Source organism: Thermobia domestica, chromosome 1 (assembly GCF_964235325.1).
Source record: "Thermobia domestica chromosome 1, izTheDome1.hap1.1, whole genome shotgun sequence".
Lineage (NCBI taxonomy): Eukaryota > Metazoa > Arthropoda > Insecta > Zygentoma > Lepismatidae > Thermobia > Thermobia domestica.
Genome location: NC_137454.1, coordinates 74573130 through 74645218, shown reverse-complemented (window position 1 = coordinate 74645218; position 72089 = coordinate 74573130). Strand labels below are relative to the sequence as shown.

Sequence of the window (72089 nt, the reverse complement as noted above, 5' to 3'; positions counted from 1 at the left end):
TAGCAATGGACAAGATTGACGTACTCGATGGTTTTGCATATCGTAGATCCATAACTACTCGTACATTAGGGTTGCCAGACGTTCTGCATGTACAGAATTGTCCCAAATTTTACAATTTTTGTTTTGTTTTTGTGTATAAAAGTTGAACAGAAAGTACGTCTGATTATTGTTTTATCTTAATCGATATCCATCTCGAACTCGAATAGCACAATTGACACTTGACAAACAGCGAAGCATCATGCTCTACACTCCTCATCGGTTGCTAACACTCTTTTTTTATACTATATACTGTGTGGTGCAGATGCTAGACATTTTTTCCAATATTGAATAACAGAAGAGCTATAATTTCATTCGTGATATCAATCTTTAATATTTTAGACTTCCAAACTATGCTTTGTATAAGTATCGAAAGTCTTATAGAACAACTTTGTCCGTCTATCTGTTCGTCTGCCGATAGATATCGCAGCCAGAGCACTATTCAGCGTCCTAAAAATAGGTCCTATGTACTCCTATTCAAAATGGAAATGGTTCAAGTTAACAGTTTCCGGTTTCAACATTTGTTGCCATAGAACAGAAACAGTTTAATAGATAGAGAGCAGGCCTAATGTGTTTTTGTATGGATTCACGGTCCGAGGAGCAGGTTCTATCTTTGATCTTATTACCTCGTTGCAACCAGTAGTTATAGATGTACGTACTACGAAAAGTTTAAGAAGTCCACCGCAGTTTCACACTGTTCCCTCACTTGTTTGTAGTGTATGACTATTGTAATAAGTTTAATACACTACTCGCCGCTAAAAATGCAACAAGAAGACAACATCGAAGGAAGCACAATATATAGAAGTTGCAGAATATGTAGAGCATGGAAGGGCAAACAATTGATTAGCACGACACAGACGCGAAACAGCGGCTATGAATCTAGAGATTAGGGATGGCCACAAAGTTCCGGTTACGGTGGAACTGGTTCCGCGAGAAACCGGTTCTTGGAGATGTTTTCAGAACCGGTTCCAGACCTGGATCCGAAAAACCTGGTTCCGGAACTGGATCTTAGGAACCGGTTCCAGAATTGGATCTGAAAACCCGGTTCCGGTACCGGATCTTCTAGAACCGGATCCGTTCAGAGCCGAAAACCAGTTCCACCAGGAACCGGTTCCGGTCCTCCCTGGTAATTTTGCCTTTGCGTTGCAATGTATTTAGAATTTGCAGGGAATTGAAATTGTTCGTAGATACATTATTGTGGTAATTTTTCATAGGAAATACTTAAATACAGGAAAAGTAAAAGTTAATTGAACTTGAGTAGTGAAAGCTGTGATGAATCCGAGCTATTTATGGTCAATAATGATTTTGTATTACACCATTTGTTTCAGAACTCGCTTGCGAAAAATGAAATCAGTTGTAGCTTACAAACAAATAATTCGTGTTCGATTACGTTCGCACGTTCTTCCTTACGAGACAACATCATACATAAATTCAGAACCGGTTCCGGAACCGGATCTCAGGAACCGGTTCCAGACCTTGATCCGAAAACCCGGTTTAGGAACCGGATCTTGTAGAACCGGATCCGTTCTGAGACGAAAACTGGTTCTACCAGGAACTGGTTCCGGCCATCTCTACTAGCGATAGCAAGAGAAGGCCAATCAGAGAGGCACAGTTGACAAAGGTTGGTATGATTAAGTGTTCGCATACGATCAAAAAATACCTTGTCGTTGAATGCAGCAGTTCTTCCAGCGAGTTTCGGTCTTTGATCGTGGATAAATAATATGGTGAGTGTGATTTATCCTTCCACGACATTGGTGCCTGTATTGGGCGTTATGCGGCCACAGCGTAGCGCATGGTGTTACCTTTTCATGTGTTATTGAATTTCGTGTCCATTCGTGCCCCCTACACATTGACAGACATTTGGAAAATCGACGGTTCATTGACAAGGTATTGGGACCGATTGTATTCCGTTGGTGCAAGTACTGTCGTGGACTTCATTCTAGAAGGATAACGTGCGTCCTCATGTTCCACGAACTGCCCTACACTTTCTGGCTGAACACAATGTCTCTCTGCTTCCTTAACCGTTGCATTCTTCCGAGCTCGCGCCTACTGAAGACGTATGGTTCATGTTTGCATAATCTCTCACACTGCAAACTCCGCTAGCTACAATTGATCGTATCCGCTGGCATCGTATCGAAGACGTATGGCATGCCTTACCCTAGGGGAACATCCAGGGATTTATCCTCTTGATGCCGCGCCATGTTGCAACCGTTCTGACAGCCTTTGGTGGACAGACAGGCTACTGACCGTCACCAGCTCTGCTCCTCTGACGCCACGTAGTCACGCAACGCACGTAGTCGCTTTATCACGAGAGAAGTTCCATAATTTTGCACTTGTACCATCAGATCCCTTCCCTATAACTTTAACACTGCTGTCCTGTCTTCTTCTTTATGTTCCATTTTTATTGGTTATTAACAGTGTATGATTTTAAATGCAAAAATAATTTATATATCGCAATTTATTTATTACAACGCGTGCGTCCTGTGTTTACAGTGGAAAAATGTGACAACCCTATCGTACCCTGTCAACACTTCTGTATTTCATTAATCTACCTTCTTCCCTGCTCTGCTGCGCTATGCAAATTTCTGTCATTTTTTTTTCGATCATAGAAGTATGCTTCTACGTTACACAGAGGTCAATTGAAATCATCGATTTAAAGTCAAATTTGAGATAGTAAAAGTCACACAGTAGGGTCGAAAAACAATTACTGGATGTAGCTATTTGTATATTTAATGATTTTCCAAGTCGAAAATATTCTTGAAAAATCATTACGTCAAAGCACATAATGCCGAAGGATAAAAATTGTGGGTGTTCAAGAGCATACTAATCTTATTGCTTGATCATAGTGCGTTGTTCGTAATATGGTGAGTTAGTTCAGTTTACCAGAAGCAAACTTATGAATATTTCGATGTTTCTTTAGATCGACTTTACGCAAACATTACTGAACCGATCGACATCAAATTTTGAAAATGAAAGTGGTCATAACAAAATAACTTTATCAATGAAAATTTGAACTAAGGGAATAATGGGAGAACTCATTTCGGAGGATAGCTAATGATTTTTATTGCATAGGATGAATCCAGCGTTTTCAATCATGAGAATGCGATTTACCTATGTCTTGGTTTTAGAAAATCTCAATGTAAGAAGTTTTTCGTAATGGTCACGGGCTTCCTTTGTTATTAAGCACATTTTTTATCATCAGAAGATTATATGAAACAATGAATGAGAAAATATTAGTAATAATTTTATTTTGAAGTCTCTTGGGAAGAAGGAAAGTAAATACAGTTTTATTTATGAACTTTATATTCGTAGAGCTTTGTAATGCCCGTTTTCACTCATGGTTACACATTTTGTACGCATGGTTCAGGGTTCTATTTCCGGTTTCAATCATTATCTCGAATACAAATCCGAGTAATAGCTTGTGGGTTCCATTTTGAACAGTATCTCCAGCCTCTATAATCTCGGACTTCAAAATAAACTTTCAACTTCGATCAATAAATAGAAACTACTCTGCTGGTTATTCTACCATTTTGTGTGCCACAAAGTGATTTACCTAGGTCTTAATTTCGAAAAAAAAAAAACTCATTTAGAAGAAGCTTTAGAAACATATTAAGCTTGTAGGATGAAAGTTCTATCGGAGTTTTATTGCCAGATATTTCACCCATAAATTTCAATGCCCTTATAAAAAATACACTTAAAATATTTTTTAATGGTAAAATATCCAGCAATTGGGAAATATTCACATCAAATCTGGAAAAAATAATATCTTGAAAAATGTACGTGCATATGAACATTAGCCTGCTTCAAATAAGTAAGTAAGAAGTTCTTACATCTTACATAAATGTTTAATTACAAACTTTAGCTTACCATAGTAAAGATTCCCCGTATTTCCACAAAATACAGGTGTTTCCAAGATGATATTAGACAAGAAGGTGGTAAGACGAAAAAGTGTTTTTCTTTAAATCATAGATCAAGCTTTATGATTATGGACATTACTTGTTAATGTAAATTAAAATATGAACATTTCGCTTTCTGAGGGAAAAATATTTATTTGTAAATGCAGACAGTAAAAATAAAATATAAATAAGAATTTTAGGAATGATCAAAAAAAAAAAGATTAATCAAAAGATTGCGATCTTAGCCAATAATTAGTTTTTGGATTAGGGACCACAAAATTTTTGAACGGTCCCTAAATCGAGTTTTCGTATTTTGTACGGTAGAAGCACATCATATTGAATTAAGTGATAGTTTGCGTTTGGCTACACTATATGTAGTTCTCCAGATATAAGGCGCCCAAGAAAATTTTTGATTGAAATATATTGGATGTTTTGATCCAAAAACCAAACAGGTTTCGAAATGGGAGCCCAAAAAGTTGGTGGTTATGTGAGAAAAGAAGGAGAAACTATAAACATAACAAGGGGAAAATAGATATAAGTTTGTAAACTGTAAGTAGTGGCTGTTTATTAGAATATCATGTTCGTTTAGGCACACTCTATCTGGAGAATATTTATGTTTCTCTAATTTCAACTTCAGTGTCGAGAATTGTGGTGATATTTTTCTTGTTAAAACATCTAGCTCTTGGTTACGATATTCCAGTAAGTTTTCTAACAAATGTTAAGCTTGTAAAATGGTTCGTGAAGTAATCAAACCAGACATGGTCCGCCATATTGTCCTTGTAGTGATTTTCAATATTACTTCGGTTTTATCTATCTATCTATCTATCTATCTATCTATATATATATATATATATATATATATATATATATATATATATATATATATATATATATATATATATATATATATATATATATAGCTGATAGCCAAGTCTTGATACATTCTTCGTAGTTCTTGCAAATAATTTACTCTCCATACGAACAAGGCATTCGACCAATACTTGCTCCAACTTTTGGGATTGGAGACTTTCCAATTTGACCTATTCTAGGGACGCTGAATCGATTGCAAAAAAAAAAAAAACAACTTCTTGATATCTCTTACCGTTTTTGGCTTTATGGAAATATGTAAATATTGTAACCGGAAGTACTATACAAATACCGCACTGACTTGACACCTAGTCTTCTATTCCAAGCGCTGCTATCGGCTGAAGGAATTCCACTCCCTTTCGCTAAGGCACTCTCGCTTAGCAAGAGCTGAACCGTTATTGGCTGAACGCGTGGGTGTGTAGTAGTGGTGGGCACAAAAACCGGTTTTCCGGTTTTCAGAAAAACCGAAACCGGTTTTTGAAAATCTTCACAGAAACCGGTTTCGGTTTTCTTCAAAACCGGTTCGGTTTTCTCCGAAGCCGGTTATCGGTTTTCTCCAAAACCGGTTCGGTTTTTCACCTGATCTGTTTTCGGTTTTCTTCAAAACCGATTCCGGTTTTTTTTCAAAATTTGTTCTATTTCTGACCAGAATGGTGTTTCGTTGTTCTCCGGAAACCGAATCCATTTCCACAGAACTGGAAAACCGGTTTTGCCCATCCCTAGTGTGTAGCGGGTGTGAGCTTTAGCTCACATTTTTGCCACGGCTCAACACATTTTGGTAGTACTATAGTAAATTTCAACCACGTCTGGTTTCGTTCAAGTGCTGCAAGTGGTGGAATGATCGTTTGAGACGCTGAACTGATTGCAAAAATAACGTTTGTCGCCATCTATTACCGTTTCTGTTCTACAGCGATAAATGTTGAAAGCAGAAATGGCATATTTCTACCACTTCCTCTCTTAATAGAGAGTGAACGGAGGTCTTTGCTTCGTTCCCAGGCCAAGTAAGTGTGTGGTGGACAACATCCTATCCGTCGGTTTTATCCCCGTTTCCTCCCACATTCTCTTTCTATTAATTATTCCATCATCATTCACTTATCGTAATCATCCGTCTCCCTTAGCCTAAAGGGCATAAACGTGGGACGTTAAACTGAAAGATTCCATTTTCATAAGTTATTGATTTTTTATAGTAATTTTGTTGGTACTTTCTCAGTAATGCAACTGAGATAGTACTTCATAAGTTATTGATTTTTATAGTAATTGAGTTGGTACTTTCTCAGTAATGATAAGAGGATAATTAGGATTTCCCTCACTTAATATTTTTGGAAAAAATCTCTACCTAAAATTTACTAGGAGTGAATAAAGTAACATTATTGTTAGAAGTTTACAAATTACCTAGTAATTACAGTAATTTATATGGAATCAACATGTATTTCATAGGTAAATCAAAACAATGGTGAAACATGTGCCAGTTATCTTAAATGGGAAGTCCATATGCCAAGATTTATGTCTCTATCCGTCAGAGGTTAGGAGATATGGACATTTTACCCAAATAATTGCCACCCCATTTCGTCCCCCTTCTCGTCGAATTCCCAAAACTCTTTTCTTAGTAGTAGCTTACATCAAAAATCTTATGCACAGTCAAAATGTCATCGTGCTCACTAGTCTCAATGAGTTGCTCACACTAGCTCAGATTTGCAGTCGCTCGAGCTCACGCTCACTATTCTCAAAATCGTGCTCGCACTCAACATGTACTCACGCTCATTGGGACTCACTGGCTCTCGCTAGAACTCATGGTTCAGTTCGCTATCCACTTATTGGAATAGTGCTAATTAATTGAGTAGGAGGTTGATTGATCCTGAAAGCCGGAATCATGAATTCGAATATTGCTTAATAATAAATTGACTACCATTATGATAGTGATAATGATAAATAAGGAGTTGTGTTTTGTCATTCTTTGTTGTCCAGTACGGTGGTTCTCAACAAGTATGTCGCGACACATTGGTGTGTCATGCAGTCCCATAAGGTGTGTCGCAGGATTTTAAAATTTGAAAATCATTACAGATTAATTAATTGGTTAAAATCAATTTTGAGATTTTGTGAGATTTTCAGTACCAGTCAGCGCCTCCAGCGACAGCAACAATGCATAGTAATTCATAGAGTCAGTTCTTCATAAAAAAATTATAGTCTTGCACCACTATTATTTGTTATTATTAATAAGAAATCAAGTAAGTGTGTCACAGTCTCACGAGCGTTCAATAAATTGTGCTGTCAGTAAAAAAAGGTTGAGAACCACTGGTCTAGTACTTGTAATCCAACGTTTACGACTATTTAAATGTGGCCATTACATTTCTAACGTGTCTAATTTTTTAAAAAACTTATATTTTTGAACATTATTGAAGAAAATATAGTCATAATACACCTAGAACACTACTAGCGTTCTAGAAATATACCTAGAACGCTATTTAAATTCATTAAAATCAATAATAATAATGATGATGATATACGTTCAAAAGAAAATACGTAAAATTTTAATTTTTAATTTTAAAACTTTAATCACTTGTGGAAACACATTTAACATGTACTGTCCATTTGTCTCGTTTTCTCTGAGACTTATGGATCAGATTTTTTTTTCAAAATGCCCTAATATCCCGAAACATTTTTTCAGGACTCTTACAAATATTACTTTTATTTCGATAATGCTTTTATGCATTATGAATGTTAGGAAGTGCTACCTAGTAGAATGAAATACCTTGTTTAGAATTAAATTAAAAATTTTTGAAGGAAATAAAAGAAATGAAATGAAATCTTTAAGTTTCACGTCCCACGGTTATGCCGGTTAGGCTAAAGGAGACGGTGATGATGAGAGATGAGTGAAATGGTGGAATGAAGAAAGTGGGAGGAAACGGGAGAACCCCGAAGAAACCCACGAGCACGGTGTTTGTCCACCACAAAGTTCACTTGGCGGGGGCTGGGATCGAACCCGGGACCCCAAGCACCAGAGGTGAACGCTCTACCACTGAGCCACCGCGGCCCCTAAACCAAATTTGAGTACATGTGGGAAATATAGCGTGTGTTCACACTCGCTTCACAGGAACCATTCTACCAATCTATATCTAAGACTAGCAGCGTTCACCCCGCTTCGCTGCGGTCACCCCGGAACGCAATAAACTTTGTTACTTAGATAATTTTTACTTTTTCGCTTTCAAGTGATATGATAAAAACCATAGAAGATTGCACTAATGTTAACATTATATCGCCTGTCATTTATGTTAACCCGCCCCGCTTCGCTGCGGTCACCCCAACCCGCCCCGCTTCGCTGCGGTCATCCCGGAACGCAATAAACTTTGTTACTTAGATAATTTTTACTTTTTCGCTTTCAAGTGATTTATAGCGCCTGTCAGTTATGTTAACCCGCCGAGTCACAGGGTCATGCGGGTTGCATATAAATACGTTTATTTTTATACCTATGATGAACTGATAACAAAGGATTTGTACGTATGGACACCTGAATGGTCAATTATCTCAAGACACTGGTAATTGAAAATTAAAGTGATATGATAAAAAACATCTAGGGTCCACATCCTAACAACCCCCCAAAAATGAAAGAAATCGGTTCAGCCGTATTAGCGTGATGAGCGGACAAAGGATTTTTTGTACGTATTGACACCTGATTGGTCAATTATCTCAAGACACTGGTAATTGAAAATTAAAGTGATATGATAAAAACCATCTAGGGTCCAAATCCTAACAACCCCCCAAAAATGAAAGAAATCGGTTCAGCCGTATTAGCGTGATGAGCGGACAAAGGATTTTGTGCGTTCTCTTTTATATATATAGATAGATCTACAGTAGGCCTAATGTGTTTAGATAATTCTGCAAAAAAAAAAAAAAAAAAATCGTGGTTTGCCTTTTTCGATATAAATTGTTGCTATCTCATTAACGTGGTTCTAAGTACGGAAGTTAGCATCACGCGTTAGTCAAACTTATTATAGAGCTAGAAACAATTCTGAATACAGGACAGCCCTAGGCAATTTGCCTCCCCATGCAATGGCATAATTTGCGGCCCCCTTCTTCTCCAGAAAGAACAAATGTTATAAGTCACAATTTTAAGTATGCTATTCCATCATGAACGATGAAGGAGAAGGAAAAATACTCGCACTCAGAAAGGCCTAAACACTACAAATACAATCTCCTTTTGTTTGTTTTTTCTTTAAGTAATCTATTATGTTAGTGAAAGATAAACACACTTGGAGAGGAAAGATAGTAATCCTTTTTTATAGAATTCAATGTAGAGTTTCAATCTCAATATACCAGTTTGCAATTATAGTGCAACTTACTCTTTATCTTTATTTCTTGATTTTCCTTCTAAATATGTTATTTTTTTAAAAAAAATTTTTTCATCTTCAATAATAAAGACTATCTTTGTGAAAAAGAGAAGACTAGTTTGCATATCAAAACTGTGATAACTAACTAAATGGAACAAGTGTTCGCTACTGTTCGAGAATTGAGTTATTGCAGAGGTTTTCAAACTGTGTGCAGTTGAGACTCCCCTCAACCACCAAAATTTGAACGCGCCTCCCCTGTAAAATGAAATGTGTCAACAACATAAATACATATGCTCCTAAAAGAAAGACTATCACTACGATAAACTATGTTTCATTTATGAATCATTAATGGAAATATCTTATTAACGTAGATGACCTACGCTGTACATACTCTGACTACTCCTTTTAATGCTATTAGCCGGTGTAAATAATTATAAAATGTGGTAAGTCAGATATTTATGTTAAAATGAAAATATGAGCAGAGAGGGAATTTAAATAATAAAACCCGACACATTTAAATGTGGAGCAAAGTCAATGGGAAATAAGATTATTAGTGAATGGCGGTAGTACTTTAGAAAAGATTAAAACTCAAGAATCATCCCAGAAATAATAACAGAAAATTAAGGGAAAGAAAAATTCAGCTAACATGGCGTCATGCGAAATTCCGAAGACATACTATTCTACAGAGGTAAAGTAGATGATCATTAGTGACCATCTAACAAGCATTATACTTATGTGGAATAGAGGCGATATAAAGGCCTAGTCCAGTATGTATTACTAAAGAAAAAGTGTACAGACTTAAGTATGGTGTTGCATTATAAATATGTTTCTTTGTTTATGATCTTTTTTTAAAGGTACTCGCGCCTCCCCTAACAACCTTCGGCGCCTCCCCAGGGTAGCGCGCCGCACAGTTTGAAAACCCCTGAGTTATTGTATTTGACAACAATCAAGCATTCATGTTGGGATTTGTTTGACCATTTGCTTTAGCATTGTCCATGTGACTTTAAACTAATGCAACCTAAACATGATTTATGAATGTAGTATTCAAATAGAAGGTCAGTCTACTAAATTTAAGAACCATCATCATGAAGTTTGTTACCAACAAGAAATATTTATTTTAAATAATGTTGTTATGATACATTTTGCCACTCCTCGAAATCTTGCCGCAACATGCAAATGCATGTATTGCACATATGGTAGAGTCGGCCCCGTCTGCTTAGGGCCCAGTGTATCCTTAAAATTATTGTAGTGTTGAACGAGAGATAGAGCTGAGCGACATATATAATTCATCTAGGTGATGCGAACACAATAATAAAAGAAAGACTCAAATTTCTACAGAGAGCTTATCTCGTAAAAACTTCTTTTCATAAGCTTTACCGTTAGTGAAACATTTTCTTTGATTTCTCGAATGTGACTTAGTTTGTTCTCTCCTTCAACACATGAATTTCGTGTATCACTCACGATAATTAGATATTAATTATTGTTATGCCTTACCATTATTCTGTTCATGTTGAATCTTGTTGATTTTACTACAGCTGAGATGATCAAGGTACGTTCTACTTCCTTTGAAACAAGTAACGAGGGTTAAACACACAGTTTCGATATATATAGTGACCTCCAACGTTTCTCCCCCTCTTCTCGTAGAAGAAATTAGAAAAAAAGCAAACACGTTTGAATTGGTTACTGTAAATTAGCGAAAGGTATTTATATATAGGCTTCATAAATGGTCATCTTATAGCACTCTTCAGTAGCATCTTTTATGGTTAGAAACAATTACGTGTATCGTAAAACTGCTTTTAGAGATGTTAAGGAAAGGTAATGAGGGGTGAACTACAGGATAATTAAAACCACTTTTTTGTTAACTCAGTTAGTTAAAATTCCAGGAAGAAACATGTCTTGTAGAGTTGTTCTTCATCTTTAGAACGTCATTCACTAGTTCCAGCTTTAGTTCTTATTTTTCGTTGCTGTTTTCTATTTTTCATCTTGATTGCTTGAGTGTTATAAAGGTATTTCTTATTCTAAATATCTTGTTCTTTTGCAAAGAGAAATATAAATAAAACAAAGGAGTAACAAAAAGAAGCATAATCAAGCGAATAAAACCATGTTAGAAGTTCAGAAGTTGAAGCCAAAACGAACTGTCATGTTAGTTTTGTTACTGGTGTCGATACGTGTATCTATGCAAATCTAAATACAACTATGTTCCGTGAAGATACAGTTTGGCGCCAGAGCTTGGGGAAGCAGTTGCCCCTTTTCCCTCTGTTCTTGTTTGTAGGAGATTGTTCTGTCCGGTGTCATGTTATTATTGCTGTATCATCATCATCATCTCCTCTTTTTATTATGTCACTCCCGCAGCGGCATATGCTTTACTTTGCTTCACTGAATCTTCTCCAATCCAATGTGTCAATTCTGCTCTTGTAAAACACAGTGTAAGAGAAATTTTGATAAATATTCATTTGTCTGGAAAATTTGAAAGAAAACAGCAAATAAACTGGATTTATTAGGATCAACCATGCGGAACTTCTAATATTATGTTTCGTCTGTTCGTTGCTGCACACGATAGAATTTTGAATTTTTGCAATACAAAACTAGAGCAATTATTTTGGTCGACTTCCTTAATACAGTTATCCCGTTAACACCTTCATACGTAATAGCGAATTTTACGGTTAGTATGTGTATTCTATTTTCTACCATTGAAAACAAAGGTGTATAATTGTAGAATGCTAGAAGTTACACATCGCGCCGTTAGATGTCATCAAATATCCTCGAGCGATTGACATCTACAGGACAATCTTGAAACTTCTACAGCGTGATCCTCTTTACTGTCTTTAGCAGAGTTTATTAAATAAATACAATTTCTCTACATAATAACCAAGGATGAATAGAAACCTATAAAAATACATCACATTAAATATTGTTGTCTTGCTAGTGTCATAAGGGAAAGCTTAATTGATGTATATTTCAGTATCAACTTCATTTTAATAGGTGGCGAGGTTATCGTACATGATACTTAAATGCACACAAGGATTTAATACACTCACCCATATCATTTATTTTTAAAGCTCAATCAGATATATATATCGAATAGGTTCATGTCTTATCATTGCACTTTTCTGTTGTTAAAGTTTAATAATATTTTATAGAATTATTTACTACTAGCTGTCAGGATCCGTCGTAGTGAAGGAGTCTTCATACAGAATCTGGACACAGAGTAAGCACCCGTTGTTCCCGACTCTTAAATCGGAACCACGATTAAAAGAGAGGGGAAAACACGCGTGTCAAGTTAGACCAACCACCAACACAAAAGCGACCGGAACATAACTCAGAATTATGGGCTATTTATGGGCTAATTAGTTGCTCTAATCCCAATTTTTGGGCTCCTACTGTTTAGCGGGAAATCGGATTCAAAGTGGGCGAGTCCAGCTTGATATCAAGCTAGAACCCCCCATATGGTTAGAATGGTCCGATCGAAAAAGTTCAAACGCCAGAATTATGGGCTATTTATGGGCTAATTAGTTGCTCTAATCCCAATTTTTGGGCTCCTACTGTTTAGCGGGAAATCGGAATCAAAATGGGCGAGTCCAGCTTGATATCAAGCTAGAACCCCCCATATGGTTAGAATGGTCCGATCGAAAAAATTCAAACGCCAGAATTATGGGCTATTTATGGGCTAATTAGTTGCTCTAAACCCAATTTTTGGGCTCCTACTGTTTAGCGGGAAATCGGATTCAAAGTGGGCGAGTCCAGCTTGATATCAAGCTAGAACCCCCCATATGGTTAGAATAGTCCGATCGAAAAAATTCAAACGCCAGAATTATGGGCTATTTATGGGCTAATTAGTTGCTCTAATCCCAATTTTTGGGCTCCTACTGTTTAGCGGGAAATCGGATTCAAAGTGGGCGAGTCCAGCTTGATATCAAGCTAGAACCCCCCATATGGTTAGAATGGTCCGATCGAAAAAATTCAAACGCCAGAATTATGGGCTATTTATGGGCTAATTAGTTGCTCTAATCCCAATTTTTGGGCTCCTACTGTTTAGCGGGAAATCGGATTCAAAGTGGGCGAGTCCAGCTTGATATCAAGCTAGAACCCCCCATATGGTTAGAATGGTCCGATCGAAAAAATTCAAACGCCAGAATTATGGGCTATTTATGGGCTAATTAGTTGCTCTAATCCCAATTTTTGGGCTCCTACTGTTTAGCGGGAAATCGGATTCAAAGTGGGCGAGTCCAGCTTGATATCAAGCTAGAACCCCCCATATGGTTAGAATGGTCCGATCGAAAAAGTTCAAACGCCAGAATTATGGGCTATTTATGGGCTAATTAGTTGCTCTAATCCCAATTTTTGGGCTCCTACTGTTTAGCGGGAAATCGGAATCAAAATGGGCGAGTCCAGCTTGATATCAAGCTAGAACCCCCCATATGGTTAGAATGGTCCGATCGAAAAAATTCAAACGCCAGAATTATGGGCTATTTATGGGCTAATTAGTTGCTCTAAACCCAATTTTTGGGCTCCTACTGTTTAGCGGGAAATCGGATTCAAAGTGGGCGAGTCCAGCTTGATATCAAGCTAGAACCCCCCATATGGTTAGAATAGTCCGATCGAAAAAATTCAAACGCCAGAATTATGGGCTATTTATGGGCTAATTAGTTGCTCTAATCCCAATTTTTGGGCTCCTACTGTTTAGCGGGAAATCGGATTCAAAGTGGGCGAGTCCAGCTTGATATCAAGCTAGAACCCCCCATATGGTTAGAATGGTCCGATCGAAAAAATTCAAACGCCAGAATTATGGGCTATTTATGGGCTAATTAGTTGCTCTAATCCCAATTTTTGGGCTCCTACTGTTTAGCGGGAAATCGGATTCAAAGTGGGCGAGTCCAGCTTGATATCAAGCTAGAACCCCCCATATGGTTAGAATGGTCCGATCGAAAAAATTCAAACGCCAGAATTATGGGCTATTTATGGGCTAATTAGTTGCTCTAATCCCAATTTTTGGGCTCCTACTGTTTAGCGGGAAATCGGATTCAAAGTGGGCGAGTCCAGCTTGATATCAAGCTAGAACCCCCCATATGGTTAGAATGGTCCGATCGAAAAAATTCAAACGCCAGAATTATGGGATATTTATGGGCTAATTAGTTGCTCTAATCCCAATTTTTGGGCTCCTACTGTTTAGCGGGAAATCGGATTCAAAGTGGGCGAGTCCAGCTTGATATCAAGCTAGAACCCCCCATATGGTTAGAATGGTCCGATCGAAAAAATTCAAACGCCAGAATTATGGGCTATTTATGGGCTAATTAGTTGCTCTAATCCCAATTTTTGGGCTCCTAATGTTTAGCGGGAAATCGGATTCAAAGTGGGCGAGTCCAGCTTGATATCAAGCTAGAACCCCCCATATGGTTAGAATGGTCCGATCGAAAAAATTCAAACGCCAGAATTATGGGCTATTTATGGGCTAATTAGTTGCTCTAATCCCAATTTTTGGGCTCCTACTGTTTAGCGGGAAATCGGATTCAAAGTGGGCGAGTCCAGCTTGATATCAAGCTAGAACCCCCCATATGGTTAGAATGGTCCGATCGAAAAAATTCAAACGCCAGAATTATGGGCTATTTATGGGCTAATTAGTTGCTCTAATCCCAATTTTTGGGCTCCTACTGTTTAGCGGGAAATCGGATTCAAAGTGGGCGAGTCCAGCTTGATATCAAGCTAGAACCCCCCATATGGTTAGAATGGTCCGATCGAAAAAATTCAAACGCCAGAATTATGGGCTATTTATGGGCTAATTAGTTGCTCTAATCCCAATTTTTGGGCTCCTACTGTTTAGCGGGAAATCGGATTCAAAGTGGGCGAGTCCAGCTTGATATCAAGCTAGAACCCCCCATATGGTTAGAATGATCGAATCGAAAAAATTCAAACGCCAGAATTATGGGCTATTTATGGGCTAATTAGTTGCTCTAATCCCAATTTTTGGGCTCCTACTGTTTAGCGGGAAATCGGATTCAAAGTGGGCGAGTCCAGCTTGATATCAAGCTAGAACCCCCCATATGGTTAGAATGGTCCGATCGAAAAAGTTCAAACGCCAGAATTATGGGCTATTTATGGGCTAATTAGACGCTCTAATCCCAATTTTTGGGCTTCTACTGTTTAGCGGGAAATCGGATTCAAATTGGGCGAGTCCAGCTTGATATCAAGCTAGAATCCCCCATATTGTTAGAATGGTCCGATCGAAAAAATTCAAACGCCAGAATTATGGGCTATTTATGGGCTAATTAGTTGCTCTAATTCCAAGTTTTGGGCTTGTACTGTTTAGCGGGAAATCGGATTCAAAATGAACGAGTCCAGCTTGATATCAAGCTAGAACCCCCCATACGGTTACGGTTAGAATGATCCCATCGAAAAAAAATCAAACGCCAGAATCATGGGCTATTTATGGGCTAATTAGTTCCTCTAATCCCAATTTTTGGGCTCATAACGTTTATCGGGAAATCGGGATCGGTACCTCCCATAAGGTAAGAAACCTCGAATGAAAAAAATCAAACGCCAGAATTATGGTTTTTTTATGGGGTAATTGGTGTTCTCTTTTCAATTTTGGAGCTGCTACCTTTTAGCAGGAATTCTTTGTCAAATTGTGGGATTTAGCTTCACTTCTAGCTGTAATCCTGGGCCTATAATACTCCAATCAAAGAATTCAAATGTCGAAATATAGTTAGTTTTTGCTAATTAGTTGCTCTAATGCCAATTTTTTTCTATCGTTAACGCGAAATCTCATTCTAGATTGGTATTGATTTTTGGATAACGTGGGACGATAATTTCAAAGTTGTAGTGAGAAAACATCGATGTTTATTAACTGAAAATTGATTAATTTTGCATTCTGCGGAAATATAAATCTATATATCTCTATTAGTAAATCCATGAAATGTATTTTAACGTGTTTATGTTGATGATGTTTGGAAGTAAGTAGTATAAGTATATAATTTATATAGTGAAATATATTATTTTTTAAATAAATTTTTTGTTTAAAGATAATGCCTCTTCGCCGTTACTGGGGGCCGCAGTGGCACAAGTTTACCTCTGTTGTTTCCCAGCTCGCGCCAAGTGGTATTTGTGGTTGACAAACCCCGTGTGCTTGGGTTTTATCGCGGTTCTCCCGTTTCTTCCCACTTTTTCATTCCAGCATTTCATTATTTTTTTAATCACGTCTCCCTTAGCCTCGGTGATACAAGTGGGACGTTAAACTAGATATTTCATTTCTTCCCTGTACCGACATTTTTTAACATTTGTGGAGGCTTTATATTTTCAAGAAATATACAGGTAATCTCACTTATGATAAAGATATTGCAGCAACTGTAACTCTACTTTGGAGTGATTCTCGAAGAGTAGGTTAAAGATTGTGCCCCACAATTGTGTTGGGAAAATCTTTATATAGCTAATTAATAGTGGAAACGTAAAATGATTATTGCATTTTACTGTAGCCATGGTGTAGAAAAACACAAGACGATTTCATAGATATTATTTCTGATTATTGTTTCTTCATTGTTATGCATAGTTTGAGTTATATTACGAGGCTCATTCCGAAAGTAATGCCTACTATTTTTTGTGTTGACTGTGGATTTCTGTGCCAGATGTCGTTGGTGTAGTGGTAGAATGCTTGCACCTTTCCCGTCTATTTGCAGGTGGTTCCGTTGTTCTGTGGTAGTTGGCACCAACATAGGAGTGTTCCGAAACAGAATCTGATGTAGACGCGCGTATAAAACAACGATGTGTGATTGTATTCCTCATTGCTGAAGGAATTGCGACGATTGACATCCATCGACGCTTTGTAAAGTTTTATGGAGACGATACAATAAACGTAAGCAATGTGAGGCGATGTTTACGGTATTTTCAGGGTGGTGAAAAGGGTGTTCATGACCCGGCCATAGCGTCATCCCTCGCAATGAAGAGCGTATTGATCAACTCATTCGTGCTGATTGCCTGATAACGACCAGAGGATTGTGTAAAAACACTGAATATCGGCTGTAATGCCTTGGAGAAAATGCTGGAACATCTTGGTTATTGCAAGGTTTGTGCGCGATGAGTGCCCCGAATGCTTACAGAAGATAACAAAACGCAGCGAATTGCAATGTGTCGGGATCTGCTGGACCACTACGAAGCTCAAGGGGACACATTTCTGGATCGCATCGTCAGCGGAGATGAAACGTGGTGTCATCACTACGAGCCGGAATACAAAATACACTCCATGGAATGGTGACATGCGAATTCTCCCTCAAGGAAGAAATTCAAGACACAGCCGTCTGCAGGCAAAGTGATGTGCACAATCTTCTGGGATAGCCATGGTCTGATTCTTGTGGATGTCCTGAAGCCTGGAGCAACTGTCACTTCAGAACGCTACAAGACGACTGTGATGAAGCTGAAATACCGAATTTCGAAGGTTAGGCCAGAGAAGAAGACAAACTTTTACCTGCAACATGACAACGCCAGTCTCCACACCAGTTTCGCGACCATGCAACTCATTGCAGAATGTGGCTGGACTGTCGTACCACATCCCCCGTACAATCCGGATTAAGTGCCTTCCGACTTCCATCTCTTTGAACCTCTGAAAGATGGACTACGTGGCGAACGTTTTCAAGATTCGGAAGCTGATGTGACAGTTGTAAGGAAGTAGTTATCAAAAGCCGGTTCCGATTCTTACAAGCGCGGCATGCAGGATCTGCTTCATCGTTTGCAAAAGTGCATAACGAATGGTGGTAACTATGTGGAAAAATGACAGTTTGTAGCTGAAATATTGCTCTGTTTAGCTGTGCTGTTGTTATTTATGTATCTCCATTAGTTTCCATGAAACAAATGAGGGAGTACTTTCGGAACAGCCCTCGTATTTTATCACCATTATATTATTATTACAGTATAATAATAATAATAATAATAATAATAATAATAATAATAATAATAATAATAATAATAATAATAATAATAATAATAATAATAATAACCATTATTAATAACTTTATTAATAGTTCATCAATATTAGTGGTAACGCCAGCTGGCATCCAATATGCGCCACTGGAACTTTTGAACGCCCTTCTCTAATAGCAGTAGTGTTATTAGCACATAAACTGGCGAGGCAGAGGGAGGCAATAACCTTCATAATAAAGATCAAAGATCGGTTTTACTTTCTTTCTATGTCGATCTTATTTCTACTACAATGTACGAGGCACGTCACAAAATAAGTGTACTAGGGCCCTCGCGGGCAGAGGAAATTTATTATTGCTATGTTGGATACACTGCCGTGTAGCTTAGCTTCTATCCTTTCCAGCGAGCCCAATTGCACGCCAGTACGAGCACAACTGTTGCCAAAATGACGTCTCCCGTGAAAGATGTCTATAAAAAAATCTGCCGCCAAGTACAACATTCGCAGTATTATCCGTTATCTCGTTGTGAAGGGAAAATCTTCGTCTGAAGTTTTTAACGAGATCAAATCAGTTTATGTCGAAGGAGTTATGAATCGTAGCGTCTTTAAACGGTGATGTGAATTTGAAACCGGTTGTACTGATGTGCACGATGAGCAAAGAGGTTGGACTGATTCGCTTGTTTAAAAAATTGAGGAAGCTGTTCGTGGCGACCGTAAATTCACTTTGGATTAAGTTTTGGTGATGTTCGCACAAATCTCCAGATCTTTTCTGTATGAAACAAACAGAAACACACAGATTTCATAAACTGTGTGCAAGGTGGTTCCAAAACAGTTGACAAAGCAGCACAAATTGAATCTCATGTGGCCATCGCAACAAAGCAACTTTTGGAGTCATTCGGATGGGATGTTTTGAACCACGCCACCCATTCGCCTGATCTGGCGCCTTCATATTATCATCTGTTCACCTCGCTGATTATGCATATGGGTGAGAAAAAGTTTCAACTGACAAGAAAGTGAAGGTGGAGGTGAAGAATTGGACAAAAGAGGTAGTGGCAGACTTCTTTGACCAAGACTTAAGAAAAATAGATCCCTCGCCTCACTAAGTGCATCGAAAGAGATGGCGACTACGTGAAAAAATAGTTCACGAACGCATTGATGTAACCACGTAAAAGTTTTGTTTCAAATAATTTTTTTTGAAACCTACAAAAATCTAATACACTTATTTTTTAGACGTGCCTCATATTTTATGTATACAAAGCCCTTCGATTGAGTCTTTTCCGCAATTGCCAGTGAGGAATGGCAAACCAATAATTATTATAGTAGCCCTACATGTATCTAATATAGTACATTAAGTCAGTACTTTTATAAATTAACTTTTCACAAAGGTATTATATCATTTTCTATAACGGCTCTATAAGTAGAAAATATTAAGTAGTTATCTTGACATGTCAGGATTTATTTTTATGACATGTCAAGATAACTACTTCATATTTATTTAGGATAACTACTTAGGATTTATTTTAGTTATAACAAGCAGTGGAGAAAAAGCAGAGGTGGTATGTTTTATTAGAATTTTCATTCGACATATCGGCTATATAAATGTTGAAATACAGTGAAGGTATATTGCCTAAAAGATTGCATTTCTATTTACATAATGAATCAAAACCATGGGAGAACTTGCCCGTAGTTACAAGAAAAGAAGCATGGAGAGGCTTTGCCCCCGTCTCCAACTTTCTTAGAAAAATAAAAAAAAAAATCCCTTATGTTGTATTATAGGGAATTTACACGAAAATGCTCAAAAACCGAGTTTATATATGAACAATTTTTAAACAATTTATCGCGGGACAACTGGAACCCCACTCGACTGAGGGTATTCGAGACACCTTGAAGGTTTGCCCCCCTCCATAGCAGAAAATCCCTAAGTCCCCTCATGCTCAAATTTTCAGATTTGAATGCACCCGAAGTTCTCTTTGCACTTGTACATATAGAACAAGCAAATCCAGCATTATTGTATGTGAGCCACGTATGTTCTTCAAATTTGGCCTCACTTTGTGCTTCAGTAAGACAATAAGGAAATGCCGCAAAATTCACGTCATGAGGATTAACTTTCTGATAAATGAATTTATTGGGGAAGAAAGTAAAAGAGTTTTTTTAAAGTTTTACTAAAAACTCCTCCATATTGAAAATATTTAATTTCCATTAATTAACAATATCAAATCAAAAAGCAATCGCCACAAAGATTTAAATATAAGGATGCACTCATGCACACAGACTAATTCACAGTGTTATCTAATTATTAGAAAGACGCAAAACAGGTTTTTGACTGGATAAACTACATATTTTTCCCGTAAATACCGGAGTCTGTTACGCATTTCTTTATCATTATAAGCCGAAAAGAAGTTGCAACCGGGGCCGCCTCTACCATACGTGCTACACGTGCATTTGCACGGGGAGGCAAGTTTCGAGGGGCGGCAAAATCTGTCATAAGTAGTAGATTATTATTTAAAGAGTAAACAGACACAGCGAGATTGTATTTGCAGTGTTTAGATCTTTCTGAGTGCCAGTGCTCTTTCCATCTCCTTCGTTGTTCATGATAGCGTAGCATGCTTAAAATCGTGTTTTTTAAGATTTGTTCTTTCTGGAGAAAGGGGACGGCAAATGATTCCCTTGAACGGACGGCAAATCGCCTAGTGCCGACTCTGGTCCCGACGAACTCATAACAGTCCTTTCGATTTCAGCTCAAACAAGTCGCCTCAATACACTATTTTATTTATTTATTTATTTATTTTGTTGTTGTTTGGATTGGACCCATAATACATTCCTTTATGTCCTGTGACCCTTATCGGCAACCAACACAACCAACACGAGTTCTTGTATAGAAGAAAGGGGCGAACCTGTTTGTAGACACCTCATTTCAAAAACAAAAGATAGGAAAAATAAACATTTTGGTGTTGGCAACTTACAAATTATTTCTAATTAAGAAATTAAATCTTTCACTTCCAAAGCTATTCGTGTCTTGCTGTGTATAAAAAAGGTTTATGGAAAGTATATAAGCATCCACTTTCCAGTGATGGTATGTCTTGACCACTGAGAAACCAGAGACGGTATGCCTTCATCACTGAAGAACCAGAGGCGGTATGGCATACCACCGCATACACTCTCACTTCGACCACTGATAACAAGAGATAACTACGAGTATTATAGCATTCATCTTCACATTGGAATGAAATTGTTAATTGGAGAATGTATGCTACTGCTAGATGTTGAAAGGTTGAGAAAAAATATAGACCGCAGTATTTGTATAATTACGTGATTTCTGTAACTTGTGTTCATGTCATGTTAATTGCATTGTTCATATAAAATCGTACTTCATTATATCAAATGTACTTTTCTTTTCACAGATGTTACAGAAGTACTACAATTATAATCGTATTGTAATTAAGTACGATCTTCATTCATTTTTGTATTTGTAGAAATTATCGTTCACTTAATGTCAGCTATTCACCTGATATTTCTCTAATCGATATTAACTGTATTATACCATTCTCATTTTTTCATCATCTGGCACAGGTTTTATTTTCTACTTGACGATGATGAATATTTCATTTAAATGTGAGTAACTTATACGGGGTGGTTCAATTATCTCGCTACGCTCTTGTAACTTTTAAACTAAATTACAAAAGGCACTGAAATTTTGCACCTTTAAACTGTCGACAGGGGGGGGGGGCATCGTCTGGCATATTAGCTAATAACACTAGACTAACAGTATTGCCAATTCAACATAAAGTTATATTTTTCAAATGACACTCTGTCAGGTTATTACAAATTGCAAATCTACATACAAAACTGAAACATACAATACCGCTGTATTTGTTGTTTACTTTGCATACTAAGGATGCTACAGTATCACAAAAGTCCAAAAATGTCCCAATTTTGGAGGTCTCTACAACAGTAACAGTACGTTAGTGTAGAAAACTACGATTAGGATATGATGTACTTCTAATAAACAGAAACAAAGTTACAGGGAATTCAAATTTTGACTTTCTTCGAAGGGTTGTTTTGCGAAAAAGTGTTAAGTACCAGGGTCGCTCAATAAGTCCTTAGAAAACCCAAGAGATTGTGCTGGTAGTATGTAAAATGAATCGTTACTAGTAAACAGCACTGCTAACTAATCAGTTGTTAAGAGTTCCAGCTGTTTCCATTAAGAAATTTCATTATTGTTGTCGATTGAAGTAAACAACTTTCATTTGTTTCTAAAAATGGATAAAAGTGAGTGTGGATTAAACATTTGTATTTAAAAGGGTTAACGCCAAAAGAAAAGCGGAGTTGGATGAAGTTCATCGCGCATATGCTCCTGTGTTTGCAACTGTTTACAATTGGGTAAATGTGTTTAAATGTGGTCGTACATCCACGAAGCTTCCGAATCTTGAACATCGTTCCGGACGCCCTGTGGAAGTGTCTACCCCCGAAATGATTGACAAAATGAACGATATGGTTTTAGTGATCCACGAATCAAAGTGCGCAAAATAGTTGAGGCCACAGCCATATCGCAAGGCACAGTCATTTCAATTTTGTATGAAAAATTGGGTGTGAAAAAGTCTCGGCAAGATGGGTGCCGCGTTTGCTCACAGTGGAAAATACGAACGGAATCGTGTGGTCGACTCTAAGGCTGTTTTGGTGCTTTTCCGTCGCAATCCTGAGGATTTTCTGCATCGATATTACTGCTGATGATACATTTATACATCACTACATTCCAGAGACAAAAGAAGAGTGAAAAAAGTGGATTTTTGACGTCATCGCCCTAATAATACCTATTTTGAGGTGTTTCCGAAATCCTACTTTTTGGACAGCTTAAAAAATTTGGAAAAACGCTTAGAAAAATGTATAGAACTGAAAGGAGATTATGTTGAAAAATAAAAAAATCTTCCCAAAAAAGTGTTTTTTTCTACTTTTTTCTAAGGACTTATTGAACGACCTTCGTATCAAATCTAATTATGTACTATCATGAGCAAAATAAATGACGCGTCTCTTTATTTTGAAGTTTTTTGAAAATATCTCCGTTTTCTTTATATGTTCGAAATTTCGGAAGGTTTCCCCAGCAGGACAGGTTAATAACAAACCCGTTTTTAATATTTGTGTTAGATATTAGCTTAAAATAAAGAAATTAGAAGCAAAAAACATTAAATCGACAGAAATCTCGAGAATTACCAACTCTGCTAAAGTGGGAAATTTTCAAGAACGCGAGGGAATTCTGCAGTTCAACACGAAGCAGCGACATCTATGTCATTGAGAGAAGCGTGGATTAGATCTACAAATGAAAATTTTAACGAAATATTTCTAGTATGTCTTATTATATGCATTATCAGCGAACTCCAAATATATGAATCTATGCTAAGTATTAACGTATAGATAGTGCAAATAGTGGAAATTACCTATGGAAAAAGACGAATTGTTAGCCCAATCGTAATGAAAAATCGTCTTTACTGTAGAACAGGTCCAGCTTACGTAACAGAGCAAATAGCTCAGTTAGGTAAAGCAACGAGTTTGTATACCGAAGGTAGACGGTTCGAATCCCGTGGAAGTACTGTTGTCATTTATATCACTAAGGTTATTTTATTTATTTTTTATTTGGGAAAGAATCAAATTGTAACATATGTGTAAAACTCATGACGATACCAAAAAAAAAAAAAAAAAAAAAAAAAGAGAAAATATCGTCGCATTTGCATTAGTGTGTCTAATTTTTGTTTGCAAACAGATTCGTAATTATTTCCCCTGTGCTCACTGATGCATAACGAATGTTTTCAGTAAATGTTAATTCTAATTTGGAGAATTTTATAGTTTCACAATGTTTCTCACTACATAGTCTTCTATCTACGTGTTTGGATATTTTGATAACAGATTTCCCTATTAAATGTTTAATTTTCTCTATAAATATTTGTCTTAAATTGAAATTGTTTTGAATTTACTACATAAGCAAAGTTGCCCGAAGGAGGGGAGCTCAAGTAATAGATATTCTACGTAAAAGCAACCTATTGTAGAATGATGATGCTTCTTACCTTCAGCACATAATCTTAACGTTAGAGAGTCAGAGAGAGAAAAATCCTGGTTTTTCCTCCTCTAGGACCACCCATCTTAAACCTCTACATATCATTGTTCGTCTCACATAATTTCGGCTCTCCAAAGACATTCATATTTATTATTATTATTATTATTATTATTATTATTATTATTATTATTATTATTATTATTACTATTATTATTATTACTATTATTATTATTATTATTATTATTATTATTATTATTATTAGTATTATTATTAATGAATATGCCACCCTTACATAGCAGGGCAGACAAAATGAATAAGAAATATAGTTAGAGCATCCTTTCCTCCTTCGTGAATGTAATATCACGTAGCATTTTTTATTCTACTGAAGACGACCCTAGGCCGTTATGGTTAGGTAACAAAAGAAATACCTAATATATTTATAGCGCCCCTTATCTGTAATATTACCTCTTCTTTATTTGTTCGAGGCTTCCTTACACAACCAAGGGTGACAAAAAGAATAGGAAAAGTGTCTAAAGATTACAAAAGACTTTATATTTTGTCAGAAACAAGGCAGTATATACACAACATTGCTTTCGTTAACAAGTGTTTCACCCTTGAGTCGCTTATAAAATTATGCAGAATAACTTTTGCCGATCATTGTTCTAGAGGGATTTGTCCAGGATGGTTTGGTGTCGAGCTAATAACGATAAGTATATTTATTTACATCACTGTTAAAGAAATAGCAAACTTTCTGAAAGGAACTTACTTAGGAAACAGATCTTCCTTCTACTTAGCCAGAGCCCACTCTGAAAAATTGCATCTGGCATTCTGAGTGAAAGTTCTATGGGACTATTAGAAAAATATATTCCCGTTTTCACGCTGATGGTAGAATTTCTTAAACAGTTATTGAATTACGTTCGAAGGGTAGGCGTAAATAGCGCCCCGCAACAATGTGGCGTGGGGACCGCACAAGCTGCAAGGCCAAAAAATATACAGAAAGTACGCAAAGGCGGAGCAGGCCAAATTTTCACACGGGCAAAGTGACTTTTTGGCGCCCTTCCCCTAGTAGTAGCCTATATTTTACATTTTATCATAGTGTTTTTAATAGTTTAAACCAGGAGCGTCATTTCAGATTTTGCTTTGGGGGGGGGGGCAAGACCTCTTGATATAAGTAAAATTTCGCGTTTTTCACTGATTTACTACTATTCTAATGATAAAATCTATATACATCTCAAACTCACGGGGGGCAAATGCCCCTCCCTGCCCTCCCTAAATGACGCCCCTGTTTTAAACCCATTTTCAAAAAGAAATCCATTACCTAGGAAAAGTTCACAAAGAATATGGCCCGCTATAAACAATACCAACTCCACCCCCCCCCTGGTCTAGTGGCTAGCACGCCTGCCTTCTGTGGTACCGGGTCCAATTCCTGGTGGATTACTGTTGAACGATAAAAGTGGTTCGGATTCCACTATAATTAGTATCCACATCTCCCTTGCCCATTAAGGCATAACCGTGGAACGCTAAACTCAAGCAAACAAACAAACAATACTTAATTCCCGGCACTCTTTATTCTACATGCCATCTCTCAATTTTTCGATACAGCCCCCTTAGTACTATGAAACTCTCTTCTTCCATAGTGAAATGGAAAAAGATCATATAATTGCCACTACTCTACAAGAATATAAACCAAAAACGTCAGTAGAAAGCACATTATAAAATTTACTTTTTGAGGCTCGTTTTGGTGCCCCTCTTTCTCTGGCGCCCCGGGCAGTCGCCCGGCCCTTAGTCCGCCCTTGAAAGTACGGACGCATAACTAAGGACTGCGGAGGAGAGGTTAACCTTCATGTTATGCCACTGGTTTGACGTGTTTGAAATGTTCAGTAAGTGATCAGTTGGTGAAATAATTTCGACGGTTACTGATGTTTAAAGTTTAGCTAAGACAAAGCTACCTAATCAAATACATTTGATATCGCGATGTCACAATTTGATCTTTCCTCACATAAAAAAGATAAAAACAATAGTAATAAAAACCCTTACTCGTACTGGGCTCCTAACTAACTAACAACCTAATTCTTACAGACTAGTTGCTCTGACCAACTGAGTTTCGATTTCTTACGCGAAAGAAGTCTGTTATATTAAGAGGCATGCTTTTCATTATCAAAACTGTTCGAAGTAATACGAACATGGCTTAAGAACAGGGACGGAACTGAATTACCACTCGATTGACCTTGAGGGCAAATCACCAAAGCGTAGCTATAAACGTTAAGTTCAGCATGCATTTCTCTGGAGTTGTGTTCAGTATTCCTATCTGCCAGTCATGCTTGTTCGTAGGAGTAATATGTTACAAACCTAACCTTTCGATAGAGCACAATGACAGAGAATCAAAATTAATGAATTCTTGCCCTTGTGAACTTGGGACACCACCATGTGCAATAAAACTGTCGCGTCTTCTGAAGTGATATTTTATCGAAAATAACTCGTTTTCCTTTATATATCCGAAGTTTTTGAGGGTTTCAAAATGAGGAAACGTTACTGACAAACAAGGACGCATTTAGGGGTGGGTCCAGGTTGTCCGGACTCCCCTCTGAAATCCCAACTTCTCTGTAAATTTAGCCTAAATTTAAGGATTATCTTTTAAATTTTATTATAATTTATCCTAATATTGAAGTCGGACTTCTCCCGAAATAAATTACTGCATACGTGCCTGCTGACAATTTTCAATATATTCCTTAAATAAGTAAAATAACTAAATTAGGAGCAAAAAGCTTCAACACGGGCTAACTTTTGTCCACTGCCAATATTGTGAAGCAATGAAAATTATTTATCGAAATATGTGAGCAGGGAATTCTAACAGCCAGCCATTTTATTTAAATCGTAGTAAACCCTGTAACCGGGCGTTAACATGAAGACAAAGCTTGGTCCATTGGTAAAGTGTTGGAAGAACATAAACTCAATGTTCGTAGGTTCGAATCTATCCACTCACCATAACATTTTGTTCTTATGTGTAACGATGAAATAAGAAAGAAAAAATGCATAACCGTTAAGATAAAACTTCAACCAAGTCTGAAGAGAACAATACTAAAATAGAAATACAATGACGTCAACCAAAAATTATTTCATGTAGCGTTTGGACGAAATTACAGCTGTTAACAATTGCAGAAATAAAAACAGGCTGTAATGCAGTCTAGACTTCTGAATGCATTTACTTCCTGAAAACTTCCGTCTCGTCATTGGTATGCCGTTAATCATTGTAAAACCTTTCAATTGGAAGTGAAATGACACAAACTAAAACAGTTTTAAATCAATAAATGTCTATGTGTAAAAGTAGGTGTCTTTTATCTGTAGTTCTGAGTTCTTTTTACTTTGAAGTGACAAATGAGAGAAGAAAGTATGGTGGTAGAAATCCCTAATCCCTAAATTCGTTGAAAATAAAAACCCTAACACCGAAAAAGTTATTTTTCGATACATGTCCATCAGTTCGTCCGTCCGTTCGCTACACTTTTCTGTGCACTCGCCTAGAAGCCATACCTCGCCAAGAAGCCATAATTGAACATACCTTAAATTAGTTGAAAAATTTACGGTATGTTCAACTTATCTGCACCAAATTTTAGTTTAAGATTTTCATAGTATTTCCTATAGTTTTTTTTATTTCCCTCCTACTCCCAAAACAAGGGTAGTTTCCTGTACGATGAAAATAAAAAAAAAAGATATTTTCTCATAACTGGCTCTAACGATCTTGTTTTCTTTCTTTTTTTATCAATCAATATTTAATTAGCAACCCTATTTTGTGGTATAAGGCATTTATCTGAGAAAAATCTACAAGGGGTAGTTTATACTAAGGTGGTGAGTTTTTTCTCAGTGATTTTCTCAAAATGGACTCAAATGTTTTCGTTCATATTTCATAAATAAAGATTTCATTAATAACTTATCAATATGGCATAACTCGTTTGTCCTAAAAAATGCGAGGGGTAGTTTATTCTTGGTGGAGTGTTGTCTGGGCGATTTTCTCAAAAACGACTCAAAAGACTTTATTCATATTTCAAAAAATAAATATTTCGTTAATAACCGAACAATATGGCAAAACTCGTTTGTCCTGAAAAAATATGCGAGGGGTAGTTTACTCTTGGGGGTGTTTTTCCTCCACGGTTTTCTCAAAAATGAGTCAAGCAATTTTGTTCGTACTCAAAAATAAATATTTCATTAAAAACCTAGTAATATGGAATAACTCGCTTACCCTGAAAGAATCCTCAAGAGATAGTTTATTCGGAGAGTTATTTTTCCCTCACGATTTTCTCAAAAATTACTCGGACAATTTTATTGATAATTCATAAATAAGTATTTCATTAATAACCCTATATTTTAGTATAAGTCATTTCTATGAAAAACAATTACAACGGATAGTTTATTTTTGGGGTCAAGGTTTTTTCCCCGACAATTTTCTCGAACGACAGGCGATTTTGTTCAAATTTCGCAAATAAATATTTCATTAATAACCAAAAGTATATCTTAACTCATTGTTCGAAACAATTCACAAGAGGTAGGTTACTCCTGACGTGTTCTTTTTGAATGACTTTCCCAAAGTGACTCATTTGATTTTTTTCATATTTCATAAACAATGATTGCATTAATTGGTCTATTATATGTCTAATGAAAATGTGCTCAAAGTGTGAGTTAGTTTTGTAGTATGGATTTTCTTCAATCGAAGTTTTTTATTCGATAATCTGACATTCGATGTATTTGAATAATACGATAATTTTATTCGTATTATCCAAATACACACTTCAGTAACAACTGCGGCCTAACACAGTTAAGAAATTGAATTGAAAAAGTTTAGTGCGGTGGCCCTGTAATTGAATATTTTTTGAGAAACTCCCTAGCTTTTTGTGGTAAACTCAGGCTTTTCTTTTTCGAGCGACAAAAGAGAGAAGAAAATACAGTGATTGTGAAAATAATATCAAATTCAGATTTCAACGGATTTACATGTTTCATGGCGTCTACATACCGAAAATGTGACTTTTCGACACCCGTCCTTCCGGTCCGTCCGTTCGGCACACTTTTATATGCACTCGCCTAGAGGCCATACCGTTCAACTTATCTACACCAAATTTTAAACTTAGGGTTTACTTAGTATTCTTACAGGAGCTTTTCCATTCTTTCCTACCACCTAAAATAAGTGTGGTTTACAAACAGCCGAAAATCGAAAAACGCTATTTTCTCAAAAATGGTTTTAACAATTTTGTTTATTTTTCATTAATCAATATTTAATTAACAACCCTATATTGCAGTATCAGTATTTCTCTTAGAAAAATTTACGAGGAGTAGTTTATTCTTGGAGGTGACTTTTTCTCGACGATTTTCTCAGAAAAGACACTGGAAAATTTTGTACACACTTCATAAATAAATATTTATCCTTGCAACATGGTATAAGTCAATTGACCTGAAAAATATATGAGTAGTAGTTTATTCTTAGACTTGAATTTATTCCCAGTGAGTTTCTCAAACACGACCAGTTGGCAACCCTGTATCTCGACAACGAAGCTGAATTCGAAAACTGCAAGAGGACCATTTGTCTCCTTTTGATGTCACGAATCACCTCCCGAAGTTTGTGGACATCTTTCAGGTTCACCCTTAATGAAGCTTCTTTTCGAAAAGTTAACTATTAACTTTAGGCATTGTTTATCTTTTTTTAAATCACAAATGTCGTTATTAATTTTAAGGCAGAGAACTACTTCTGAGAGAATAGATCTTGAAGAATAATTTTAAAACTTAGACTTTTGTTTTCGAGACATTCCAGACAAGACGAGACATTTTACAAGCTATCTCGTGTCCAAAACATTTGCCTCGTATTATCTTGGATGTCACAAAGCGCGTCTTGTCTCTTTCTCGAGACATGTCTTATCTCGTGCGCATTCGTTAACACTTGGGAAGGATTATCTTTCTACTCAAAGCATTGTTTTTATAATGGTTGCATATTTATGATAATTGCTGTCCACATAAATTACAGTCCTTTCAGTTGAATTAATTATTATTATTATTATTATTGAAATTGCAATATCTAGTTTAACGTTGGACGATTATGCATCTACGCTAAGGGAGAATGATGATGAATGAAATGGTGAAATGAAGAAAGTGGGAGGAAAATGGAAAATCTCAAGAAAACACATATCCACGCACACGGTATTTGTCCACCTCAAATTTCACTTGACACGAAGTGGAACCGAGCCAAGGACCCCCTGCACCAAAGGTCCCTGCAATGCTTTATTATTATTATTATTATTATTATTATTATTATTATTATTATTATTATTATTATTATTATTATTATTATTATTATTATTATTATTATTAATAATAATAATAATAATAATAATAATAATAATAATAATAATAATAATTGAAGCGAGCTTAACGAGTTTCAACCGTACGACTCAACCAACGTTTGGGTGCCTGTTCGTTCGTCTGCTCCTCTCATAAAAGACATTTCATTTTAATGAAACTAGTAAGTGCCTTCTTTTAGCTCTGCGAAGTAACTATTGCTTGGAATATGAATCTGCAAAACATAAGAAGTAAAATTAACCAAATGGTGCAAGTTTCCACTTATATATATACAAAACAATTTCGCAATATCAACTACGTGAATCTTGTCCCATAAAGAAGCCGAAGCCCCTACACCGAAGAGCCCTCCGAGATTTGATCATTGTCCACACGGACTGAAATTGTCATTTGAAGCCAAGACTTTAATATGAAGCCAATAATTTCTTTAAAATAGACGAAAAATTCGGAAGTTATAAGCATTTTCATATTTTTGCCTTTTCCCATAAGGGAGCCGTAGCCTCCTATACTGAAGACCCCCCCCGGAGATTTGATCATTGTCCACTCGGACTGAGTTTGTCATTTGGAACCAACACTTTAATACGAAGCAAAATATTTCTTTAAAATAGACGAAAAATTCGAAAGTTATAAACATGTTAAAAATTATGCCTTTTCTCATAAGGGGGCCGTATTAGCCTACACTGAAGAGCCCCACGAGATTTGATCATTGACCACTTGGACTGAAATTCTCATTTGAAACCAAAACTTTAATATGAATCCAAAAATTAAACTTTTACATCAATTTAAACTGACTGGGTTCCAGTTCCCCCCACTATTGTTTAGTTTAGTTAACTGGTAATTTGTGACAGCTTCACATCATCAAAAGAATGTTTCACTTCCCCTCCCCTCCCCCAGGAGTTCGTGCTGGATTCACCACTGGAATCAATAGACACTCTTCCTATTCTTTTTGTCACCCTTGATTGTGTAGGGGCTCCCTCGTACAAATAAAGAAGCGGTAATATTACAATCAAGGGGCGCTATATATTAGGTATTTTTTTAGTTACCTACCCCTAACCGCACAGGGCCATCTTTCGTAGAATAAAAAATATTACGTGATATTCCAATCATGAAAGGGGAGAGGATGCTGTAAATATATTTCTTATTCATTTTGTCTGTCCTGCTTATCAAAAATTACTTTCTGTTGGAAGGCTACTGAAATGAGAGGGGCAAAATAAAAAGTCGTACCCCCTCCTACATGGTTGCTCAAATAAGTACTAAAGAAAGCATTTTAAACTAAGATATTTAAGATTTAAACTAGGAAACTAAGATATCCTACATTATGTAAGGATGGCATATTCAGGATTATTATTATTATTATTATTATTATTATTATTATTATTATTATTATTATTATTATTATTATTATTATTATTTGAATGTTTTTGGAGCACCGAAATTCTGTGAGACGAACAATGATATGTAGAGGTTTAAGATGGGTGGTCATAGAGGAGGAAAAACCAGGATTTTTCTCTCTCTGACTCTCTAACGTAAAGATTATGTGCTGAAGGTAAGAAGCATCATCATTCTACAATAGGTTGCTTTTACGTAGAATATCAATTACTTGAGTTCTCCTCCTTCGGTCTACTTACCTTATGTAGTAAATTCAAAACAATTTCAATTCAATACAAATACATTGTAAAACTTTTCCGTAATTAAACATCTAGGGAAAATTAAACATTTAATAGGGAAATCTGTTATCAAAATATCCAAACACGTAGATAGAAGACTATCTAGTGCGAAATATTGTGAAACTTTATAAAATTCTCCAAATTAGAATTAACATTTACTGGGAAACATTCGTTATGCGCCAGCGAGCATATGGTGAGCAGTGAGCACAGAGGAAATAATTACGAAACTGTTTGCAAACAAAATTAGGGACGCTAATGCAAGTGCGAAAACAGCATTTTTTCTTTTTTTGGTATCGTCATGAGTTTTACACATACGTTACAATTTGATTCTTTCCCAAATAAAAAAATAAAAAAATAACCGTAGTGTAGTGATAACGGCACTTCCAGGGGATCGAACCCGCTACCTTCAGCATACAGACTCGTTGCTTTAACTAACTGAGCTATTTGTTTTTTTACGTGAAGTGAGCCTTACAATGTTCTTGCAAGTCACTAATATATTATTGAAAATGTTCTTTCCTCTCAGAATTTCATTTACTGTATAAAAGATATGCGATTCAAGAATGCTTAATTGTTGGTTGATTTAATACGGCCAGTTTTCATTTTTGAAAGAATAAATTATCTCGTTATGTATTATATCGATTATTAACTGATATACTTCTATTCATTTCTATCCAAATTACTTTTGAACACAATAGATACTAAGTTTTCAGTTCACACTTCCAAATAATGAAAATATACGCAATCAGTTTTTTTGTATCATCAAAAATTACACAATACATGTTTAAAAAAAAGAAATAAACAACTTGTAAAAAAAGGCAAAATGCAAGCTTTAAAACAGCCAAAATATAAAAAAATGCTAAATATGTTAAAAACGTTTATAAATTTTCTATATAACGCTGCTAATTTTTCTAATGTATCCTGAATGGATGTTTTATAATTATTTTTGTATACTTCTTTTACCAAACCAGAGAATTGGATATATGATATAACTTCTTCCAATTTTATTGTAGCTCTTCACACCCACAACATAAGTATAGATTTAAGTAATAAGCTTCAAAGATGGTAGTTCTAATTAGCCCATATATAGCCCAAAATTTTGGCGTTTGAATTTTTTCCATTGGACCACTGTAACTGAATTGGAGGTTCTAGCTTGATATCAAGCTGGACTCGCCCACTTTGAATCCGATTTCCCGCTAAACAGTAGGAGCCCAAAAATTGGGATTAGAGCAACTAATTAGCCCATAAATAGCCCATAATTCCGGCATTTGAATTTTTTCGATTCGACCACTCTAACCATATGGGGGGTTCTAGCTTGATATCAAGCTGGACTCGCCCACTTTGAATCCGATTTCCCGCTAAACAGTAGGAGTCCAAAAATTGGGATTAGAGCAACTAATTAGCCCATAAATAGCCCATAATTCTGGCGTTTGAATTTTTTCGATCGGACCATTCTAACCATATGGGGGGTTCTAGCTTGATATCAAGCTGGACTCGCCCACTTTGAATCCGATTTCCCGCTAAACAGTAGGAGCCCAAAAATTGGGTTTAGAGCAACTAATTAGCCCATAATTAGCCCATAATTCTGGCATTTGAATTTTTTCGATTCGACCACTCTAACCATATGGGGGGTTCTAGCTTGATATCAAGCTGGACTCGCCCACTTTGAATCCGATTTCCCGCTAAACAGTAGGAGCCCAAAAATTGGGATTAGAGCAACTAATTAGCCCATAAATACCCCATAATTCTGGCGTTTGAATTTTTTCGATTCGATCATTCTAAGCATATGGGGGGTTCTAGCTTGATATCAAGCTGGACTCGCCCACTTTGAATCCGATTTCCCGCTAAACAGTAGGAGCCCAAAAATTGGGATTAGAGCAACTAATTAGCCCATAAATAGCCCATAATTCTGGCGTTTGAATTTTTTCGATTCGATCATTCTAACCATATGGGGGGTTCTAGCTTGATATCAAGCTGGACTCGCCCACTTTGAATCCGATTTCCCGCTAAACAGTAGGAGCCCAAAAATTGGGATTAGAGCAACTAATTAGCCCATAAATAGCCCATAATTCCGTTGTCTTAATTTTTTCGATCAGACCATTTTAACCGTAACCATATTGGAGGTTCTAACTTGATATCAAGTTAGACTCGCCCATTTTAAATCCGATTTCCCGCTAAACAGTAGGAGCCCAAAAATTGGGATTAGAGCAACTAATTAGCCCATAATTAGCCCATAATTCTGGCGTTTGAATTTTTTCGATCGGACCATTCTAACCATATGGGGGGTTCTAGCTTGATATCAAGCTGGACTCGCCCACTTTGAATCCGATTTCCCGCTAAACAGTAGGAGCCCAAAAATTGGGATTAGAGCAACTAATTAGCCCATAAATAGCCCATAATTCTGGCGTTTGAATTTTTTCGATTCGATCATTCTAACCATATGGGGGGTTCTAGCTTGATATCAAGCTGGACTCGCCCACTTTGAATCCGATTTCCCGCTAAACAGTAGGAGCCCAAAAATTGGGATTAGAGCAACTAATTAGCCCATAAATAGCCCATAATTTTGGCATTTGAATTTTTTCGATTCGACCACTCTAACCATATGGGGGGTTCTTGCTTGATATCAAGCTGGACTCGCCCACTTTGAATCCGATTTCCCGCTAAACAGTAGGAGTCCAAAAATTGGGATTAGAGCAACTAATTAGCCCATAAATAGCCCATAATTCTGGCGTTTGAATTTTTTCGATTCGACAACTCTAACCATATGGGGGGTTCTAGCTTGATATCAAGCTGGACTCGCCCACTTTGAATCCGATTTCCCGCTAAACAGTAGGAGCCCAAAAATTGGGATTAGAGCAACTAATTAGCCCATAAATACCCCATAATTCTGGCGCTTGAATTTTTTCGATTCGATCATTCTAACCATATGGGGGGTTCTAGCTTGATATCAAGCTGGACTCGCCCACTTTGAATCCGATTTCCCGCTAAACAGTAGGAGCCCAAAAATTGGGATTAGAGCAACTAATTAGCCCATAAATAGCCCATAATTCTGGCGTTTGAATTTTTTCGATTCGATCATTCTAACCATATGGGGGGTTCTAGCTTGATATCAAGCTGGACTCGCCCACTTTGAATCCGATTTCCCGCTAAACAGTAGGAGCCCAAAAATTGGGTTTAGAGCAACTAATTAGCCCATAAATAGCCCATAATTCTGGCGTTTGAATTTTTTCGATCGGACCATTCTAACCATATGGGGGGTTCTAGCTTGATATCAAGCTGGACTCGCCCACTTTGAATCCGATTTCCCGCTAAACAGTAGGAGCCCAAAAATTGGGATTAGAGCAACTAATTAGCCCATAAATAGCCCATAATTCTGGCGTTTGAATTTTTTCGATCGGACCATTCTAACCATATGGGGGGTTCTAGCTTGATATCAAGCTGGACTCGCCCACTTTGAATCCGATTTCCCGCTAAACAGTAGGAGCCCAAAAATTGGGATTAGAGCAACTAATTAGCCCATAAATAGCCCATAATTCTGGCGTTTGAATTTTTTCGATTCGATCATTCTAACCATATGGGGGGTTCTAGCTTGATATCAAGCTGGACTCGCCCACTTTGAATCCGATTTCCCGCTAAACAGTAGGAGCCCAAAAATTGGGTTTAGAGCAACTAATTAGCCCATAAATAGCCCATAATTCTGGCGTTTGAATTTTTTCGATCGGACCATTCTAACCATATGGGGGGTTCTAGCTTGATATCAAGCTGGACTCGCCCATTTTGATTCCGATTTCCCGCTAAACAGTAGGAGCCCAAAAATTGGGATTAGAGCAACTAATTAGCCCATAAATAGCCCATAATTCTGGCGTTTGAATTTTTTCGATTCGATCATTCTAACCATATGGGGGGTTCTAGCTTGATATCAAGCTGGACTCGCCCACTTTGAATCCGATTTCCCGCTAAACAGTAGGAGCCCAAAAATTGGGATTAGAGCAACTAATTAGCCCATAAATAGCCCATAATTTTGGCATTTGAATTTTTTCGATTCGACCACTCTAACCATATGGGGGGTTCTAGCTTGATATCAAGCTGGACTCGCCCACTTTGAATCCGATTTCCCGCTAAACAGTAGGAGTCCAAAAATTGGGATTAGAGCAACTAATTAGCCCATAAATAGCCCATAATTCTGGCGTTTGAATTTTTTCGATCGGACCATTCTAACCATATGGGGGGTTCTAGCTTGATATCAAGCTGGACTCGCCCACTTTGAATCCGATTTCCCGCTAAACAGTAGGAGCCCAAAAATTGGGTTTAGAGCAACTAATTAGCCCATAATTAGCCCATAATTCTGGCATTTGAATTTTTTCGATTCGACAACTCTAACCATATGGGGGGTTCTAGCTTGATATCAAGCTGGACTCGCCCACTTTGAATCCGATTTCCCGCTAAACAGTAGGAGCCCAAAAATTGGGATTAGAGCAACTAATTAGCCCATAAATACCCCATAATTCTGGCGCTTGAATTTTTTCGATTCGATCATTCTAACCATATGGGGGGTTCTAGCTTGATATCAAGCTGGACTCGCCCACTTTGAATCCGATTTCCCGCTAAACAGTAGGAGCCCAAAAATTGGGATTAGAGCAACTAATTAGCCCATAAATAGCCCATAATTCTGGCGTTTGAATTTTTTCGATTCGATCATTCTAACCATATGGGGGGTTCTAGCTTGATATCAAGCTGGACTCGCCCAATTTGAATCCGATTTCCCGCTAAACAGTAGGAGCCCAAAAATTGGGTTTAGAGCAACTAATTAGCCCATAACTAGCCCATAATTCTGGCGTTTGAATTTTTTCGATTCGACCACTCTAACCATATGGGGGGTTCTAGCTTGATATCAAGCTGGACTCGCTCACTTTGAATCCGATTTCCCGCTAAACAGTAGGAGCCCAAAAATTGGGATTAGAGCAACTAATTAGCCCATAAATAGCCCATAATTCTGGCGTTTGAATTTTTTCGATTCGATCATTCTAACCATATGGGGGGGTTCTAGCTTGATATCAAGCTGGACTCGCCCACTTTGAATCCGATTTCCCGCTAAACAGTAGGAGCCCAAAAATTGGGATTAGAGCAACTAATTAGCCCATAAATAGCCCATAATTCCGTTGTCTTAATTTTTTCGATCAGACCATTTTAACCGTAACCATATTGGAGGTTCTAACTTGATATCAAGTTAGACTCGCCCATTTTAAATCCGATTTCCCGCTAAACAGTAGGAGCCCAAAAATTGGGATTAGAGCAACTAATTAGCCCATAATTAGCCCATAATTCTGGCGTTTGAATTTTTTCGATCGGACCATTCTAACCATATGGGGGGTTCTAGCTTGATATCAAGCTGGACTCGCCCACTTTGAATCCGATTTCCCGCTAAACAGTAGGAGCCCAAAAATTGGGTTTAGAGCAACTAATTAGCCCATAATTAGCCCATAATTCTGGCATTTGAATTTTTTCGATTCGACAACTCTAACCATATGGGGGGTTCTAGCTTGATATCAAGCTGGACTCGCCCACTTTGAATCCGATTTCCCGCTAAACAGTAGGAGCCCAAAAATTGGGATTAGAGCAACTAATTAGCCCATAAATACCCCATAATTCTGGCGCTTGAATTTTTTCGATTCGATCATTCTAACCATATGGGGGGTTCTAGCTTGATATCAAGCTGGACTCGCCCACTTTGAATCCGATTTCCCGCTAAACAGTAGGAGCCCAAAAATTGGGATTAGAGCAACTAATTAGCCCATAAATAGCCCATAATTCTGGCGTTTGAATTTTTTCGATTCGATCATTCTAACCATATGGGGGGTTCTAGCTTGATATCAAGCTGGACTCGCCCAATTTGAATCCGATTTCCCGCTAAACAGTAGGAGCCCAAAAATTGGGTTTAGAGCAACTAATTAGCCCATAACTAGCCCATAATTCTGGCGTTTGAATTTTTTCGATTCGACCACTCTAACCATATGGGGGGTTCTAGCTTGATATCAAGCTGGACTCGCCCACTTTGAATCCGATTTCCCGCTAAACAGTAGGAGCCCAAAAATTGGGATTAGAGCAACTAATTAGCCCATAAATAGCCCATAATTCTGGCGTTTGAATTTTTTCGATTCGATCATTCTAACCATATGGGGGGTTCTAGCTTGATATCAAGCTGGACTCGCCCACTTTGAATCCGATTTCCCGCTAAACAGTAGGAGCCCAAAAATTGGGATTAGAGCAACTAATTAGCCCATAAATAGCCCATAATTCCGTTGTCTTAATTTTTTCGATCAGACCATTTTAACCGTAACCATATTGGAGGTTCTAACTTGATATCAAGTTAGACTCGCCCATTTTAAATCCGATTTCCCGCTAAACAGTAGGAGCCCAAAAATTGGGATTAGAGCAACTAATTAGCCCATAATTAGCCCATAATTCTGGCGTTTGAATTTTTTCGATCGGACCATTCTAACCATATGGGGGGTTCTAGCTTGATATCAAGCTGGACTCGCCCACTTTGAATCCGATTTCCCGCTAAACAGTAGGAGCCCAAAAATTGGGATTAGAGCAACTAATTAGCCCATAAATAGCCCATAATTCCGTTGTCTTAATTTTTTCGATCAGACCATTTTAACCGTAACCATATTGGAGGTTCTAACTTGATATCAAGCTGGACTCGCCCACTTTGAATCCGATTTCCCGCTAAACAGTAGGAGCCCAAAAATTGGGTTTAGAGCAACTAATTAGCCCATAAATAGCCCATAATTCTGGCGTTTGAATTTTTTCGATCGGACCATTCTAACCATATGGGGGGTTCTAGCTTGATATCAAGCTGGACTCGCCCACTTTGAATCCGATTTCCCGCTAAACAGTAGGAGCCCAAAAATTGGGATTAGAGCAACTAATTAGCCCATAAATAGCCCATAATTCTGGCGTTTGAATTTTTTCGATCGGACCATTCTAACCATATGGGGGGTTCTAGCTTGATATCAAGCTGGACTCGCCCACTTTGAATCCGATTTCCCGCTAAACAGTAGGAGCCCAAAAATTGGGATTAGAGCAACTAATTAGCCCATAAATAGCCCATAATTCTGGCGTTTGAATTTTTTCGATTCGATCATTCTAACCATATGGGGGGTTCTAGCTTGATATCAAGCTGGACTCGCCCACTTTGAATCCGATTTCCCGCTAAACAGTAGGAGCCCAAAAATTGGGTTTAGAGCAACTAATTAGCCCATAAATAGCCCATAATTCTGGCGTTTGAATTTTTTCGATCGGACCATTCTAACCATATGGGGGGTTCTAGCTTGATATCAAGCTGGACTCGCCCATTTTGATTCCGATTTCCCGCTAAACAGTAGGAGCCCAAAAATTGGGATTAGAGCAACTAATTAGCCCATAAATAGCCCATAATTCTGGCGTTTGAACTTTTTCGATCGGACCATTCTATCCATATGGGGGGTTCTAGCTTGATATCAAGCTGGACTCGCCCACTTTGAATCCGATTTCCCGCTAAACAGTAGGAGCCCAAGAATTGGGATTAGAGCAACTAATTAGCCCATAAATAGCCCATAATTCTGGCGTTTGAATTTTTTCGATCGGACCATTCTAACCATATGGGGGGTTCTAGCTTGATATCAAGCTGGACTCGCCCACTTTGAATCCGATTTCCCGCTAAACAGTAGGAGCCCAAAAATTGGGATTAGAGCAACTAATTAGCCCATAAATAGCCCATAATTCTGAGATATGTTCCGGTCGTTTTGGTGTTGGTGGTTGGTCTAACTTGACACGCGTGGGGAAAACGTTATTTCATTCTCCGGTATTTATCCTATGTTGTTATGTAAGCCCGCACAAACGCGATGTAATGCGGGTTGCCCAAAGGCAAGGCGTTCGTCAAAGTCGCGAGAAATATGCATAATTTTGGCATACATCTTCTCACCCCCAATCTGCCTTCACAAAACAGAAAATTTAAAAAAGTGGACCTCGTACAGAATTAGATCTGGTAAAGACTTATCCCTTTGCAAAATTTGGTGGATCTAGATGACTTCTTTAAATGCGAAAATCTGTCTACAGATACACACACAAACCATTATTATTATTATTATTATTATTATTATTATTATTATTATTATTATTATTATTATTATTATTATTATTATTATTATTATTATTATTATTATTATAGATCCAAAAATTCAGTTTACATATAAATCATAAAAGGGAAGCAAGATGTAACTCGAAATTTTGCAAGATTTTTTTCGCTTTATTTCATATTTATAATTACTGTCATTTCAACATGAAGGTTAATAACGAGGGCGAATAGTTTTCTTCCTGTCGCCTACGTCAATATCAAACTCAATCAACTAAACAGAACGTGAAGATGCTCAAACTTATGTGGGGTTCTCCATCCATACAATTAAGTGTAATAATTTCTCTATCAGGGATCTTGTAAAGTAACGAGCAGAAGATGTATACTGTTTTCATTGATCTCTTGATGCAGGAAGCACTCTTCATATGCATGTTAATTCTCTTTTATAAGTTTCTTTTATACAACAAAACGAGTTTCCCAACTCTTAGCTGGTTTCTGAATATACTATCGGCTTACCAGTTTGAACAAACACGTGTTATGTTTCATTCTTTACCATACGCCAATTAACACACTTTCGGAATGCAAATAGTAGTTTCATCAGTGGCGGCCGGTGGATTGTGGTTTCGGGTGTTGCAGTACGAACGATAAGAGACAGAAGATATAAAGTTGACTCATTGACTAATCAGTATAACTTTAGATGCAAATGCTATGTGACATGTTAAATAAAATTCTGTTTTTAAAAAATAAAAAAATGCAGAACATTTTATCCGATTAATCACCTTAATTAATTAGTAAGTTCATTCTCCTCTCTTTGATTGGAGCAAATCTGTCTAATACAAGCTGGTTGAACTCTAGTATTCTTAATGTCAGGTCTTTTTCGATGCAAAGCATAACCAATGGTGATAACCTTTCTTGGGACATTCAATTCATTGAAAGTGTCAATTCTTTTTCATGTAGAAAAATACTTTTCGTCTTTTGTTGACGCCACAGGTACAGTTAATATTAATTTCGGAAGCTTTGTAGATTCACTAAATATTTTTTCTAGATTATTGCGAACGATTCATTCTAGCAAACTCAGTCCCTGACAGTGAATCAAATTCCTCTTCAACGTTGACTGAAGAGAGTTCGTAGCAGAGATTAGTGTTATAAAATAAAATATACATTGAACACAATTTATTCACAGTTTATCCAGGAAAATTTAAAATAAATTGAGGAAATGTATCTGGTGCAAACAACACTACTGCCATAAGATATCCTGTAAATTTAAACTGGATTTGTTTTTCGAACACTCTCCTGAATTCCCTTTTGCTTGTTTTGTCTAAGTCTTAATTGCAAATTTTTCCTCAGTTGAAAGCTGGTCAATGGTTTTTGTAAGTTATTTACAGAAGTCATGGTATACAATTCATTCAGAATTTGTAGGTTATTTACAGAATTAAGCACAAACAATAAAATTAAACCTAATAATTAAAAACCAAAACAGCTGATACAAAAGAGGTACTGGTATATGAATTCCGAATGTCACATATTCATATATCAACACACACACACACACATATGTGCGTAAAAAAAAACTACATTCCAAATCACCCGTCTTGGTTGTTACGCAATGCACGATGAACACAATATACTTCCACATGAGGCGAAACAATGCCTACCAATGTGATATGTTCTGGAAAGGAAACCTCGAAACCCGCCAGATGAAGGATCAGCATGTAACAGAAGCCAAAAATCAAAGAACATCAAAACAAACAGCACTGCCAGTTCTACACCCAGAAATGTTAACAGGGAGGGGTCCAAAGTATTTGAGGGAAGTCCCATACATCTACATAATATGGAACCTGTCTTATACTGCACCCGAAAAGACGATAAGTAATTCTTACTTACTGTCACCTATATTTTTAGAAAAAATGATAGGATAATTATTTTTATAAGAAAAGAAAGAGTACATGATGAGGTGTAAAATAAAATATTTAGCCTACATCAACCATTTCTCTGTTAAACAAGTATAGTTCGTTAAGAGTCTAGAAATGTTAGTCGAGTTTCGAAATTTTTGGGAGGTCCGGACCAGGTGGACCCTCATCGTGGCTACGCCCCTGAGCATTGCTAACTAGTCCCAAATTCAATCTGGCGCTTCCCATCAAACAATTTTATGTGGAAAGTTATCAAGATTATAAAATACAGTTATTTTATAAAAGAAATATGTTTATACAAAAATACTATCCCCAGAGGGGAAGGGGAGCGATTCTACATACTGACTTATTAATATTTTGATTCACAAATTACTGTAGAAGAAGCCTTCATTATCAATATAAGCTAAGAATTAACTTGTAAATGCGGGTTACTTTTATTTGTTTTCTCCTCTACTAGATATTTTCTTTCTTATTTTGTAATTCTGCAATCACTTTTTTTAATTGTCATTATATTGATTTGCTTCAGTATGGTCCCGTAATTTAAAAATATGAATGCATAAAAACAAATTCCATTTGTTAATTGCTAGTGAAAGAAAATTCAGAAATCTTATTTAGCGCGAAAAACCTTCTCTTTCACTGGAAACCGTGTTGTGTTGCAGAAGCACTGCAACGACCGGTCCCTTTAACTTCCGAGATAGGGGAAAGGAGACTTAACATTTGCTCCAATTGCCGCGCTGTAGGAATCTGGTCGTTGTATGCTCGCTGCAACACAATATAACTTAAGGACTCTGTGACGGATTATTTTTCGCTTTTTAAAGCGGATTAACGGAACGGACAGTTACAGAAGTAAAAAAATATGTTATTTAAAGTGTATATATGCGAGTATTAAAAAGTATTTTTTCTGATCTTTACTACTATTGATAATAATATTTTTTTTTTCTTGAAATGCTTTGGTCGTTGCGCAACGCTGCAACACTAACATTAGCCGCCACTGAGTTTCATGGTTTGGTACGTGGATTTTTTTTTTTTTTTACCATAAGTTCTATATATCATAATCTAAACAACGAAGTGATCAAGCTAACAGATTATAAATATTTTGCTTGTATGTATGAGAAGAATTTTCGTCTGCTGTGTAGATGTAAATGCATGTATGATTAATTTAAAATACATAATTGGAAGTGATGGTGCAACAATGAATTTTGAGTTTAAAAATTGATTAGTTACTTCGGTAATAACAATAATAATATGCTACATAATAGAATTCTCTATTTCAAGAAATGGGGCCGTGGTGGTTCAGAGGTAGAGCGTTCACTTCTAGTGCACAGGGTTCTTGGTTCGATCCCAGCTCGCGTCAAGTCAGCTTTGTGGTGGACAAACGCCGTGTGCGTGGGTTTTTTCTCGATTCTCCCGTTTCCTCCCACTTTCTTGATTCCACCACTTCATTTAATTCTTATCAGCACCGTCTCCTTTAGCCGAGCCTTCATAACCGTGGAACGTAGAACTTAAACATCTCATTTCTATTTCAAGAAATGTTTAACATTGCAAGTATTAATCTTGTATAGAATAGTCATTAATAAATAGTATCAACATTATGATTCTGTCACACAATAAATGATTTTAAGTTAAAAGTTCAAATATTTTCTATTATTTATAGTACATATTGCCTTAATCCAGGGATGCAAATAACCACTCGCCTGGAGCGAGTGCTTCATCGATGCGGGTGAGTATTTATTATCATATCGAAGGTGAGTTAATGATTTCTATTGTGGGATGTGGACTAGTAGCTTTTCTCTTGGGCTACTAAAATTTTGTTCCTTATTTGCATCCCTGCCTTAATCTATGGTTGAATTAAACTTTTATCTAAAATAGTTGTCTACAAGATTTCATATGGAACGTAGATCTGGGTTTTGACTAATATCTTCCCCAATAGATACAATAGGAGCTTCAGGAAGTCCACAAATAACTGGAAGTGGGGCCTCTGATAGTGAATAATTTTTCAACGTTTTTTTGTAGAGCTTGTCTACACAGACCGTAAGAATGTTCTCGTTATCACAGTTCCTTGTATATTCATGTTCGATCGTTCATTTTCCTTGATTCATCCTAAAGTATTTATAGACAAAACATTTGTAAATCAATTAATCAATCAGAGAGCAAGTTACGACAACTTGTCCATCCATTTAAAAGTTAGAAGTAGTCGACAAGTCATCTAGATTCTTAAGAGACTCAGTTGTTCGACAATAAATAAGAAAAAAATAATAAAATTTTGAGAGCATAGTCACAAACAAATTACGCACTATTTTGAGACAAAGTTATCATTGTGGTATTGCTTGTGGCCCGGAATTTATTTTCTATCAAGTCTTGTGATATAAAGCATTCTCCAAACATTTCCTTTGCACGATAATTGTTGATCAGTTTTCGAAAGATACATTTAAAAAAACAAATTATAAAAAACATTTATCCTCTATTCGTATTAATTAGTCACACTTTGAGAACTAAGTCTGGAGCGGCCAGTTGCAGATTCGACTTTAAGCTACGTAAATTTGCAATGTTATAGTAGACTATTACCGTATGACTAACCTTCCCTAATTCTTTCTACATTCATACTTTTTCGCTTATATGAAGATTTTATCAAATAAAGAAATAGAAAATATTAAACAAATAACTGATTTATTTAATGTTACTATTTACAAAAATGATGAAAGGTATGCCTCATATTTACATGAAATGAAATTAAGATATGAACACTTTATTTTTTCTACTCGTTTAGCACCTCAACCATGAAAGCCTCCATGTCCAAAACCTCCATGGCCGTATCCTCCGTGTCCATAACCTCCGTGACCATATCCTCCATGTCCGTAACCTCCATGACCATAACCTCCATGACCATAACCTCCATGGCCATAGCCTCCATGACCACCATAACCTCCGTGCCCAAAGCCACCGAAGTACTGGGCTTCAGCGACTGTTAGATCAGCCGTTGGAAATGCCACGTATAGATTGATGAGGGTCATCAGAAGTGTGAACTGAAACATAAAGAAACATATAGGTATATACGTATATGTAAATATTAATATGTGTATATGATTTTGATATACATATTTACATACGTACATATACTATTGATAAATATGTTGTATGTCGAAGGGAATACAAAGTATTTATAATCTCTTCCTACGAAGTATTAAAACCAAGCTTTTATTTTCCACGAATGTGCAGTATACGTATATCTCATAGCATATCGTGCCTTCCTCCTTTTCCTAAGAAAATATACTTTATCAAGAGCCTACATAACCAAACATAAAAATAGTGTTGACCTACCTGACATTTTAAAAGCTTCCCTCAAGAAAATACTATATGTGAATTCGACACTACTTTCAACGCTTAAATTCAGATACCTTGGAGCAGTGTGTAATATCTCCACTCCTACTGCAGTATTTCTTGGAGAAAGAGTTACAAAAATTATCAGAGTTGTACAGGGTGTCCGAGAAGTCCTTCGCTGATTACAGAAATTGATAACTCAGGCTAGAAATAAGATAGAAATATGAAACTGGTGTTGAATTGTTTACAAACTATAAAAGTTTTTGTCTGTGTTAGGTTTGTTCTGTTTTACCAAGTCTCAATTTTGTTTGTTTTAGGTTTGTAGTACGTAAGTAAGAAGCCCAAGAAGCCATGCCAACCAACCAGGAGAAGGCACAGTGGTCCTGTGGTACCATGAAACACGATCACCAACCACGGTGCAGAGACAGTTCCAGACAACATTTGGGAGGACTCCACCTGATGTCAAGAGCATTAAAGCCTGGTATGAGAAGTTCAAGAACACAGGGTCGGTTGCTACCACAGTCGTTGCATCGATCCCTCCAGTGATGTTGGCTAATGTGTGGATGGAAATTGAATATCGCCTAGATGTGCTACGTGCTACCAAGGGTGCTCATGTGGAAGTGTACTGATGTGACCAAAACTTTTATAGTTTGTAAACAATTCAACACCAGTTTCATATTTCTATCGTATTTCTAGCCTGAGTTATCAATTTCTGTAATCAGGGAAGGACTTCTCGGACACCCTGTATGTCATTACCAAATCATGTTTAGGCTGTCCCATCCCAAGTTTACTAATTTTCTTATTTATACAGAGTGTTTGAAAACAATACCGACAACGTTTGGCAGGTGATTCCTCACACCAAGATAAGCCAAAAAGTATATACCAACCTGGGTCCACAAATGCATCCTTGCGGAGTTATAGGTTGCTGAAAACATGAAAAAAATGAACTTTAAAGATCCATAACTCCAAAACTATGGGACCTACCGTTGTCGGGTCAAGACTTCACTTAGGGACTGGTATGTGTCCTGTCCAAATATCCAAGTTTCAGAATCCTGCGGTACTTCCGCAACAATTTTTATAAAGGTAGTTGGTGAGTACTTCAAATGATTATGCCCGTAGCCAAACTCCCTCTATAAAGATTGTTGCGTGACTACAGCAGGATTCTGAAACATGTTTTTTTTTTTTTTTTTTTTTTTTTTTTTTTTTTTTTAGTAGTGCATATTAGTTCCTAAGTGAAGTCTTGACCTGAGTAGGTCCCATAATTTTGGAGCTATGGACATTTAAAGTTCTTTTTTTTTATGTTTCCGGCAGCCTATAACTCCGAAAGAATGCGTTTGTGCACCAAAGTTTGTCCATATTTTTTGTCTTATCTTGGAGTCAGGAATCACCTCCCAAACGCCGTCGATGTTGTTTTGAAACATCCTGTATATTTCTACATATTTCTGGGCATCACCAGCATCTATGGTCTTAAGGCCGTCAGGCATGAGGGATCACACCCTCGGCGAGCACAATATATAGATAAAGGGCAAGGAAGAAAGTGACCTGGAACCTGTATATTAGGTACCATCCCGGCATTTGTCTGGTGTAAATGATGAAAGCTCAGGGAGAACCTCATTCGGGATAGATTTTAGGGACTCGAACAGAATTCGCTTTTTTTCTTACCGTGTGTCTACATGAGTATAAATCAATCTTCGAGTTTGATTATGGTATATTTTAGCAATAGCCAAGTATCTGAAAGATATTATAGGAACAACATAGAAATGCCGTGTTTGGCTAAGACTCCAATGTTTATTATTTATTTATTTAACAATTACCAGTTACAGCTCAGAGGACATTTTATATTGGACATCTAACATCATTTTTTTTTTAAACCACAAGTGGTGGACAAGCTTTTCTCTAACGATTGAGATAGATCTCTCTAATTTTGTAGGTCAATGCTCTTTCAAAGTAGTAGAGTAGGTGTTCAAACGAGCTCAATTCTTTGTGATTATCCATCATAGATAGGGGTATGGCAAGTGAAAGAAAATTGTTCCCCTCAGTATTATAATAATAGACCAATGAAAAATGTAAAGTTCTACTTATGTGCTTCCATACAGATGCACGGTACGGCACAGAGGCAGTGTCAGGCCGGTAGCCACCCCAAAAATATAGAGGAGCAGGTAGAAGTTAGGAGCAGCCCGATCCAACCATATTATAGTTCATTTACAAGCCTACCATGAAAATTTTAGGGAGCCATTAAAAATTTAGGGAAGCCCGTCTCCTTAGACCCCAATTGGATACGGGCCTGGGCAGCGCAGAAATGTTAAACTTGCACCACTGAAGCTGTGGTGTGTGAAGTGTCTGCTGGCAAAGTAATAGTGTCATGCGAAGTTAATGGCATCGAAAGTGAATCGATCATGGGAAACTTACATTGTGGCACTTTCCGATGCATACAGTTGTCCAGCATAGCTAAACACTACTAAACACATGGATTTGCTGTTCGATGCTCCACTACGAGTGTCGTAGTACAGTTGTAATCCCCGCGACCACTATATCATTGACGAAGCTACATTCGAAATAGGTTCCAAGGAAGCGATACTTTCAATGTTGGTGAACCTAAGACATTAACGACGTCGGAGAATTCGCCAATAATGTAAGGTATTAGATTTGTGTGCCCCAATCAACCATCCATTATAACAGTGGTAAGCAAACTTCGGCCCACGAGCCAGACTGGTCTTCCTGAAATGTCCTATCTGGTCCTCTACATGATGTCTAATCTTTGAAATTTGAATTAAGGAAATTAATATTTGGAATTGAAAGATTGACAGATGAGCATTTCGTGTCGTGTCGTTTCGCCCCAATCCCACCACGTGTCGTATCGTTTCGTCAAGAGCAGCATTTCGTCTCAGTATCGTTTCGTCCCAATTCCACGAACACGAAGCCTAGGTTTCGGCCCGCCGTCTGATCGAGTACCGTTTCGTCCAGTAGTTACACACACAAACACACACACACACACATTGATTATGTTTACAGTGTGATAAGGTATATTGTTAGAACCAGCCAGGATTGCGTGCCCTCTTTTATTGGCACCTCTCTGACAGAGGTGAGTCTGCCGTATAAGCTTAGAACTCGGCATATACGAAAGGGGGTAGTAATTAACCACGGACACCATGGACCCGCGCGGTTAATTCATGGATTATTTTTTTTTTAATTTTTTATAAACTAAAATATCCACGAAATTAACGCATTAGCCCTTAAATCTTAAGGCCTAGTCCCAAAAATAAAATTGCAGCCAGGCTTTGTCACTTATTAAATGATATTCGAATAGTCTTCACTATCAGTAGCTTCGTCCAATATTTTCATATGTCAGTCCTAACGGTTTTCCTTTATCTTTAATCCATGTGGATTATGTAAGAGATATTTCTTAAAAACTTCCCGATGCCTCCTGACTTTTCCAGTGACTCGGTTGCTCTTACAATCCCCAACTGAGTTTATGCAACGGTTCCAACCTTATTCAGCGTTATTTGTTCGGTGTCGTCTTTGGTAGCAGTTCCACATGTCAACTGATATTTTCCAACCACTGGCCAACAAAGTAGTCGAAAAATTCAGTCAGTTTATTGTGATCTTCTGTGGTACCGTGGGTATGTAGCCATCCTGATGTTTTATACCTTTCTTCTCGCGAGCTCTCTTCTTTTTTTGCAATATGGGCTTGTGTACATTAATGCTGGCAACATCAGGAACACAGTCGTAGCTCTCTTCTTTTAACAAGTTCTCCATTGTTGGTAAATACTTTTTCTTTTACATGGAAGTGCAACACAACGCCAAACAATTTCACCACACTTCCTCTCCGTCTTCTTTGTATATCGATATAAATTAAATATCAAACTGGGTTGACTTCTCTTAGTTTCAGAAAACTCCATTATAGAACGCTGATACAAATAACGTTAGCAAGTGTTCTGATAGGCCTATGCGGCTGTGCTGCTACCTAGTTTAAGTTTCACGAACTACCGGTTGATCAACGTGTGATGTCGCTGGGACGAAACTCTACTCATTAGCCTCTTCACTAATCAATAAAAATAGCTCGAGACGAACTGCCAGGAATTTGCATTTGGACGAAACACTACTACAGCGGCACGAAATCCTACGGATTTTTCCTTGGGGCGAAACACTACATGACCGAGCATTTAACTTTACTTTCGACAATCAGCTCATTCCAATCCAAACCAGATTATGATAAACTTTTAGAAATGCAATCATAATTTCATTCATCACATTCTATTTCACAATCTTTCAATCGTTAACAGGGCTTAATATTCAAAGAATTTTGTAAAATATACTACTGTTGCTTTTCATAAGTTACATTAAAATGCCTAAAGTTTTTTTTTTTTTCACTTTTCTCCTGTTCCTTTCTAAAATGTTTACCCAACACTGCTATATGATTCATAGAGTTGTCTTGAAGGTCGTCCATAAAGTGCATGTTCATGCGCTGAAAGCCAGCCACGTAGTGCAACAGAAAACGAATAATAGAAAGCTGTACAAGTCCCAACTGTTAGAAGATCGGTGAAAATTTATAGTCACCAAGGGCACACTCACGGGCTTCCACTGGGTCCGAATCCCCCCTATAAACTTCCTAACTCAACAGAGGTTTGTATACTTTCTCAATAATGCTATAATTGTTTAAGAAAAAAATGATTGATGTACCATGAACATTTGATCTGACACTTCATCTGACGGTGTCTTTCTCTTACAAAAACATTCTAGTTCTATCATTTTTTTCCTAAAAATATAGGTAGAAGTATTTTACAATTACTTATCGTCTTTTCGGGTGGTGAATAATACCCTTTCAATACCACATAGAAGTAATGGCTTGTTGTATTGTATCACCAAAGATTGGACTTCCCACAAAGCCTGGACTCCTCAATAAAAATTTCTGGGTGCGCGCCTGGTAGTCACGGTTTCGAGCCATCAGTAATGTCGATACAAAAGTACGTAGCAATTTAAGTTTTTAAGTTCAAGAACGAAACAATCCGATCATGAAAAAATTTTCTCAGAAAAAACTTAATGGTAACTCATATAGGCCTACATTTGTTGATAATTTCATATTCATTTAGCAGGCATAACTCTAGTGTCCAAACTAAAACATCTGTATCTTTAAAAGACTAAAGAAAAGCTTGGAAAAGTATTACGTGCAAGTAAAACCACACGATTTAATTGATATCATCATAAACAACATCGTAAATAGCCTGCTATTACTAATAGTCCCCCTGCTGCAGATTGAAAAGTTTACTTGCACAACAATCCTCTGTTAGTGTCTGTGTTTTGACGTATGAGTTTCCTCTATCTCTAATTCTTCGCCACCAAATCTTCTTCTTCCCCTGCCTATTTCATTTTTCTCATTTACCATGTCCTCTTTTAAAAAAGGTAAAAAAAAAAGGAGGCACGGTGGCTCAGTGGTAGAGCGTTACCTCAGATACGTGTGGTCCTTGGTTCGATCCCGGCCACGTAAGTTTATGTTGGACAACATCGTGTCAGTGGGTTTTCTCGGGGTATTCCTGTTTGCTCCCACATGTTCATTCCACTAATTCTTTCCATCATCATTGACTTATTTTAATCACCATCTCCCTTAGCCTAAAGAGCATAAACGTGGAACGTTAAGCTGAAAGATTTCATTGAAAAAAGGGTAAAGATAGCTCTCCCTGTATTAGAAACGGCTAGAAATAATCTACGAGCAATGAGAAGGGAAGACTCCACATTTTCCTGACGCCTGCAGATACCCACATAAAGCACAATCTCATTTTTACGAATGGATGTCCTGTAGACATTCTATGGAAGTTCAGATATCGAGTTATCAAGAAAGGGGACTTCCTGTTAAATTCCAGTGGGATATATCCGAACTCTTTGCGGGATAATCACAAGATCATTTTTCGTCACTTAAACATTTACCATGAGCACATCCCATTAAAATCCAGGAGAAATCCCGATATTGTCTCACAACATATTACCATTACCTTTAAAGGTGACCACTTTGACCTAACCTCACTCAACCTCACGCTCACAAACTCATTTCGACCTCACGCTCACAAACTCATTTCAATCTCACACTCATTCGACCTCACGCTCACCTCACCGGTCTGACCTCACGCTCACTCACCTCCGCTCACATCACCGTCTGACCTCACTCTCACTCAACCTAACGCTCATATTACCAGTCTGACCTCACGTTTACATGACCAGCCTGACCTCACGCTCACATCATCAGTCTGACCTCACGCTCACAACATCATTCTAACCTCACGCTCACCCCATTAGTCTGACCTCACACTCACTCAACCTAACACTCACTTCGTGAGGTTGAGGTTGAGTGAGCGTGAGTTCCGAACTTGTGAGCGCCGATTTCGTGAATTTGGGCACAGCTCTTCCCGCTAGTCTATTGGCTAGCACGCGCACCTTTGGTGCACAGGGTAGTGGGTAGGACTTGCAATATTTTGATGTATCGATCGATAGTTTGAAATGTCGGGATTTTTCAATGTCGATTTTTCGATAGTTTTCAATATTTGGATAGTTTCCGATGTTTTTTTGTTTTCAATATCAAGGGATACCGATACCACTTTCTCAACATAACGAAAACTATTCATATAACACGACCTAGAGTTTCAATTCAACGTTCACTGTTCCACAGGATTACTACCTAATACAACCAAATATGACAAACACACCTCGATTTATCAGGATCACCTAAGTGGGATTTACAATATTGTAATATTAGTTCGTACACCTGTACGACTTTTGCTTCACACGCGAACTACTAAATGTAAGTGAATTATTGAATTCCGTCTCCTAGGATCGATAGCTAAAATAATTATTTCGAGAAGTTCGTTAATGAAGATGATTTATCCATGGGTAGAGGTAGAAATTAGCCATTTTCGGTTTAACATTGATTACTATAGAGCAAAGACAGTAACATATAGCGAAACATGGTTTCTTGCAATTGATCCAGCGTCCCAAGAAGACCTTTCATCTCCATCTTTAACAATGTACTAAAATCGGAAGTGATATAAATTTACGAAAGCTTCCAGTCTCAGTATTGATCTACATAGATCAAAAACTATATAAAAAAAGAATAGTGAGTTTTTTTTGTTTTTTTTAAGAATCGATTTAGTTTTCTAAGAAAAGTTCTCACATTCTCTCTTAACCTTCTATTCAAATTGAAAATAGCAGAAATCAACCACGTCCGGTTCTAACGTTGATCACTATAAAGTAAAAACTATAATAGAGATAAGCGTTTTTTTTCGGTTAATTAAACATCCCAAGAATACCTTTAGTTACCATCCTTATCTTTCCACCGAAATCGGAAATGATAGAAGTACATTACAACTTGCGGTTTCAATACATATTGAAAAAAAAAAAGTAAGAACTAGCAGTAAATTACGCAGATACTCGTTATGAAAATTCCGCCATTCCCCATTCTCGCTCCTCTTGAGTCCAAATATTCGTCTCAGGACTATCCTTAAATGCTTTCAGCCTACGTTTTTCCCTCAAAGTAAGCGACCACGTTTCGCAACCATACAGCACAACAGACATGATTATCATTTTATATATTTTAAGCTTCAAATTCCTCAACAGAATTTGCGACCACAAAAAGAGTTTGAACTGAATAATAACACGAATTCTCTGTTTTCAGTCGACAACAAAGACGGCATTCTTATGATGAAATCACCTATCATGAAATAATGAAATACACATTAATAATAAAGTCATCACTAGGCAATAAATTGAATAATGTCATAAAATAAATTGTATCATGGGTCTTTACTTACCAGAAAGGTGTAGTACATTGTGATATCACTGTTTTAAAAATACAATGGACCCCAAACGATGCTATCAAAGCTGTTACTGGTTGAATACTAGATCTTCGGGAGTCAAACATGCCTTTTTTTATATAGCTCAGTTCCCATGTAAAAAAAGGAAAAAAGAAAAGACGAAAAAATGTTAGGAGTATGGAGCGGAAATACAGCACGTGTGCTTGCAAGATTTTTTTTTTTCTTTTAATAAAAACTGCATATATACATATATGTACACTTCTTCCTTGAGTCCTACCAAGAATGTACCTTCCTTCAAAAATATTTCACAGATGACTAGTACTTACTAGTGCTTAGCGTGCAGTACTAATGACGTGATCTTTATCATGTGAACGTAAAGAGTATATTTCTTTAGCATTTTGGCCAGTAAAAACAAAGGCCTGGAAAGTTTATTTTCCTACTTTTTTTTCTTTCTATGAGGAAAGAACAAGATTTTACACGTGGACCTAGTTAATGACCTTGGTTTGGATGATGAACTGATGTTACTGCGATGCAGAACCCTCCTAACGTGGGTCATTCTTCCAATTATATGAGCACTTGCTCTGTTTTAATTACACGTAAACGGAGATCCTTTGTTTTTTTCTTTTTTCCAATTTCAATTATTAATTTTTGTTTCCTGCTTTGTGATTTAAAATGAGAAAATTGCCCTCTACTGTTTTAAGTACTACGTTAGTATTTTACTTTCAATGATGTACCATTTCTTGTCTTTATGTTGTTGCAGACAATTCCTGGCTACTAAAATTTATCAGTTTAAAGCTCAATTAAAATCTTTCGTAATCTGCTTCGCAATGTATCATTACTCGTTCCTCTATGTATGTTATTTTTACATGTGTCACGAGTGATTACTAAATCAATTTTACAAATATATGGAATTACTGTTGGGATGAGAGGGATTTTGCCATTTAATCTCATTTTGATTCCCCTAGAAAGAAACTAACTAAAGCATCCCCCTTGGAATGTTTACCCCCTATGTTTAGTGGTTAAAAGTTTTAGTATAGTGTCAAATTCCATTGGTTTTGTCCTTTCATTTAATTTTGATCTACTAACAGTATCTATTCCGAAATGAAAGATGTAAACTATTCACTTTTCGCCCTTTCTTCTAATTTTATACTCACATCCACCACAATATACACATTCTTTTTCTCTATTATAGGTCATGGTGGCGCAGTGGTAGCGTGCTTACCTCTGGTGTGTGGGGTCCTTGGTTCGATCCCGGTCAAGTAAGCTTATGGTAAAATAATATTGTGTTCGTGGGTTTTCTCGGGGTTCTCCCGTGTCCTCTCACATTCTCATTCCACCAATGTTTATCATAATTTATTTGCCTAATTCATCCGTGTTCCTTACCCTAAAGAGCATAACTGTGGGACGTTAAACTAAAAGATTTTTTCCCTATTATGACTGTGGTCCAGGTTCACTATTTTACTAGTGTTATGCCTTAAATGACACTTACAATGGTATCCTCATACTCTTCAATTCGTCGTTGGAAATAAATTTGGATGAAAATGCTAATATTTAATTACCTATAAGAGACCGCGGTGGGTCAGTGGTAGAGCGTTCACCTCTGGTATAGGGTCCTTGGTTCGATGCCAGCTTGCGCCAAGTGAGCTTTGTGGTGGACAAACATCGTGTGCGTGGGTTTTCTCGTGGTTCTTCCGTTTCTTCCTACTTTCTTCATTCCACCATTTCATTCATTTCCCATCATCACTATCTCCTTCAGCCTAGCCGGCATAATTGTGGGACGTAAAACTTAAATATTATTTCATTTCATTAACTATTTATAATGAAGTAATGTATGGATTTGCAAACCTCTTGCATTGTAGGGTCTACATATAAAATGTAAGAAACTGAACTTTAAATCATATTCCCAAACGTATTCGAAAAGGTTAAATTCTGGTATCTCAGTCAATATATAGTTAATATAGTTACGGTTGCTAAGTTTATTCATTTAATACATTTCTGAGTTATACTGTTATCACATAATTACATTTCTGTGTGTTTTGAGAGTGGATGGGAAAGAGGGCCGCATTATCATTTTGAATCATTACACCGTTCAGACCTCTGTATCCTCTTCGGCCTCATTTTATCTCCCTGGCTTCTTCAATATCAATAACCTAATTCACACATTGATCATTACAAATCTTTGGATTATTTGAAAGTCGTGGTAGAATTTACGTCAAAAGTGGATAGAAGGAGAAGGAAACAGGGAAATTAAGAAAGAAATAATAATGGAAAGTAAAAGAAGTAGTAGAGTAGAAATTTGGAATTCTTCAACATTTTGATCCATAAACTATATACTAAATTGATTGGCAACACACTTCGCAAAAAAAACTATGAAGAGAACAGCAAGCAAACACATAGTTATTGCATAATACACGTTTCTTTTGTTGCTTATAAATTTGCAAAAAAAAAAAAAAATAAATAAATAAATAAATAAATAAATAAATAAATAAAATAAAATAAAATAAATAAAATTTGGGCGGTGATGACGGTGCATTTAGTGTTGTCCACGAAACGAGACGAAACAAAATTTTCATGACGAGATTCGAGGCAAAGTTCTTAAAATAGAAACAAATACACTTTCGGAGACGAGATGTCACTTTCATAACACTTTTTGAAGACGAGACCTCCATAATTCTTGTTCCGTGGGCAATACTAATAAAATGAACTTCGAATTTGAATACACACCAAATCGTTTTAGATTATGGCCGGGGAACTAATCCTCCTAGAACGACTCTCCGCTCCCAACTTCAGTGGTACCGGTACCTCCTTATCAAGAACAGACCGAGTTGAGCAAGAACAGTGAAACTAGTTAGTTAAATTATGACAAAAATCACCAAGACTTGTCCATTTCTCAATCATGTTATCGAAATCTATTTAAAAATGTTTAGAACACATTTATCCTGGAAGAATCTTGTTAGGCTAGATCCGTTGTTTCTTTAAATAAAAAAATAATAATAAAAAGATTAAAAGATTTAAATTTCTGGAAGCAAGAAATTACTAAAATTCTCAGTGATACAAGGAGTCGTTGTCAAGCCAATAAGGATAAAACTCTCCACGATAACAGAGCGGTCAAATTTTTTGGGGTGGAAGAAAGACTCTGTTCCTTATCTCAGAGAAACAAATCGATCGGAAATACTATAATTTTAAATTGAGTTCTCTATTCTGTCCTACAACCAAATCCTACTTTTCTACCTTTCTCATAAGAACTTGATTACTTACCTTTTGACCATAAGCAAATAACTAAATATTTCCGTGGGGACTGGAGTTCGTCGCAGGGGGCTCAGTGCCCCCTGGTTACCCTCTTGCTGTCCCCTGGCAGCCTGCAGCCTGCATTTACTGCGTACAGCAGAAGATTTGTGAGGAAATACAAACTGCAAAACCTTACCTTTGAGATGCAGTTAAAGGTGAAATGTGTATCCCTGTAATGCGTCCAATATTCTCACACCTGGAATCGAACTCGACAACACGTGCATCAAAGACCATCTCGCTATCTGTTAGACCATCTTAGCCAGATTGAGTAGAATAAGTTAACTCTTTGAAGCACGGTGATATCTAAAAGGTGGTATAATATTAGTACCACCGTGCTTCAAAGAGTTAAACACATATAGACATAATTTTATGCATGTTCTTATACAGGATGGGCCATGAATAGTAGCCCGGCACCGCTTTACCACGTTTCTGAAGTTTGTTCACTGTTGGGTTCCCCCTCCAAATTATTTTATATTCAATGTTGTGCTCAATTATTGTTGTCAGTCAAGGTAGTTTGATAGTTTTGTACGCTGATAAACTGTTCATATCGAATATTTGTCGATAAAAGTGTATTTGCCGCTTAGTCTGTATCTACAACTCGCATCAAAAACCTAATGTTCTTTGTGCAACAGCAAATATAGTAATGGTTACTGGATATGATTACGGAGAACCTCTAGACCCATTGATGTACTGTATGACGTACAAAGTCATATGATATGTAAATTAACAGAGTACGAAATAGGCCTACTGGTCTTCTGAAAATATTCAACTGCACGATAAAGAGCCACCACACAACCTGAAAATTGGCGTTTACACGAACGATAAGCCTAACTTTCTTCAATACAAGTGTGAATACTGAAGTGTATCTAGGTATAGTTGAACTGTTTTACAGCCAACCAATAATTGATTTCACCAACAAAATTGGGCAACATATCACCTCATGAAATGCTTCCAAAAGAACGAAATGTCAGCGTATCTCCTTATGACACCAATCACCAAGGCTTGCGATGTTTATTGTTGAGCAACTTTAAAGAAAAAATATTCACCAATAATTCAGAATCCTGATTAGACATAAAAATAATATCGCGCCGTGGAAGAACTGCGGACAGTATAAACGAGTGTCCCTAGAATTCCATTGAAGTGAACGGGAACTGCTTTCATCACCCATTGCGACACTTTTCATTAATAATAATAATAATAATAATAATAATAATAATAATAATAATAATAATAATAATAATACAACTGCTTCAGCCTTAGGCTACCTTATTGTGATTTGCTCTATAGTAATAAGAAAGTAGTAGTTAAATCTACCCTAGGTATAAATCTCTTTGGCCACTTGAAGGACGCAGTTTAATTGAAAGGCTCACAATTAATACATCAATTCGAAGGCTGGTTTCCTTGACGTTATAGTATAGCGTTTCAGACACAATGCTCCTTTCCCATTTTGAGAACGCTGGCTTAATAGGGGGGGGGGATTGAAATTCAAACGGAAGTTGACCACTAGACTACAAAACATGAACAGATTTGCGATAAAGCCTTGTATTGCCAATACACTCTCTGATTAGAAATTATTGGTAAAATAAAGTTCAGAATCACAACACATTCATTTTAAATAATAAATTTTAATTTATACTTTATTTACATTAAATTACTGTAGATCTCACAATTTTATGTGATAACTTCCTGATAAAACACATTTATGTTTGATTAATCTTTAATGACTTTCAGTTTGAATTCTATTCTCATATCGACATATCTTGGTCTAGTCATTTAGCAACATTTTAATTACAAATCTAAATTTCAAGCATTTGTTACAACCTTTATGAAATCAAATGCAAGTTTCTTTGGTTTTCAACACTTAACGATAAGAAATGTCTGTAGCTTATTCTTTATCCATGACCGTATCTACCATGTCCTCCACCGTATCCACCATGTCCTCCACCGTATCCACCATGTCCTCCACCGTATCTACCATGTCCTCCGCCGAATCCACCACCACCATGTCCTCCACCATATCTACCGCGTCCTCCACCGTATCCACCATGTCCGCCGCCAAAACCTCCGTGCTGAGATAACACCAGTGAAACACAAGACAGTACCAAAGCTATAACCTAAAAAGAAAAGTAAATAAAAATAAACATATAGTGGATGTGGGCATTGTTCATGATATTTTTCTTCAATATTTTCATTATAGTCAGAAAGTTGTCACCTAATTTCATTGTAGTTCCTAGTACATATCTACTTGCTATATTCTACTTGAGATTTTGCTGTCTCTATAGAAAATCATTGGAAACTTTGAATATATATATATATATATATACTTTGAATGTTTTTGTAGTAGATTGGGGTTTAAAATGTGAAAAAGTTGTCTAAGGTGGATACAAACTATTCTAATAACGCAAATTAACACGTGTTTTGACTTATTAAGAATTAAACCATCACATTTTACTTTCCAACAACGTTAATAAAGAAAAAAGAATGTTGATCGTGACAAGAAAATCAGCCTCGACATTTACACATTTTGTGCGTCCGTCAGTTAGTCCCGATGTAAAATGTTCAGTCGCCTAGAGGCTATACCGTTCAACGGGTCGAGGCTAAATTTGAAGTTAAAGTTTTTTTTTATGACTTTCTTAGGAGTGATTTTCGAATTTTCTTCCTACCCCTAAATATAAGGATACTTTATTGAAGGGTAAAAATTAAAAAATATATATTTTCTTGAAAATTTTTCTAACAATTTTCTTCATTTTCGTAAATCAATGTTCAATATTATACGTTCATCAACAATCGTATAATATAGTATAAGTCGTTTATCTCGAGAAAAAAATGGTTTATTCTTTCTGGACGATTTTCTCAAGAACCAATTCTGGTTCATATTGTGCTGTGCAACAACAAAATATCGTTAGAGGGATAATAGCAAAGCATATTCCGTAATAACTAGGCAATAAAATATTGCTATGTTATTTGACAAGATGGACTACAGGATACTCGTTTAATCCTGGAACAATACGTCAAACAACCTGAAATTGCTGTACAAGAACTCATATACCATAGAACTCATACACCAAATAGAAAATGTCTCAACAAACAAGCATCTGTTTGGAAAGAATACTTTTCACTCTAATATTAAATTACCAACGAAAGTGCTCAGACATTGTGGAAAACTGAAGAGTTTAGAAAATGTGAGAAATTGGTAGCAGCTAATGGGTAAGAAATAGGGTGAAATAATCTTAAACACTTACTATTCCATAGAATGTTTACCTCACAAATAGTTCGATAACTAAAGATTAAGTTCAACACTAAACTCACGCAGTTTATGTAAGTTCTATCAACGCATCACCCACCTACGCTCGACTTTAAATCAACTGCAGATCGGCCAGAATAGATGTCTAATAAACTGATGATTTACTTACTAAGTTTCAAAGAATTTTTATCGCTTTCGGTTATGACGTAAAATTGGAAGAAAACTTGACGTGTCGTGGTTGCCATTCAATGGCGACATCCTCTCGAACGTCTTCATGAAACCTATGTTAGTTACAATCATTGGTTGGATGATGGAACAAACAAATTCACATTTTGCTGACGACGGGCTTAAGTATTAAATTACCTATAGTTAATTATCTATGTCATTTATGCCTTTTACTACACATTGTACTTGGTTGTTACTAGTTATTTACAAGAATTGTATTTTAAATATGTATTATTTTGATTGTTGCTTCTGTATTATCTCGTGGCAACAACACTGTTTTCATTTAATGATTTGACAGGTGTGTTGATTCTGTACTGATGAAGATGTTCTGAAGGTATTCTAACTGAAATATTCTTTCTCAGAAGAAGATTGGACATTAGTGGAAACAATCAGTTGAGAATACCTAACAAACATATTACTTATAGCCTGCCAAGACTTTTTAAGTTTGAGGCACCTCTTTTAACACTGATAATAGTGAAGAAGAAAGAAAGAAAGATTTGGTGGTGAAACTTAAAACTAGTTTCCATAGAAAATAACTGTACATTAAAATCGTTATTTTGATGTCTAGTGTGTCAACAGTAGTCAGCAAGGATTGTTCTAAATCATGAAGTGTATTTTTCAACAAAAGCAAATCCACCGAACTTGTTCAAAATAATGCAGTATATTCTCGCTACACCAGTCAGTAATGAACATACTAAACAAGCGCTTCGTGTAACGCATGCTTTATTATATACCACATAAACAGAATTAACAGAATTTGGTTATAACTTGTGATGGCCGAAATTTATGTTTAGAAGTGCTTGAAAATGGACTATAAGTTTTTTCACAAAACGGTTCTGGAAAATAGGACAGCGAGGAGCTCCAAAATATAAATTATAAGGTATGTTTCTATAATAACCAACTTATGTGTTATTTTATTTAGTTTGGTACAGTGTACGTTTGATTAGTAGTAATGTTAATAGGTAGGGCTAGTGATTGTACACAGTTTTTAGTAGAGTGTTGAAAGTAACAGTGTAATAACATTTAAAAAGGAAAACTTTAGTTTCAAATTTGTATCCTCAAAGAAACGAGCAAATTAAAGAAATCCATGAAGTTATTATTATACTTTTCCTGTGCATGTTTCTTTTATTTATGACTGACACTAGGAACGAGTTTTGTAAGAAAAACGTATATTTTATGTACCATATGTATATTTGTCTATTAGCAGTCGTCAAAAGAACTGCTTGTACAAAGTATCTGAACTGTGATTACTGTTTTCAAAGCAACACATTGGCTGCAGAATCAATAGGTAATAGCAATGTCCGTATTTGAGGTTAAATGTTTCTTAGGTGATAATGCTTTTCACACGCAGTAATTCAAATCTTTGATTTCTAGATCAATTTTTCCACATGTGAATATTCTTTGATTTCTAGATGACTTTCCCGCAGACATCATGACTTTCCCGAAATCTAGATCTATGATTTCTAGATCTACTTTCCTACATATAAATAATCTTTGATTTCTTACTTTCGACTTTCTCACAGATAAATAATCTTTGATTTCTATATCGACTTTCCCACAGATAAATGACCTTTGATTTCTAGATTGACTTTCCCACAGATAAGTAATATTTGATTTCTAGATCGACTTTCCCCACAGATAAGTAATCTTTGATTTCTAGATCGACTTTCCTGCAGATGAGTAATCTTTGACTTCTAGATCTAGTTGTCAACAGATCAGCAAGTAAAATAAGTCATATACCCTAAATGAAACTCTAGAAGGCAAAGTTGGAACCAACATATAAGTAAAGGAGAAACAAAATAATTTGGATCTAATTCACACGAAAGCTAACAAGAATTTTAAAAAGAATAATATTAATTTACAAGTTGAGGGAAGATATTTGCTGTCGTTCAGTTGGAGGAAAGGTACACAGTTCCGATGGATGCATAAACAGTAGGTCTTATTAAGTGTGTACGAACCAAAGTCAAAATTAGTCTCCAATGAATTTGTATTTTACAATAGAGTTCAGTCAGTACATTAAAGATAATCACTGAAAGTTATCGAACAAAATACAATGTATGAAATCTAGATACGGTAATACATACAATATATAGTTACCGGTAATAATGAATACGGTACAATAATTAATAACTCGCCGGATTCTTTACAAGAAATAATACTCCAGTAACACCCAGTAATAGCTGATAATGAATACAAAACGTCTACTGACTTATCAGTCTGATTTACAATATACTCAATAATCAGAACAATATAGGTTGTAGTTAGTTGTTTCTCTATGACTAGGGCGTATGTTGACAGTTAACATTTTCCTCCCTTGATAATTTCATATGTGAAGTACAGAAAACCAATCAACCTTAGCAGTAATCCACTTCAAACACATTCTGCTGCACCAACTTTTGCTCTATTAGTATTGTTTCATATTGCTAGAATGTAATATATAATTTACTAATATTACCAACGTCCCCTAATGTGTAAATTGTCTGGGATATACGTTCACGGAAGATATGTTTATGCTTCTCCTGCACATTGCATGCACTGTACTGCAAATGTTCCCTGTCTAGAAAAGTTTTGAACAGTACTGCAAATGACACCGAGCAATTGTTTTTGTCATTGTACCGCAACTCTCCAAGTATTATCATTGTCTACTTCTCTGAGATCCAACTTCATATTATCCATCCATCTTCTCTCTTATCGTAAGATGTTTCCAGCTCCCCTTCGTGGCCGAGTGGTTTTTGTTTGTTTTGTCTGAAATGTTTCGAACACTTTGTGCATTCTGCAAATATATTTCTCATACTTTTTTTCAGAAAAAATACAACAGATCAGTGTCAAACGTACTGTCAGTAAATAGGTGTCAAATTATATCGATGCCTTATATCACTAGGAATGCAATGTATATACCCGATTGCAATGAAATGAGCTGAGCGAGCTTAAACTACGTAATCAGGAAGCGTTTTTCGGTGATTATTCCTCGATGGTACATCGGATTTTTGATTTCGACCTATGTTGTCACTCAGCACGACATACTCTATCAGCGTGCTAAGTTTGGTTGAGATCGGCCAAACGGTCTAGGAGCAAGCGTTTTTCGGTGATTATTCCTCGATGGTACATCGGATTTTTGATTTCGACCTATGTTGTCACTCAGCACGACATACTCTATCAGCGTGCTAAGTTTGGTTGAGATCGGCCAAACGGTCTAGGAGGAGTTCGCGGACAACCAAACGGCTAACCCGAGTATAAGAGCTTCGCTTCGCTCAGCTCAACTAGTAGTACGGTCTAAGCTTTTGTAGTCGTACTATATAATCATAATCTAATGAGAGTCTTTGGAGTTAGCCTATGAAACTTCTAAACAGGTTTTAATACTGTATCTGTTTCATGGAAACTGAAATTTAGCACCAGTGTATGATTTGTGATACATATAAAGGAGGAGGATCCGAAAACTGTAAATTTCCTTCTTCAAGGAGTAAAGTGAGGAGGCAAGGGCAAAATAATATATAGTTACATTACTTGATTCAAAACATATAAGCTATTTCCATACTGGAAAATCTAGCTACTAACTACAGGTTGGGGAACAAAATGTTCTATCATTTTTTATTATTATTATTATTGTGGTTACAGGCGGACCGGAAATCAAGACTTGCACCTTAGCTGTAACAGCAGTATAGTTTAGAAAAACAGTTAAATAGCCAAAGGAAACTTAAATCATGACGCCATCGCAAGAACACTAGTGCTGCAAAGATGACTGACTAAAGGAGAATGAGAACGAAGCAATGTTTCTTCCAAGCACACTTTCGAGGGGACTGTTGTAACGTATGCTGTACGCGGTTAGATCCAACACACCGTTACCGATCAAGTGAGCATAAGTTTCCTCCACACTGTTTAAATTTGAAATGATTCTTTTATGATAATCAAAGAGTAAATTTATAATAGTTGTAAATAAACCAAGTATTAAATCTAGTATATTGGTATTATAACAATTACTATCTAATATATCCACACGTAACCTTAAACGGTAATACTTACTTGAGAGTAAGTAAGAAGATTCTATTCGGATCAATGTGAATTTATATAAACATTCTGAATGCAATAACAATATAATACAGCCACTATAACAATTTACGGAACCTACTATAATATAATCCAATAAGATCATACTAATATTATATGAAAATTATCACAATAAAAATACTTCCTTCCAATTATCTTGATATGACAGTAATTTCCCAACAACTATAACTTCTGTGTCAATTATTATAACTAAATACTACGCAAAAATCAGAAAAAAACACGAACTATATAGTTTCATTGGCACCCCATTATTAATTCACAGTTAGTATAATAACTATAACTCTTAACTGAATACCAAATCACTCACTTTCTAAGTTAAATTTGGCCACATTTCGAATAAAATTTTATGTTTTAGCCGAATCATTTCAGACATGCAACTGAACACTCGAGCATCCATTACAAATCATCCGAGCAATTTATTCCAAAACTGGCCACTAGAAGCGCTGATTCAATTTGTGAAGAAAAACAACCTAATCACAAAAAGACAAGATGTAAAAACTATAATATTTAACATTACACCGTGGTCCCTAGAGTTGGCTAAACGCACCCCTTCCCCAGGTATTAAAAAAGTAAAATTGCTATTCCCAATATACCCAAATAGTATCCTGTTGCAGGCTCCTCACATTTTGGTCTTGCTTAAATCAGACAAACATTTCTGGAAGAAAGCTTGGGAGCAGTGATCATCAATTACGCTTTTCTTTTCATGAAACAAAAGAGTGGGTTAAAGGCATTTACGAGAACAGTTTCATATTCGGTGAGCTCCGTCCTACAAAACTATTCGCGGACTACACGAAAAATTCCTGGGCAGAGGAATAATATTGGAACCGAAACGTCCTCGACAAAAGAAAGTGCATTCGCCACTAATATAGACAAGTTGCAACAAATCGTTTGGAAAGGCGGCGGTGCGACTCGGAATAGACAGACGTTCTGTTCAAAGGATTCTGAAAACTGGCCATTGTGCAGGAACTCATACAGGATCACTGGCAGCAGAGACTAATGATCATTCGTTAAGTTGAGGGAAAGCGAGAAACTGGTACTTTTTTTTTTTTAATTAAGTGCACTTTCATTTGGAAGAAACGGTGAGTTGTATTTTACCATGTTACACAATACCTTTGTTCCACGGCTGCTTGCTTTACCTTTGCCCATCAACACGCAGTGGTTTATGTAGGATGGAGGAATACTACAAACCACAAACATCGTGTTGGATTTCTTAGTGAAAATTTTTCAACATACGTGTCATTTCAGCTCGGTTTTCAGACCGATTTCACGATGGACAATCTTGGTTCCTTTACTATTCAAATCTTAATCTATATAACTATTGTTTGTAGAGGTATCTCAAGGAAAATATTTTTTCCGAAATATTCTTGAAATTTGATGGAACTCCTTGTTCAGGAGTGCAGTGAAATTACGAAAAACACGTCCCGTTAGGTATCAATAACATTCATGTCCGCTAAATGAATTCAAAATCATGTTCTACAATAGAACATTTCTTCACAATGTATACATTCTTTTGATACTAGTTTCATTTCAACATTCTTACTAATAAAAGTTTTATTTTTTTTAAAATGATGGATCATTTCATTCTCGGATTTGATCCTTGGTTGAGATGGTAGGATTATTTTTTATCTTATTGTTGTTCCGATGTGACCTAGCGGATTCACCCACACTGTAAAAAATGAGGTGTTGAAACAACACAAAATGACTACCACTTTAGCGTGTTACTTGTGTGTTCATTCAGCACCAAGCACATCGCCTTCTGAGCATATCAGAAAGAACTCGTTACTGCCTGAGAGAATTTGCATTGGTATTTATCGTTTAATATGAGCAAAGCTTTGCGAAATATATTTGGCACTTGTGCCAAGTAACGAATAATGTTCTATGTTTCTTGTTATCGGTCACAATAATATTGTAAACATGTAAATCGTCTGACAACACTTACATAAGTAACAGTTCTGTCATCTTCTGTTCATACGTGCTAAGACACAAGAATAACAAATAAAGAAAATAGATGGAAGCACTGCTATCTGTGTAACTGTTGCCAGATGATTCACAGGTTTACAACAATGTTATTGTGATCGATTACAGAAAGCAGAATGTTATTAGTCACTTACCATAAATGTGAAATGTATTTCGCAAAGCTTTACTCATACCAAACAGTAAAAAAAGATGCAAATACTCACAGCCAATAACAAGGTATTTTTGATATGCTCTGAAGGCGATTTCTTGGTGTCGACCACTTACGGAAATATCTACCACGTGCTGCTCTCAAGGAAATACTGTAGTTCATACATAGAATGGTTACATTCTCAAGAAAGCAGACCCAGATCTTTACACCACCATTCGTAACAAAGTATCAATCGATACTTTTGGCGCAAACGCTGAGATCACTCGCCTTTCCGATTCAGCACGCAAACAACCACCTCCACCACGACGACCCTCACTTCTCTCTATGGTTATCCGCGGGTTAGATCCGTCATACACAGATGATGAAATCCATGAGAAACTGAAACTCGATGGTACTGAAAGTTCTCAGGATTCGTAACGACCGTGGGCCCACCTACATGGTCCGAATTCTTACACCCCATCAGGAGACGATAGATGATCTACTTGCACATGGGGCATACATCTATAATCGAAAACATAGAGTCGAACCATTGCCATCGTTAGCACCATTGCCAGTAAGCTGAGAGCGCTGTCAGGAATATAATACACATACCACTTCTGAATGTAAAAACAATTATAAGTGTGGCTACTGTGCCGGACCCCATTCAACACGGCTCTGTACCAATTTACACCAACCAGCGAAGTGCTCCACATGTCCCGATAACCACCCCACTTATAGTTATAAGTGTAAAGCAAAGCCAGAACCAACACCAGCCCATCCTGAACTTGTTTCACCACTCCGTACAGCACCTACCGCCCCTTCAACTCCGCCTGCTACTGACGCTCCTGTCACCTTAAACCAATTGCTCACCTTTTTTACTCTGGCACTCCAAAATATTCACCCTCTCATACGGCCACACATTCTACAGCAAATTACTCTAGCAGCTAAATCAACATTTCATATCAATTTCACAGCTACTTATTCTGGTAATACAGTACACTTTCATGCATCTCCAATCACTCACCTCGGATAATCACCCTTTCATTATGGCTTTAAACTTTCTGTACTTGAACATCATATCACTCTCCACAAATAAATTCCTGTTTGAAACTCTACTTCTGGAGGAACATATTACAGTTTTTCTGTTAAACGAAACATTCTTGACAAAGAGCACTCCACGTCGCATACCCGGCTACACCATTCTTAGGGCAGACAGTCACATTCCAGCACAACGAGCGAATGGGGGCGTAGCAATTGGTTTCTCTCTGCATCTCCCCTATCGTCAGCATCATTGTGCCATCAATCTGTTACCTGAACATCTCATCACCACTGTATATTTCAAATCTCTCAGCATCACGTTTGCAACCATTTACGTACGGCCTGGTCACCCTCTCCCGACTCAGTTTGTTCAAAATATTTCAAATAAATACCGTCATTTGGCCGATTTTAATCTGCACAGTCGCTCACAACTATATCGTATGAATTTCGAAGCTTTTATAAGTACGCACACAACTGGGATCATACATAATCTCCCAAAGCCTACTCGTCCCATTTCCAACACAACACCTGACATTGTCATCACCTCAGCAAATCTCTCCACCCATAGTATCATCACTGTTCTCGATACAATAGGTAGCGATCACGCTCCTGTTCAATTTACGCTTCAGTTACAAGTCACTGCATCACCTCGCTCGCAATTGCCTTCTCGCCTATGTTATCGCTTCGATAAAGCAAACTGGACTTATTATCGCAGCTATCTGACTCAACCTACGGCACACCTAACATCACCCACTACTGAAGATGAACTTTACGCTACAATGGATACTATTCCCAATAGCATAAAGGAAGACAGTAAACTTTCTATTCCAACCAGTAAAAGCGTTCCATACCAACCACGTCTACCACCGCATTATGTGAATATGATATCCCGCTCCCGCCAACTCTTCAGAGATTACCGTCGCATCCCAAACCCTAAAGCTTTACATCATCATAAACAAATGCAACGTACAGTGCACAACTACATCAAAGCGTACAAACTCAGATGCTGGGTTAAAACCTGCAATAACCTATCAAACACCAGTCATCCAACAAAGTACTGGAAAAGGTTCAACGCTTTATGCGGCAAGTCCAGCAGCACTCCATACATCATACTGATTGGCAACTCCTCTGCTCCTACAGATACAGACACAGCAAATGCTTTTGCCGATCGCCTCCAGACAATCCTCACCCCGCCCCCCTCTGAGGACCGGCCACACATTGCTGATCGGGTAAACCCATCTACTTCATTCTTACACCCTAGTCGTCTGCATGTTCTCAATCCAAATCAACCTGTTACTGCACCCATCACCGTCACGGAGATCACCGATACCATACGATATAAACGAAATATAGCACCAGGTCTCTATAATATAACGTATCGCCAGATCCAAGAATGTCCTTTTACATTACTACTTCTTCTTGCAAACGTTTTCACTTTCATTCTGCGCACTGGATACTTCCCTATGTCTTGAAATACTTCAAAAGCGCTAATGTTTCCGAAACCACATAAACCACCGCGTGAACTATCTTTTTACAGGCCGATTCAACTCACAACAACATTTAGCAAGATTCTTGAGCGCATTCTTGTTAAACGCCTCCATAGTAATCTCTCAGACAGAAGCATCCTACCTCTCAGCCAAGCGGGTTTCCGCCCTTCATTTTCTATAAATGACCAAGTCTTACGCCTCACAAGCCTAATCAGTACACGCTATAATTAAGTGCACCCATCATGCCTCGTCCTCTTCGACTTGGAAAAAACATTTGATAAAATGTGGCATATTGGACTTAATTACAAGCTTATCAGACTTCAGCTACCTACTACATACATACGCCCCATCTTTAACTTTCTCTCCAGCCGTCTTATATACGTAACCATCCGAAATTGCCTATCTCATTCGATGTTCTTACTCTCAGGAGTCCCTCAAGGTTCCGCTCTCTCACCTCTATTGTACATTCTGTTTGTAGCTGACATGCCACGCCTTCCAGATTTCATTCATGTCTTCCAGTATGCAGACGACACTGCTTTTCTCGCTCTGTTCACATCCATTCAACATATTAACCGTATCTTACAAACCGCCATAGATGACTTTTGCCGCTGGTGTCGACACTGGAAACTTAAAATTAATGCTACAAAGACACAAGCCATCGTTTCATCCCGAAGAAGAAAACAGCAGAAATCGTCGTTGTCTCTCCCTACATGTTGATCATGTTCCGTTGCAAGCTACTAGGACAGTAACTTATTTAGGCATCACTTTTGACACTTATTTTACATGGATGCACCATCTTAAAACAATAACGATAAAGGCTTACAATAGATTAAACTTGCTTAAACGTCTCGTGGGTACGACTTGGGGTCTAACACCTTCTACTGTCTTAAACACCTACAAGGTCTTTCTGCGCCCTACCTTAACGTGTGGCTTCACAGCTTGGATCGCTGCTTCCTACACATTCTACAATAAACTACTTGTCCTTGAACGACACGTCTTCCGGATAGCTTTTCGTATAGCATTGTCTAGCTCAACACGTGTTATCTATTCCCGTATCTCATTTCCAACGTTGCAATATCACCTTGAAACACTCTGACTCTCCTACTTCCGTAGCCGCTTTCAAGCTCACCATCCCCTTCTCTTTGACACAATGCAATACTTAGCATTACATACCACATCTTCACGATATGTACACACTCCATTATCCCTTCTTTTCACGCTATATCATTACACACTATGATCCATCACTTTTGCTTATCAATGATTACATTACTCATGTTCATCGTCCTCTCATATTCCCATCATTTCATGCACAGTAATTTCCTCTGTCTACTAACTTGGGTTCCCACCGTCTTTCATCATAGCCTAGAGTCCGCCTAGGCAAGAAGATAACCGCATTCGTCTGCTAACATTTAATCCTTTATGTTGTCCTGTGCATTGCACCTCACTTCATCCCTCACTTCCATCAACAAATAATTACAGACTCATATATTACATCATATATTTTCATCATATATATTTTATTTTTATTTTTTCTGCAATTCATAACAACTGCATGATTGCATGTATTAACATGTATCACTGTATTTATGTCTGTTAATTGTGATCATTCCTTATCCACGCCAAATGTTAGGGAAAGCAAAGTTCCTTAGGTCCAGCAATTAAATGAATAAAGGTATACTACAGCACTTAGACCATCCTCAGACCTTGAAACCTAAGTCTTCACACACACTTCCCTAAGACAGGGCGTAACCCTGTAAAAGGTAGCTAGTCTTGGCTAGCATTGTAAAAAAAAAAAAGTCAAATAAAAATAAATTTTAAAAAACTTGGTGTTGAATTGACACACAAGTAACACGCTAAAGTGGTAGTCATTTTGTGTTGTTTCAACACCTCAGTTTTTGCTGTGCAGCCTCTATAAAATCTGTGTTTGGAGAAGCGTGCTTCTAAAGATAACCAAAGCATAGTACTGACTATGGCACCCCTTATAATGCCAAAATCGGCTATGTATGAAATCAGTCCAATTGAGGTCTTGCCTTCATCTTTGGAGAATTCTTTCTCCGTTCCTATCCTTTTACTTATTCGAATCACGCAAGTAGGACTTAAAATATTGTAATGTTAATATGTCGGTCTGGCCGTTACTCCACACGAAAACTCTTGAACGAAAACGAGTTTTTGAATTCTTTATTTGCAATAGTTATCTCCATCTAGTTTGTTAATGGAGTCAACGTAAACATCTTCATGACTAACGGTGACTTTAAAAGTGGTCATCCACAAACCAATTTCTACTATTGTAACAATGGTGTATAATTCTAGAAGTTACTCATTGCACCGTTAGATGGCAGCAAACATCCTCCAGTGCCTACCGGATGAAATTTGAAACTTCCGAAAGCGTAACTTAAACAAATAAATTTTCGTAACTACTCTTTTTTTATAAATAGAGTTTCCTCTTGAGTTGAGTTTTGAATTTAACACCCCTTTCAGCAGCAAGGGTATATGAGACATGGACCTTCTGATTAACGTAGAATTTGAACCTCATGAGCTCCCACCGGGAATCGAACCAGGGGCTCCCACGGAAAAAGCATGTGCGCTAACCGCTTAGCCACGAAGAAGCTCATCGAGTTTTCTCATATCTGTATATGGTTAGACCAAGCATCTTCAGCACCAAACATACTTGATAGATTCGGTTGATGGGATCTTCTGTGGATCGGTTCCCATGTTAGGCTTTAGGTCCACGTCTCATATAGATCCGATGCTGAAAGGAACGTTAGACTTCAAACCAAAAAGAAAAACTACTACTTTTAAATAGATACTGAATTAAGTTGGAAAAAGACATCCCTGTCAAATTTTCTGTAGCATGACATTTCAGATATTAGTTCTTCTTCTATGCTAACTCTCAAAAACGGATTAAAATTAATTAATTACATACTCATTATTGATTTAAGTCATTATTAAGCAATAAATGAACATTGAATAGTGATATAATTCTTTACTTACCAAAAAAGTGTAATACATTCTGACTTCAATGCTTGAAAACACAATAGACCCCAAACGATGCTATAGAAGCTGTTACTGGTTGAACACTATCTCTTCGGGAGAGAAACACTTCCTTTTGTATAGTAGCTTCGACATAAAAAAAATAAATAAATAAATCTAAAAACAACTTAGGAAGAGTATGAGGTGAAAATGCAACACGTGTGATTGCGAGATTTTTGTAAAGAGTGCACAGATATGTACATCTCTTCCTTGTATCCTGTCAAGAATATACCTTCCTTAAAGATTAATTCAGAAAATAATAACGAGTACGCAATGCTTAGCATCTAATTCTAATGACGTAATCTTCTATCATCTAAAATTGAGGAAGTCTTTCAAATTCTAGATAATAAAAACAAAACAAACCTCCAGGATTTATTTTATTTATATTTTTTTTCG

General features: G+C 37.0%; 1 protein-coding gene and 2 long non-coding RNA genes across 3 annotated transcripts in view; all 3 read right to left on the bottom strand.

Annotated features, from left to right (window-relative positions):
* The window catches only part of LOC145666176 (uncharacterized), an 11646-nt gene extending 892 nt beyond the window's left edge, over positions 1-10754 (bottom strand). Inside the window, exon 1 of the mRNA XM_081733250.1 lies at positions 10619-10754. Within this exon, the coding sequence (XP_081589376.1) occupies positions 10619-10633 (15 nt within the window). The 5' untranslated portion in view covers positions 10634-10754. The remainder of the gene's footprint in view (positions 1-10618) is intronic.
* A 34019-nt stretch (positions 10755-44773) lies between these two features.
* LOC145666169 (uncharacterized) lies at positions 44774-53480 on the bottom strand. The gene is made up of 2 exons (XR_014127697.1): positions 53207-53480; positions 44774-45115 (listed from the first exon to the last, which is right to left on the bottom strand). It is a non-coding gene; the product is annotated as an uncharacterized LOC145666169 (long non-coding RNA).
* Positions 53481-58161: 4681 nt separating this feature from the next.
* LOC145666165 (uncharacterized) lies at positions 58162-71740 on the bottom strand. The gene is made up of 2 exons (XR_014127696.1): positions 71655-71740; positions 58162-58611 (listed from the first exon to the last, which is right to left on the bottom strand). It is a non-coding gene; the product is annotated as an uncharacterized LOC145666165 (long non-coding RNA).
* Positions 71741-72089: the final 349 nt, after the last annotated feature.